This window comes from Helianthus annuus, chromosome 8 (genome assembly GCF_002127325.2).
Source record: "Helianthus annuus cultivar XRQ/B chromosome 8, HanXRQr2.0-SUNRISE, whole genome shotgun sequence".
NCBI lineage: Eukaryota > Viridiplantae > Streptophyta > Magnoliopsida > Asterales > Asteraceae > Helianthus > Helianthus annuus.
Window position 1 is genome coordinate 14,068,630 of NC_035440.2, and position 53,542 is coordinate 14,122,171.

The 53,542-nt window shown below is 38.1% G+C and overlaps 5 protein-coding genes and 2 long non-coding RNA genes across 10 annotated transcripts; 2 read left to right on the forward strand and 5 right to left on the reverse strand.

Annotated features, from left to right (window-relative positions):
• Nucleotides 1-10,360: 10,360 nt before the first annotated feature.
• On the reverse strand, nucleotides 10,361-11,844 carry LOC110870848. Its single transcript, XR_002553295.2, has 3 exons — nucleotides 11,689-11,844; nucleotides 11,161-11,214; nucleotides 10,361-10,663 (listed from the first exon to the last, which is right to left on the reverse strand). It is a non-coding gene; the product is annotated as an uncharacterized LOC110870848 (long non-coding RNA).
• A 3,845-nt stretch (nucleotides 11,845-15,689) lies between these two features.
• LOC110869592 lies at nucleotides 15,690-16,502 on the reverse strand. Its single transcript, XM_022118835.1, has one exon. The coding sequence runs from the start codon at nucleotides 16,500-16,502 to the stop codon at nucleotides 15,690-15,692; it is 813 nt and encodes a 270-aa protein (XP_021974527.1).
• Nucleotides 16,503-17,402: 900 nt separating this feature from the next.
• LOC110870849 lies at nucleotides 17,403-18,844 on the reverse strand. Its single transcript, XR_002553296.1, has 3 exons — nucleotides 18,689-18,844; nucleotides 18,161-18,214; nucleotides 17,403-17,663 (listed from the first exon to the last, which is right to left on the reverse strand). It is a non-coding gene; the product is annotated as an uncharacterized LOC110870849 (long non-coding RNA).
• Nucleotides 18,845-33,435: 14,591 nt separating this feature from the next.
• On the forward strand, nucleotides 33,436-36,355 carry LOC110869593. Its single transcript, XM_022118836.1, has 6 exons — nucleotides 33,436-33,561; nucleotides 33,627-33,780; nucleotides 33,913-34,356; nucleotides 34,452-35,509; nucleotides 35,600-35,902; nucleotides 35,972-36,355. Exons 1-6 carry the CDS (start codon nucleotides 33,436-33,438, stop codon nucleotides 36,353-36,355), a joined length of 2,469 nt encoding a protein of 822 aa, XP_021974528.1.
• A 569-nt stretch (nucleotides 36,356-36,924) lies between these two features.
• Nucleotides 36,925-39,930, reverse strand: LOC110869594 (protein NYNRIN-like). Its single transcript, XM_022118837.1, has 2 exons — nucleotides 37,305-39,930; nucleotides 36,925-37,187 (listed from the first exon to the last, which is right to left on the reverse strand). Exons 1-2 carry the CDS (start codon nucleotides 39,928-39,930, stop codon nucleotides 36,925-36,927), a joined length of 2,889 nt encoding a protein of 962 aa, XP_021974529.1.
• Nucleotides 39,931-44,170: 4,240 nt separating this feature from the next.
• On the forward strand, nucleotides 44,171-48,270 carry LOC110872143 (protein NSP-INTERACTING KINASE 2). The gene is made up of 10 exons (XM_022120919.2): nucleotides 44,171-44,578; nucleotides 44,675-44,804; nucleotides 44,917-44,988; nucleotides 45,248-45,391; nucleotides 45,521-45,592; nucleotides 45,693-45,752; nucleotides 46,047-46,144; nucleotides 46,274-46,423; nucleotides 46,727-47,068; nucleotides 47,339-48,270. The coding sequence occupies exons 1-10, from the start codon at nucleotides 44,476-44,478 to the stop codon at nucleotides 48,037-48,039; spliced, it is 1,872 nt and encodes a 623-aa protein (XP_021976611.1). The 5' UTR covers nucleotides 44,171-44,475; the 3' UTR covers nucleotides 48,040-48,270.
• Nucleotides 48,151-51,632, reverse strand: LOC110872145 (F-box/FBD/LRR-repeat protein At1g13570). 4 transcript variants are annotated; one of them, XM_022120923.2, is made up of 4 exons: nucleotides 50,785-51,613; nucleotides 49,461-50,278; nucleotides 49,229-49,387; nucleotides 48,151-48,526 (listed from the first exon to the last, which is right to left on the reverse strand). In XM_022120923.2, the coding sequence occupies exons 1-4, from the start codon at nucleotides 50,816-50,818 to the stop codon at nucleotides 48,215-48,217; spliced, it is 1,323 nt and encodes a 440-aa protein (XP_021976615.1). In that variant the 5' UTR covers nucleotides 50,819-51,613; the 3' UTR covers nucleotides 48,151-48,214. The 4 variants fall into 4 exon arrangements, with proteins under 4 accessions (XP_021976615.1, XP_021976618.1, XP_021976617.1 ...); XM_022120926.2 differs by having other exon boundaries at nucleotides 49,313-49,387; nucleotides 50,785-51,388; XM_022120925.1 differs by having other exon boundaries at nucleotides 48,160-48,526; nucleotides 51,517-51,632.
• Between the last annotated feature and the right edge of the window lie 1,910 nt (nucleotides 51,633-53,542).

Consider the following 53,542-nt stretch of genomic DNA (forward strand, 5'->3'; position numbering starts at 1 on the left):
TGTTTCAAGTTTGTCTGAACCCGTGGATCCAACAAAGTTCATTTTCGGTTCTCGTTTCTTAACAGGAGCTCTTTTGTTATGCACCTTTTGTTGTTGAACCTTAGGTTGCTCAACCTTTGATTGTTGAATTTTAGGTTGTGCAGCCTTAGGTTGAGTAGCCTTAGACTGTTCAACTTTAGGTTGTTGAACCTTTGGTTGTTCAGTCTTAGGCTGCTGAACTTTAGGTGCTTGAACATTCTTGTTCTGAGCCTTCTTTCCCTGTACCTTACCCTTTCCGGAGTTGACTTGTTGTTTTCGCTCAATTTGTAGTTTTTGGTTTCCGTATTGTTTTCTAATTTGTTCACACGGAATTGGATCACATTGAGTGACGGTAACTTTGCCACTTTTGTTCCCCAAAAATTTATCAGTGCATCCTTCAAAAATTTGCTCAATTAAATCTTGATTTACATTTTTAATTGGAAAATCTTTGTTAGAGTAGATTTTGCTATCTCCTTTGAGCGTGTACAACAAATTATTCCCTTCAAGGCTAGATACAAGGGACTCCATTGCTTTTGACATTTCAGTCTTACTCGGTTTCACTGGTGGATCACACAGGATGTGATTCTCGATTGGAATATCTGTTGTAACCGAGTTAGACTGTTGTTTCACAATTTCTTCAGATTCATCGTCCGAAGAATCAATATCCTCAACAATGGGAGGACTCTGTTCCTTAACACACGATGAATCTGTCACATTCTCAGATTCTGATAGACTCGAGGATGATGTACCAGTTGTGAACCCGAGGCCTGCTGCAAAGTCATCTAGACCGAGTGGCACAGTAGGTTCAAAACGGGGCATATCCTCGTCATCAGGCAATTTGGAGTAATTGTGATTCATTGGGGGAGGACATGATTTGAATCCAATACATTTTACATCCCCCTTTTCCTTTTGAACGTTAATGATGTGATCCAATACATAGCGGGAATTGGAATAACTTTCCAGTTTCTGCTTAATTGTCTCACATTCACATCGAGCTGTTGCTAACTCTACCATTTGCTTTTCAATTGTGTCAATAAGATTATTGTTAGCATGTTGTTTTCGCAAAACAGCCTTTTGTAATTCTGAAACATCATGTCTTAATGACGCAATTGTTGCTTTAAATTCCTTTTCATTTCTGGTTAAAAACAAGTTAGCTTCGGTTGCTTTAGAAAGATCTACAATCAATTCTTGATTGTGTTTGTGTGTGATTTCAAACTGACTTTCCTTTTCTACATATTTTAAACACTTTGCACATTCAATAGGAACAGAAATAGAGTCAGAATTAGTATCACATACCTGAGAAGTCTGACCTTCTACGTGAGCCATAAAGGCTGTATGAAAAGAAAAAGATCCATCTTCAGAGAAGAACTGAGCAAGCTTCTCGGAAGTTCCAGCAGATTTCTGGCAGAGAATAGATCTCCTCTTGCATAATGCTTCAGCTTCAGCCAAAAGCTCATCAACTTCCAAATCTAAAGCATCACTTGATAAATCACCAGCATCAAGTGATTCCCCATCCATGCTCCCACTATAACCCGAACTATCTTCATCTTCTGAAGATTCACCAGCAGACACGGGTTCTACTACCTTCTCAATCACTTTAGCATAACATGCTGTTCCACCATTTCCTCCTTCTCCAAACTGAAGGTTCCAGTTGCAAATTTCATCAGCTTGAACAACCAATCCTCTGTGGGGATTATTGTTTGTGGATCCAGATGCATTTCCTCCAATGGGAACTATTGATCTGACAGAATTGTTGTTCAGTTGTTGTTGTGGCTGTCCTTGATTCCTGAAGGGATTCTGATTTCCTTGCTTAGGTGGCTTCTGACACTCCCGCTTGAAGTGACCCTTTTCACCACAATTGAAGCAAGTGACAGCATTCTTATCAAAACCATACTTGGTGTTGTTGTTGCTATCCAAGTTGGTTCTCCCCGTCCTTTCCATAAACTCCTTTGCTCTTCGAATTGCACTAGCAAGAGCCCATTTGATATCCATCATTTCAAACTCTTCTCTATCCACTTGCTGATAATCTTCATTGGTTAGATTGATATTCCCAATCTGACCTGCGATCAATCCACAATAAGCACTAACCAAGGTGTTCAACATCTCCATATGCTCCTTGGCTATTTCGACACTGACTTTGGAAAAGTTGGAAGTGTCTAATCTAACTGTGTTCGGATTGGAAGTGGCTTGAAAGTTTGAAGAGCTTCCATAAAACCCTTGCTGTTGCGGTTGTTGCTGCTGAGCTCTGCTTGGGTCTAAGAAAGGCGGTGGTGTGAATTGCTGAGCTGTCGGTTGCACATACTGTTGTTGAGAAGAAGAATCTGGTCTTGAATACATCATCGTGTATGCTGAAGGATCAAACTGATTTGTTGTGGAAGGTCCGGTGTTTGAGACGAAAGCTGTTTGAAGCTTCGCGTGTTGAGAGGCTGGTTTTTCTCCACTGATACCTCCTGCAATCCCATAGTACATCTCTGGATTTTGAGGAGTTAGTGTTCTTTTTGCCTTAAGCTTTTCTTCTACATCCTTGTTCTCCAATTTTTGAATTAACTCATAAACGGTGATTGTGTCTAGAACACCATTTTGTTTGAGAATTTCAAGAAAACTGCTCCACTTTGCTGGTAAGCTATCAGCGAATCTCTGCACCATTTCTTGTGGAGTGGCAGTGACTCTAAAAGCAAACATCTCGCTCAACAAGTGATGGAACCTTGTAGATAACTCTGCCAAAGTCTCATTCTCCATACACATGAATCCTTCAAACTCTTTCTTCAGTAATTCTTGCTTGATCTTTCTAGATTGAGCATTTCCTTCACATCGTAACGTGAGCATATCCCACAAGCTTTTAGTAGTCGTGCAGTAAACAAACTGGTGGTAAATGTCTCTGTGAAGGGCTTGTGTGAGAATCATGAATGCCTTCTTTTCTAACTCAAATTTCTTCTTATCATCATCAGACATAGTGCTGTAAGTTTGTGGATTAGATCCTGCAACTTCCAAATCATTGTCAAATGCGGTGAAGAAGCACATCCATAGATCTTGACCTTGCCCCTGAACATAAGTTCTCAGCCTTTCTTTCCACCATCCCCAATCATTGATGTGATTTAGCTTTGGCGGTTTTGTGCTTGTACCAGTTTCACTGTCGTTCTTCATCATTGCTTGAATGCTGCTACTTTGATTTGTGACCAATGCCCATTGATTTGCAGTTATCATTGCAGTTTGAGGTGGGGCAATAGCTCGCATCCATGCAGTTTTGTCGAAATCTGACGCAGATTGCGTAGCTGATGATTGTGGAGTCAAAGTTGTTTGAGTCCACGCGGTTGGATCCCACTGACCGTTTGTTCCCATTTTATAAAAATTAATATATTAAGTGAAAATTGATTTAAAATTTGAAAAACAAGTTTTCCCTTTTTAAAAATTTAATTTTCACAAACTATGTTAATATCTCGAATGAAAACAACCAGCCGAAGGATCCCTGATCGAAAGACCTGAAAAACACAAACTTGTTAAACTTAAACAGACTAGGATCGAAGGATCAATACTTGTTCGAAGGATCAACAGTGTTCGAAAGATCACTGTTGAATTTCGAACAATGATTTCGAAAGATTCTCAAATCGAAAGATCCTTATCTTTCGAATAAGAACTGTAGATCGAAAGATATATCCTTCGAAAAGATTCCTTGGATCGAAGGATAAGTCACAGACTACGAAGGATGTTCGAAGGATGATTATCTATCGAACTTCCTTTGATCGAAAGATGATCTTTCGACTTCGAAGGATATCCTTCGATCTGTACTGACACAGTTGACAAAAAGGTGACAGGTTGGTGAAAAGGTGATTGGTTGGTAGAAACTTTCGGCAGAAGGTATGTTCAAACCATACCTTTTACCAAACCAGGATTTGACCAATAAAATATTACTTAAAAAGGAAGGTTCTTATCCAGAAAACCGGTCACCGGAGTAAGCCGGAATTTGGCCGGAAATTACCAAACTTCTTAAAAACAAATTTTTAAGTTTCCCAACCCGTCCTTTAACACACCCGGTTAGTTTAGAACACGTTTTTACGTCTAGAAATGCGAGAAAAACACTAAAAACGGGTGCTAAACCATGTGAGTTTTTGTCCAAACACTCCAAAGTCTTGTATAAACTCGGTTTTTTAACAAGGAAAAGAGCCACGGCTCTGATACCACTTGTAGGCCCCTCGGAGGATGAGGTTAAACCTTATCCTTGTTATATTTAACACACTAGCAAGTGCGGAATCCAAGCTAGAGTGCAAACCGGTAGTTTATATGAGAACACAAGCTACAAAGAGAAAGGTAGACACACGAGATATCAAAGTTTTCTCTTGTATTTCAGTGGACACGGTTACAACCCTTGACCAAACTGAAAATACGCTCTCTACAAGACTAAGTTCACTCACATACACTTGCACTTACTAAAATGAAGTGAACACATTAGATGAGTATATATACTCATCACAGCTCGTCTGGTCGAAGGATCAGGTAGACTGATCGAAGGATCAGATAGACTGATCGAAAGATCATCTATCGATCTGAAACCTATCGAAGGATCCACATATACCTCGAATGATGATATCCTTCGAGGTCCATCAACATCCATCGAAGGTTTATCTTTCAAGCTCATCGAAGGATCTAAACAATCCTTCGATGACCCATCCTTCGACACAAGCATGTTATAACCATGTCTAACTGTTTGGCCAAGTCAAACCAGGAGGATGGTTGACTTGGTCAAACTTACATCAAATACACATATTAACAAACCTAAGACGTAACCCAGACTAACAAAAGACATCGTTTTGTATCATGACAAAATACAGACAAAGTACAGACACAAGTGCACCAACAGGCTACAACTACACCTATGATGAGGATGATTATAGGGGTAATTATTGCACTAATTGTCGTAACACACGCTCGGTTCAATATAATAACTCATATCAACCATCTAATTCATACAACCACTATGAGGAGCCCAGGTACGAGCCATCAACTTCATACACATCCTATGAAGACCAAAGGTATGAACCTCCTCCCTCATACTCATATTTTAATGAACCAAGGTATGAGCCCTCATACTCATACTTTGAAGATTCAAGATATGAACCACCACCTTCATACTCTTATTATGAGGAACCATGGCGTGAACAACCCACCTCATGTGAGTACTATGAAGAACAAAATTTCGACCCTTATCCATCATATACTTACAATGAAGAACAATGGTGTGAACCATCTACTTCATATGAGTACTATGAGGAGCCAAGGATCGAACAACCGGATTCAAGCTTAGATGATCCAAATTCTTTTTCTCTCACCGAAGTGACCAATAGGATATTAGAACACATTAAAACTATCGAACGTTACATGAAAGAATCTCGCGCAAGGGAAGAGGAGTCCCGCGCAAGAGAAGAATTAAATTGTAATAATAACGTAGAGATAGTTGAAAATGTAAAAATGGAAGAACAAGAAAGTGAAAAACCGACACATGAGTTAAACAATGAAAAAGGTGAATCCGATAACGTTAAATTACAAGAAGAGTCTAATTTTGAAGAAATTAACCTCTTGTCACCTACTTTTGAAAATCATTGTTTAGTAACCCCTCATGCTAAGTTTTTAAAAGAGTTAAACACTAGTGCTAAAATCAAAGAAATAGTGAGTGTTAAGTTAACTAATGATCAAACTTCGCTAATAAAAGAAGATCCTTTTGAAATTAACATTACACCGGTTCCGTGTTTCTTTCAAAATTCATTTATTAGTAATATCACCATTGAGAAAGATCTTTGTGTTAACATAATGCCTAACTACATTTTTGAAAAATTAAGCATTAGTGATTTTACTCCACTTCGAATACCCATTTTTCTATCCGATCGAAAAGTGATAAGATCAATCGGTGTAGTTGAAGATGTTTTGGTTCAAACAAATCAAATGGTAATCCCAACTGACTTTGTCATCCTTGATGACGCTCTTCTAGTCTTGGGAAAACCTTTTGTAAAAACTCATGAAGCTTTGAAAAACCGAAAATTTAACAATCTACCTCTTCAGTTAGGGGTATTCAAAAGGAGCATAGATCTTGAGCGTTCAATGAAATATCCTTTTGGCAATAATGACCCCCTAATTGAAGATGAGCCAGAACCACCCGATAAGGAGGGTCTAGCCAAGGACCCTTATAAACGTGGCGCACCACGGAGGCATTCCGCGGAACTATCCTTAGTTTTAGATTAGTTTAACTTTTATGCTTTCTAGTTTAGTTTTAATTTGCAGGAATAAAACACACTCGGGATGGTGAAGGATACTAAGGGAAGCTTGAACCAACACCCCAAGCACAAAAACAGAGCCTCTCGACAATTTTTCTTCATTACAGCAAGTTCAGCACGGGGTCGTGCTCACCCAACACGCCCCGGTGCCCAAAACTCTGCAGAAATGCCCAGTTCAGGTATCTGAACACGCCCCCGTGCCCAGCCTTCTGTTTACTTTTGGTACTGGTAGTCTGGACATGGGGCCGTGCTCAGCCAACACCACCCCGTGTTCAGCTACCCAGTACCATAAAATCTTTTTTTTAACCCACTTTTACACATTCTAATCAACCGAAAATCTTATTTTTGTGACACATTGAGGACAATGTGTAATTTAAGTGTGGGGGGATGCTAAAACCTTGAATTTTGCAAGTCCTAATTACAAGCCTTACACAAAACTCTATTGAAACCGCTAAACACCCAAATTTTTTCCAAAACTTTTCATTTTTTTTACTTGTCTTGGTTTAATTTGGGAATAACAAGTTCTAAAAATGTTATATTTTTACAAATTTACAACCGATAGCGTCGTGATAAAAAGAACCAACATAAGAAAATTATGAAACGGCATGACAAATCTAGTTAAAATTTGATTATATATATACTTGATCACATAAAAACCCATTCCCACAAAAAGTGTGTTTTGAGCCTTTATTGAGCATACAAATATACATCTTTAAACCAAATGCTCATTTTTCGTTTCTTATGTGAATAGCCGCTTGGTTTCTTACGACTCTAGAACTTGCCACGACGATACATTCCCGGTCCTTACCAACTTAAACCCGAGTAAGTAAATGATGGAGGCATTAGGACTAACCCTTTTTATTTCTACACCATTATTTTTCTTTTTCTTTTTTTTACCACCTACCCAAAATCCCCCTAGTTAACCCCTTTGAGCCTAAACCTTTTCATTTCTTAACCCAAAACAAACACCCTTTTTCCCACCAAAACCCCTTTTTCATTTTAAACCCTTTATTTTAGTAACAAAGCGCGGTTTTTCTTATGACTTCCTTATTATAAAAAAAAAAAAGAGAAAAATGATGATAATAATGAAGCCAAAAGAAATAAACAAACAAGGTTATCAAAAAGAACTTTGTTTGAAAAAAAAAACAATTTGCTTCATTAAAATAAAAAGTCAAAAAAAAAAGGTCTTACGAAAACCGACGCTTTTTACGCTTTTCGCCCTTTTACTAACCACTAACCCAACCACCCACCTTTAGCCCAAGCCTAACCCTTCACCCAAAAAGTCCTCTTGATATTTAGAAAGGTATAAAGTTAAAAAGGAGGAGGATTGATTGCTTGGCAAGCTTATGGTAGGAATAAGTTCCATGCCGCTCTCGAGTGATTCACTAAAAAAATACACCTTCGGCCGAGTGTGAGTGATGTCTCCCGTGAGGTATGTGAACTTGTATATAAATGGAATTTTAAAAAGGCATGCTATGCCCAAATAAGTAATTTATCTTATGAAACGTTCTAAATAAATCATAACGAATAGGATTGTAAATAGTATAAAAATAAAACCCAATAAAGATCTTGGATTCCCGACACTCAAGACAAGCCCAAAACCTTCTCTTCTACCCATTCCATTTGGGAGTGTAAGCCACATATTATAGAGTTTTGCTTGAGGACAAGCAAAGATTCAAGTGTGGGGGTATTTGATGTGAGTAAAATGCAACATATAAATTACATCAAATGAGGCATAAAACTAACCCTTTTTAAGTACTAATGTTGGAAAAAGTGTGCTTTTGTCTTCCTTTTGTATTTTCAGGGTTAAAAGAGCTTAAATGAACAAAAGAAGCAAAAATGCAGCCAAATCCAACATAAATACAAAGAAAAGGAAGAAACGTGGCATGCCCGACTCCTCGACAGCATCTCCCAAAGCAAAAACAAGAAGAAAGCTGAGCATGGGGCTGTGCCCAGCTGAGCATGGGGCTGTGCCCAGCTGAACACGGGGCTGTGTCCAGCGGACACGGGGCGTGTCCAGCTCAACACGGGGCCGTGCTCAGCGAGCACGGGGCAGTGTCCAGGATGGTCAGTACTGGCACAAAAGACAAAGGGGTAGAAGCTTCTATTGCCCACCACGGGGCCGTGCCCAGCAGACACGGGGGCGTGGTCAGAGTGCTGCAGGTGCATTTATTGTAATTGCGAATTACAATTAATGAAGAGAGAGAGTGTCAGACGGGCACGGGGCCGTGTCCAGCGGACACGGGGCCGTGCCCAGGCTTCTGTTCAGCCTATAAATAGGAGTGCTTGGCTTCATTTCAACTCATCCCTTGGCACACCACCTCTCTCACACTTCATCCACCACCCACCACCACCATAACACCATCATCCACCACCATCATCCATTGTCCATCGTAGAGTGTGTGAGTCGTCTCGGGATCCAAGATTGATAGTAAGAGTTCTTGACAATCAAGGCCATGTTTGCCTAAGTCTCTTACATCACTTGGTGAAGACAAGTGTTTAGTATAATACTTTTTATTTTTAATCTTTTGCACTTTTTATTTGGTTTTGTATTAATGACTTTAATAACTAGTTACTTATGTTGAAGGTGATCTTTCCTTATCGTTTGTCCGTGGTGTCTTGGCATTATTTTACTGTCTATATAAAATAAAAGATTTTCACCATTCATATCTCCACGGTCTATATGGAGGTATGTTGGCTACCTGGTCGGGGGGTTAAGGGAACGGTTTGGTAAGGGTCTTGCCCTTGTTCAGCGTTTAGAGGTCCTGCAAGGGACCTGGGTCAAATTTAGTAGGATCTCCTTCAATGCCCATAGGTATTGGATGGCGGGGATCCAAACTCTTTGACCCCCTCATAAGTTAACTACTATTAATACTATAACCCGGCTATTTAGGACTGTATCCCTGCTGACTCAGACTACTTAGTCGAGGGTAACGTCACCGCCAAAAGCGGGGCCTACCATAATTTGCATTAATAACTTAATTCATTATCTTCCAATAATCCAACTTTTTAGGATTGTATCCTTGCTGACTCAAACTACTGGGTTGAGGGTAACGCCGCCTTCAAAAGAGGGGCCTACTACAATAACTAAGATAATCTCTTAAACAAGTGCAAAAGTGCGAAAATAATCAAAGGTTATACTAATACACGAGTCGGATCCAAGTGATTCATCTTGTCTATCTGTTTTTATTTTATTTTTATTTTTCAGCATTTAGTTAGTTTTTATTTTCTTAGTTTAAAATCATTTTTCTAACTTTTTGATTTGATTAGACGTTGAGGATAAACCGGTATTAAAAGCTCTTGTGTCCTTGGACGACCTCGGTATCTTACCAACACTATACTACGTCCACGATGGGTGCACTTGCCCATATGTGTGTTTAGTGTTAGTAAATATCGTGTTTTTATAAATTTAAAACTTGGCTAAAGGTGTAAAAAGGGCTTAATTATATTATAAAAATATATTACACTACACACGCATCAAGTAGCTGGAGCTTTTAATAAAATGTATAAAATTACCAAAATGGACATAACTAAAAATTTAGAAAGTTGGTGCATTAAAAAGTTTCTTATTTTGAGAGGTTAAAATAGTCATTTTTCCCTAAAAGCTTGTAGCTCCTTCTAAACGCTACTAGTAGTAGCGTTCAACCAAAAGCTTCAAGCTCCTAACCTAAAAGCTTAAAGCTCCTTCAACCAAACAAGACTTTTTATTAAGTAGGAGCTTTTTCTTAAAAGCTTAAAGCTAGAAGCTCCTAAAAGCTTCATGCCAAACATACCCGATATTGTATAACTAGAAAGAATTAAGTGAACATAATATGTTAACTTATAATTAAATCAATTAAAGGCTTTAAAGAGTAAATTACAAATATAAATACGAATTACATCGGTCTAGTTTACACACATAAAAACAAACAACAACCAAGTAACCCCTAACCAACTCTTCAATTTCATCACATCCTTAGCTTTGGTCTTTGTCAATTCATCATTTTTTGTTGAAACTCTTTAACAAAGCAGGGATTACCCTATCACATTGATACGCCCCATACCTTATTAAATTAACAAGTATAATACGTAGGAAGAAATTTTTAAAAATTTCGGCATGACCCATTCGTTTTAAACCACTATTTCCTGTTTTACACAAACAAACTTCAACAACAAACATTTTTGACAAAATCCAAATACGGACGAAAATTAACATTGTATGTAACAAGACTACAACTACTAGGTTTGACCCAACGACACGGACATCAACATACTACATAAGATTAATTACATCCGACCAAAAATTTAACCCTTATCAAAACAACTTGTGACGGAAGCGTGAGGCGGGCATGAATCAAGTGTGCACGTTCCAAGCCGTCCAATCGCCTAAGCCGAGGATTTACCTACATTTGACAACAAGCTTTAGAAAGTTAGTTCTATTACTCATTTTGCTTACGATACCACTTTTTAGTCACATTCGTTTTTATTCATTCATTATCCTTAAGCATTCGATTTACCCATATAAATAAGTAAAGCATATATTCTCATAAAGAGATTCAAGCATACCACTTTCGACCCGGTATCATCGGGTTAATTGCTTTCAACATAAGCCTTTCGTCCTATCCGTATAACGGATTGAACTTCATACATTTGTTTTTGCTTCCACGACCACCCGTTCTTGACGGATGGTATCATATCCTTACTCGACCAAGTTTACTCTAACCGGTCGCTTTGCTTATCTTAACATAACCTTCGATAGCTTAGCCAAATCCGCAAGGGATTTGCTATTTATTTACTAAACACCGTAATCATTATAACAAGGGGTAATCATTATAACAAGGGTTGTTCAATACAATTACTAACAAAATTTAAGTAAACTTTTGTATGCAACGAAACATACCTCGGTCTTGTGATCCTTCCGATTTCTTAGAGTTTGAACCTTCTTCCTTCACACCTATATCAATACATTCATTCATTCATTTAGTACTCCACTTTCATTCCATCATATTTCAAATTTACACATAATTATTCTTTCAAGCATTTCATCAAACACCTAGTGTGCGTTACATTAATAAAGCATAAGGTACAAGAATTTAAAGCATGGCTTTGCTATTTCATCCTATTTGTCATCACTAATCATAATAGTTCTTACAACTCCTTTAGTATACATCAATTTATCTAGCATTCAGGTATTGCAAGCTGAATTATATATCAAAATTACCTATAATCATAATCCCTATAATCTTCCTATTCATAACACAATTTCACATGGTGGGTTTATAGAGTTTTCTTTCAGTTAACCAAAATCGAGCATGATTTCTACTCTAGGGAGTCTTCTTAACATCTAAACAACACAATCATATCACGAATTCGTGATTGGGTCGAAACCCTTTTTCTACAATTCATCAAATCCAGAAATTCGACTTACCACTTCACCGGGTATGGGTAGATGATCGAAATTTTACTACATGCAACTGATAAACATCGATTTTTCCTTGTCAATTTGGTGAATTTGGTGAGAACAAGGGTAAACCCTTGTTTTCCTTTGCTCCTGATCGATCCACACACGTACAGTGTGTGTGTTTGTGGTTTAGTCACAATTAACCTCACTAAATTGATAATTTTTCATGTTTCCCCCTTAAAGTTTGTTAATTGTAACTCTTAATCTTAAATCCCACATTTAAGTACCATATTACCATTAATCCTTAATCATATTAAGTTTATTATTATTTATCGTGTTTTTCATTTTTTGGGTGTTACAAGTCTACCCCCCTTAAAAAGAGGTTTCGTCCTCGAAACCTGAAAACATAACTCATTTAAACGTGTACATACCAAAAAGAAACGGATAGTGTTTCCTCATTTCATCTTCTGCTTCCCATGTAAGTTCTGAACCCTTTCTGTGTTGCCATTGTACCAACACTTGTCTAACGGCTTTGTTGCGGAGATTGTTTACCTTGGAGTCCTTAATGGCTATTGGTCTTTCGACATAATTCAACCCTTCGTCCAACTCAATGTCATCGAGAGGCACTAATGTTGTTTCATCCGCAAGACACTTTCTTAATTGTGATACGTGGAAAGTATTGTGTATTCCGTCCAGAGTAGGCGGTAATTCTAATCGATATGCAACTTTTCCAACTCGAGCTAAGATTTTAAATGGTCCGATGTAACGAGGACCTAACTTACCCCGTTTGTGAAAACGGATTATGCCCTTCCATGGTGATACTTTCAATAGAACATAATCTCCGACCTGAAATTCAACAGGACGCCTTCTCTTGTCTGCATAAGCTTTTTGTCGATCCTGGGCTGCTTTCAAACGAGCTCTAATCAATTCAATCTTTCATTTATTACTGCTATTAAATCACTCGGCGCGAGCTCCCTTTGCCCCACTTTACCCCAACATACGGGAGTTCTACATTTTCTCCCGTATAGTAGTTCGTAAGGTGCCATTTGAGTACCACTATGGTAACTATTATTATAAGAAAATTCCACTAGTGGTAAATGGTCATCCCAACTTCCCCCAAAATCTAAGGCACACGCCCTCAGCATATCAACAAGTGTTTGAATGGTTCTTTTTTACTGGCCGTCAGTTTGAGGGTGGTAGGCGGTACTTATGTGTAATTTCGTTCCCACACTCTCGTGAAACTTTTGCCAATAACGAGAAGTAAATCTAGTGTCCCGATCCGAGACAATTGACACGGGCACCCCGTGTCGAGATATAATCTCGTTCATGTAAATTTCCGCCATTTTCTCGGAAGAATAAGCATCTTTAATGGGTAGAAAGTGAGCGCTTTTTGTAAGTCGGTCTACGATTACCCATATTGTATCATGCCCCTTTTTCATTTTAGGAAGCTTGGTTATTAAATCCATCGTTAGTTCCTCCCACTTCCATACCGGTATCTCCAAAGGTTGTGATTCTCCGTAGGGCTTTTGATGTTCCGCTTTCACTTGAGAGCATGTTAAGCATTTTGCGACATATTTGACGATATCGCGTTTCATACCCGGCCACCAATAATTTGTCTTCAAGTCCCGATACATCTTTGTAGCCCCGGGGTGGACCGAATATCGTGACTTATGTGCCTCGTCGAGTAGAGCGGCCTTGAGTTCGCAGAATCGTGGTATCCAAATTCGACCGAATTGCGTCTTGAGTCCAGTCGAATTTTCTTCTAGTTTATCGATTACACCTTTTAATCTTTCTTTCTTTATGTCTCCCGCTGCAAGCGACCTTATTTGGGAATACCGTATCATTTCAAGCAAACATGGTGTAACTATCATTTTCATGGATCTCACACGAATTGAAGGTGGAGTCTCTTTTCAGCTTAGTGCATCCGCCACCACATTCGCTTTTCCCAGGTGATAAAGGATATCGCAATCATAGTCTTTAATCAGTTCTAACCATCTTTGTTGCCTCATATTCAAGTCTTTCTGTTCAAAGAAATACTTGAGGCTTTTATGATCCGAGTAAATTGTACATTTCGTACCATATGGGTAGTGTCTCCAAATTTTTAAGGCGAACACTACCGCTGCCAATTCCAGATCATGTGTAGGGTAGTTTATCTCGTGAGGTTTTAGTTGCCGCGAAGCATATGCAATAACCCTTCCCCTTTGCATTAAAACACAACCTAGACCCTGCCGTGAAGCGTCTGAATAAACAACCAGATCTTCAGTCCCATCTGGTAAAGTCAAAACCGGAGGACTCGACAATTTCTCCTTTAATATACGAAAGGCCTCTTCCTGTTCTGTACCCCACATAAACTTTTCTTTCTTTCTCGTCAGTTTGGTTAAAGGTAAAGCTATCTTCGAGAAATCCTGTATGAACCGTCTGTAGTATCCCGCGAGGCCTAGAAAACTTCTTATCTCAGTCGGATTCTTCGGGGAAACCCACTTCATCACGGCATCAATTTTTGACGGATCTACTAAGACACCCTCCGAATTGATCACATGCCCTAGAAACTGCACTTCTCTGAGCCAAAAGGCGCATTTTGAGAATTTCGCGTAGAGTTTCTCCTTACGGAGAACTTCAAGTAGTTCACGCAAGTGCCTTGCATGCTCGGCTTTGCTTCGCGAGTAAACTAGAATATCGTCTATGAACACGATCACAGATTTATCTAACATAGGTCGGCATACCCGGTTCATAAGATCCATAAACGCAGCCGGCGCATTCGTCAATCCAAACGACATGACTAGAAATTCATAGTGCCCATAACGGGTTCTAAACGTGGTCTTTGGAATATCTTCTTCCCGTACTCTTACTTGATGGTACCCCAAACGCAGGTCTATCTTGGAGAACCAACTCGCCCCTTGTAATTGATCAAAAAGGTCGTCAATTCTAGGTAAAGGGTAGCGGTTCTTTATGGTTAGCTTATTTAATTCTCTATATTCGATGCACATGCGCATCGACCCGTCTTTCTTTTTAACAAATAAGACAGGCGCTCCCCACGGTGACACACTCGGGCGTATAAAGCCCTTATCTAACAAATCTTGTAATTGTGTCAATAGCTCCCGCATCTCGGTGGGAGCCAATCTATAGGGAGCCTTCGCAACCGGCTTCGCACCCGGATTCAATTCAATGCGAAACTCTACTTCCCGTTCGGGAGGGAGTCCCGGCAACTCCTCCGGAAATACGTCCGGAAATTCATTCACTACCTCAACATCTTCTAGCTTCGGGAGGGTTTCCTGAGCGTCTACCACATAAGCCATGTATGCTCTATTTCCATTAAGTATGTATTTAAAGGCTTGGACAAGGTTACACAATTTGGTTTCTACATTTCTTTCCCCTTGAATACTCAGTTGCCTTAAACTTGGAGCTTGGATAAACATTATCTTATTTTCACAATTAATTTCTACCCGGTTTCGTGCCAACCAATCCATTCCCACTATCATTTTAAATTCCCCCAGAACCATAGGTATGAGATCAATTTCGAATTCCTCATCTTCTGTTATGAATTTACATTTCCTACATATTTCGTGTAGCATATAGATCTTACTATCAGCTATTTCTACTTCTAGAGGCATCGGCAATCGTTCAATCTTAAAGGAAGGATGTTGTACGATTTCACTAGAAATAAACGACATAGTGGCTCCAGTATCAAACAAAACATAAACCGGTATGGAGTTTAATAGAAAGATACCTGAGACCACATTCGGTTGCGACTTGGCTTCTTCGGATGTGATTTGAAACATCGTATCTTCTTTCTTTGACTCTTGTTGAAGTTTTGGGCATTCAGATTTGATGTGTCCCTTTTCGAAACAATTGAAGCAAGTCTTCGGGTTATTCGGACATTGATAAGATGAATGTCCCTCCTTACCACATTTGTAGCACCCCTTCTTGCCTAACAGACACTCTCCAGTATGGAGTTTTCCACAAGTCTTGCAAGGAGTAATTCTACCTTTCGATTTTTCCTTCCTCCCTTGATCTTGAAACTTTCCCTTTTAAGATGGATTCGAACTTGCACCCTTTTCATTTGATCTCTTTTCACCACGTTCTTCTTGCCTCTTGATTTCAATTTCTCTATCCCGCGCTAGATTGATGAGCTCATCAAGGGTCTCACATTTCGAGGGAGTGATGAACTCCCTAAATTCTGCCTTCAATATGCCATAAAAACGATTGATCTTCATTCTTTCAGTTTGCACAAATTCTCCACAAAACTTCATCTTATCCAAGAAAATGTTCGATATCTCATTTATCGTCTCGTTTTTCTGTCGGAGGCGTAAGAAATCCTCTTGGATCTTATCGATGGCTGTTTGAGGACAGTGGTATCTCATGAAGGGCTCCTTAAATTCTTGCCAAGTCATCATTTGTAGTCTTTCTTCGCCTATTTCCTTGCTATGCGCATCCCACCAATCTTTCGCCTGGAAAGTGAGTTGGCCAGTAGCGAACATCACCTGATCTTCCTTATCACACCGACTTCGTATGAATACCGCTTCTATGTTTGAAATCCATCTTTGGCATGCAATCGGGTCGATTTTACCATCGTACGTTGCAGGATTGCACGCCATGAAATCTTTATACGTGCATCGTCGTTCCTTGCTTTTACTTTTAGACCCTTCAATCAATTCCTTCAATTCCTCGATCTTGCTAGTCATCATAGCATCCACGAATCCCAAAACTCGACTTTCTACTTCTTGAGCTAATCGTGGAAGATTAGCTTGCATAACCCCTTCCGCCACCTCCGTGACCCTTTTGTTAAATGCTTCTTGATGAGCCGTGTCATCATCTTCATTAACGTTTTTTGCATCAGCCATCTACACATGATCATGTTTACTTTTAATACATATTACAAGCTTTCAACATTTATATTTCGCAGTTCATTAGTCCGTGTTACTTCATTCTCATTCTTACGTTTTAATTTTACCCCTTTTAAAACCTTCATCATTCACTTAGTGTCATGCGACACGTTGCTTTTGACTTTCACGATTTCATTCCCTCATAATCACTATTTGTGATTACATATACATTATTAGGCCTTATTTGGACCCCAGATAGTCATTAAATAAGTTTTCAAACAACTCGGGAACTCGAACCGTGAAATAATACAAAAATAAAATTTTTCAGCGGATTGTAATCCCGCTAGCCGTCAGCGACGACATTGCCTCCTGTCGGCGACGGGTTCCAGAAAGTGGCGTCGGCCACTTTTGCCCGTAGGCAGATAGTTAAGGCGTCGGCATCAAGGGGGCGTCGGCGACGGCCTCTCCTCTGCCAAAACGCTGCTGAACTTAGTTTGGCTGTTCCGGCTGTTTTTCCGGGTCCGTTTTCAGCTACCCGGGCCCAGGGACTTCTCATTTTACCCGCCTTATGACTTCTTAGCATACTCAATCTTAAAACTTATTCGCAACACATTTTACGTACTCATACTAAACGAATATTTAAAACTTTACCTCGTTGACGATCTCGGAGCGAGCACACTTTTGCGTGAGCCATCGGTTTGAGTTCAAGCATTATTACTCTTGCTCGAATCCCTCAAACCTTGGCTCTGATACCAACTTGATACGCCCCATACCTTATTAAATTAACAAGTATAATACATAGGAAGAAATTTTTAAAAATTTCGGCATGACCCATTCGTTTTAAACCACTATTTCCTGTTTTACACAAACAAACTTCAACAACAAACATTTTTTACAAAATCCAAAGACGGACGAAAATTAACAGTTTTACACAAACAAACTTCAACAACAAACATTTTTTACAAAATCCAAAGACGGACGAAAATTAACATTGTATGTAACAAGACTACAACTACTAGGTTTGACCCAACGACACGGACATCAACATACTACATAAGATTAATTACATCCGACCAAAAATTTAACCCTTATCAAAACAACTTGTGACGGAAGCGTGAGGCGGGCATGAATCAAGTGTGCACATTCCAAGCCGTCCAATCGCCTAAGCCGAGGATTTACCTACATTTGACAACAAGCTTTAGAAAGTTAGTTCTATTACTCATTTTGCATACAATACCACTTTTTAGTCGCATTCGTTTTTATTCATTCATTATCCTTATGCATTCGATTTACCCATATAAATAGGTAAAGCATATATTCTCATAAAGAGATTCAAGCATACAACTTTCGACCCGGTATCATCGGGTTAATTGCTTTCAACATAAGCCTTTCGTTCTATCCGTATAACGGATTGAACTTCATACATTCGTTTTTGCTTCGACGACCACCCATTCTAGACGGATGGTATCATATCCTTACTCGACCGAGTTTACTCTAACCGGTCGCTTTGCTTATCTTAACATAACCTTCGATAGCTTAGCCAAATCCGCAAGGGATTTGCTATTTATTTACTAAACACCGTAATCATTATAACAAGGGATAATCATTATAACAAGGGTTGTTCAACACAGTTACTAACAAAATTTATGTAAAGTTTTGTATGCAACGAAACATACCTCGGTCTTGTGATCCTTCCGATTTCTTAGAGTTTGAACCTTCTTCCTTCACACCTATATCAATACATTCATTCATTCATTTAGTACTCCACTTTCATTCCATCATATTTCAAATTTACGCATAATTATTCTTTCAAGCATTTCATCGAACACCTAGTGTGCGTTACATTAATAAAGCATAAGATACAAGAATTTAAAGCATGGCTTTGCTATTTCATCCTATTTGTCATCACTAATCATAATAGTTCTTACAACTCCTTTAGTATACATCAATTTATCTAGCATTCAGGTATTGCAAGCTGAATTATATATCAAAATTACCTATAATCATAATCCCTATAATCTTCCTATTCATAACACAATTTCACAAGGTGGGTTTATAGAGTTTTCTTTCACTTAACCAAAATCGAGCATGATTTCTACTCTAGGGAGTCTTCTTAACATCTAAACAACACAATCATATCACGAATTCGTGATTGGGTCGAAACCCTTTTTCTACAATTCATCAAATCCAGAAATTCGACTTACCACTTCACCGGGTATGGGTAGATGATCGAAATTTTACTACATGCAACTGATAAACATCGATTTTTCCTTGTCAATTTGGTGAATTTGGTGAGAACAAGGGTAAACCCTTGTTTTCCTTTGCTCCTGATCGATCCACACACGTACAGTGTGTGTGTTTGTGGTTTAGTCACAATTAACCTCACTAAATTGATAATTTTTCATGTTTCCCCCTTAAAGTTTGTTAATTGTAACTCTTAATCTTAAATCCCACATTTAAGTACCATATTACCACTAATCCTTAATCATATTAAGTTTATTATTATTTATCGTGTTTTTCATTTTTGGGGTGTTACAAGTCTACCCTCTTAAAAGAGGTTTCGTCCTCGAAACCTGAAAACATAACTCATTTAAACGTGTACATACCAAAAAGAAACGGATAGTGTTTCCTCATTTCATCTTCTGCTTCCCATGTAAGTTCTGAACCCTCTCTGTGTTGCCATTGTACCAACACTTGTCTAACGGCTTTGTTGCGGAGATTCTTTACCTTGGAGTCCTTAATGGCTATTGGTCTTTCGACATAATTCAACCCTTCGTCCAACTCAATGTCATCGAGAGGCACTAATGTTGTTTCATCCGCAAGACACTTTCTTAATTGTGATACGTGGAAAGTATTGTGTATTCCGTCCATAGTAGGCGGTAATTCTAATCGATATGCAACTTTTCCAACTCGAGCTAAGATTTTAAATGGTCCGATGTAACGAGGACCTAACTTACCCCGTTTGCGAAAACGGATTATGCCCTTCCATGGTGATACTTTCAATAGAACATAATCTCCGACCTGAAATTCAATAGGACGCCTTCTCTTGTCTGCATAAGCTTTTTGTCGATCCTGGGCTGCTTTCAAACGAGCTCTAATCAATTCAATCTTTTCATTTGTTACTGCTATTAAATCACTCGGCGCGAGCTCCCTTTGCCCCACTTCACCCCAACATACGGGAGTTCTACATTTTCTCCCGTATAGTAGTTCGTAAGGTGCCATTTGAATACCACTATGGTAACTATTATTATAAGAAACTTCCACTAGTGGTAAATGGTCATCCCAACTTCCCCCAAAATCTAAGGCACACACCCTCAGCATATCAACAAGTGTTTCAATGGTTCTTTCTGACTGGCCGTCAGTTTGAGGGTGGTAGGCGGTACTTATGTGTAATTTCGTTCCCACACTTTCGTGAAACTTTTGCCAATAACGAGAAGTAAATCTAGTGTCCTGATCCGAGACAATTGACACGGACACCCCGTGTCGAGATATAATCTCGTTCATGTAAATTTCCGCCATTTTCTCGGAATAATTAGTTATAATAAAAGTATAATGACCAAAATGCCCATGAGGAAAAGGACAAAAATCAGGTTTTTTTTTTTAAATCTGACCTGATTTGAGATTTGGACCAAAATGGCAATAAAATGCAAACCTCAAGGACCCAGATTTAAAAATTTTGGATTTTGAACTAAAGTGGCAAAAGTGAGCAAACCTCAGAGACCATTTTGGCTATTAACTCATGATTTTAAATTAATTCGCATATCTAAAGTGGGCTTTAAATTAGGTTGAGATGTTTTAAATATGATTATATAAACTAGACATTTCGAATAACAATTTCTTTTTTATAGAAGTATCTAGAAGACAGTAGAATGTCAAATTTACTTTATTCATTTCATTTCATTTGTTTATATGATTTAATGTATCTACTTGATTCGTTAATTATAACCGAAATTAAACAATGATTATTGTACTCATATAGCAATTTAACCCCTTACTTTACAAATAAAAAAAGAGATAAAATTAAAAGCATAGGTAGAGGTTAAGGCATCCAAAGTAAATAATGGGAAGTCACTACTATAAGAACATATTCTTTCTTTGCTTAAAGAACCCAAAAGAATAAATAACAAGCCATTGGTTTTCTTTTCTTTTCCTTTATCAAAAAGTTGATTATTCGATTCATCACCATTTTCTTCTTTCTTGCTATTGTTTTTTAAGTCCTTAGTTTCTACTTTGATTTTCCCCTACCCAAAATAGAGGAACTATTGCAAAAAGTTCTATCATTCTTAATAATCAATCAATTTTAAATACAAAACCATGATAACCACATACACATGTGTATATTTTATTTTAATTGTTGATATATAATCATCCACCCATTTTGCTTTAACTAGCAAAGCACTACGCACAAATGTATTAGGTGAGTTTTGTAGTCCTCTACTTAGGTTCTGTATTGAAAGACAAAAAATATATATCCCTTTATAACTTTTTGTTGAGTAATCGGCTGGAGAGTGAAAAAAAACTCAACTGGAGAAGTAAACGATATACGGTAAAGGTTGCCAAATATAAGCGTATCACTAGGGTTGTAATCAAACTGAATGAACACGAACAAGGCCGTGTCCGTCTTCGTCCGTTAAGGAAATTAACTTGTTCGCGAACTGTTCATAAACGCATACTGAACATAAGTTTAAGTTCGTGCTCATTCGTTAAAGAAATTCAGTTCTTCGCGAACAGTTAAACATTGGACATAACTACATAAGTAGTTAAATCCATCAAATGATAAATCAAAACACAAGAAGTCTACTACAACCACAAAATGATGAATCAAGTTTAACTAACTTAGACATAGTTATTCAAAGTTTAACAAACTTAGACATAAGTATCCCAAAAAATATCTTGAATGTCCATAATTTTAGCTAACTTAGAAAAAAAAAACAGGATTTCAAGTTTTCAATATATTTATTAGAAAAAAAAGTTTATTATTTATTATTTTTAATATAATCAAACGAACACGAACGAACGAACATGAATGAACGTAACCGAACATATTACCGAACGTTCACGAACGCTAGTCAAATGAACAAGACTTTTGTTCGTGTTCGGTCGCTAAGCAAACCGAGCAAAACATTTTGCTCGTGTTCGTTCGTTAAGCTAATCGAACAAACATAAACGAAGTTCCCGTCAAACGGTTCACGAACTATTCGCTGAACGTTCGGTTCGTTTACACAGGGCCGGCCCAGAAGGGGTGCAGGGTGTGCGACGGCCCAGGGCCCAAACTCACTCGGGGCCCAAAAAAAATTTTTTTTTTTGAAAAAATTATGTATATTAAATGTGTGTATATATGTTTTCAAACATAAAAAAACTAAGCAAATAGGTAAATGGTCTGGTGGTTTTTGTTCCCTGCTTAAAGAGTTTGCATTAAATTTGTGTCAAGTTCGATTCCCAGGAAGCCTTCTCATCAGGCTACTTAATTCCCATTCCTCCGTTTAGTTTTGTCCCAATTTAATTTTTCTTTTTCTCTATTGTTTTGTTTTTGCATTTATTTTCCTATTCAATTTTATGTTTTCATTTTTAGTTTAAAACTGAAAACTTCTGTTATTTACATTTTTATGTTTTGTTTATTATTTAAATTAAATTTAATAAAACAATATTTGCAATGTTTTTTTACTTTTATTATACAAAAAACTAATAAATCGAACACGTTTTGAGCATGTTATGACTATTTTTTTTGTGTTTTATTTTTTCGTTTGTTATATCGAGTGTATCGAAACAAATAAAGTTTCCACTCGGTGCAACACGAAAGTTTGATCCACTAGTTTGTATACAATTTTAAATTTTTTTATATATATTTTGAAAAAGTTATATTTTATCTACCCATTTTTTCATTTATTGTTATATTTTCTAGTATATAAGTATGTACTAATTCAAATATATTTATATTTCTTTATAAAAATGAGTTATTGACTTTATATTATATGGGCCCGTATTTTTCTACTCGCACAGGGCCAAATTTTTTTTGAAGATTTTCGGAGACGGCCCTGCGTTTACAGCTCTAGGTATCACCATAAGAAAAAGTGGATATGTTATTGGATGTTCAGGCTCTCAAGCTAATAGGATAATTTGATAGTTCATTGTTATTTCTTGCTTATCGTTATTCAATTCGCTAAGAAGATCATAACAAACCACTAGACAGAAGTTGCCCCAGGTTTGATGAAAATTCACTATCATGTATTGATAATGATGTTCATACAAAACCCCTTAGCAAACATCTCACATGGCATGAAACAAGGTAGATATTTGAGGACTTATCTGTATATAAAAATCCATGTAAAATTATGAGATGAACCACACATTCAGGTTCATGTGTGGCTACATTTTTATATGATAATAGAAGTATCCCAATGGTTGTATCGTAATAAGGTGGAATAGGCCATATCTAAGTTTGTGGTACGAGAAGTAAAAGCAAAGTGAAGTGAAGTGCATGAACTAGTAGTTGTAAGAAGCTGATCAAAGTATGATCACATGGCAACAGTTATAATGTGTACCAAGTACAATGGGTTACAAGAAAGTGATGTGATAATAAGAAAGGGATGGGGAAAAGGTGTGATTGAAAGGTTTCATAGTGCACCCAACAATAATTGATGCATATCAAGTGTACAATGTATTAGTGGACAACAACAAAAGGTAAATATCATGTTGTTTGTTAGTTGTCACATTCGTTAAGATTAACGATCTAACCCACTGGTGCGTCATTGGTTAGTATCAGTATCCATTTGTTTTGAATTCTATAAACTTGTCCAACGAGTTCTTGTACTTATCTGTTTGTTCGGGATCACCATAAACGACTCAACTCTATCATCAAGACAACCGATCACTATATGGATTCATGATTCAACAATACTCGAATGATGTGTTATTCATAAATAAGTGTTTTCTCTAATTATGATTTAAGCATCTAAAGTACAACATATTGTAAGATGGTAAAAGACTTGATTTATATGAAAAGTTGATGATGGTGAGTAGTATTTTTTGACGGAAAAGCCGAAAGAGGAAGTGTTGTAATCTACATGCCCTAGAAACCTAACTAAGCCCGTGGGCCCACAGTCTAATACTCCCCCGCAGTCGTAGCGGATGGAACTAGAAGCTTAGACTGAATACAAAAACAATAATAAACCCTAAAAAACTATCTTCGATTTCGGCCAAAATTCCATAATCTTGCAATCTTCAATCCATAATCTTCGATACATAGTTTTGAATGATCTCGTAATCCTATAAGAGGCAACCAATACGGCAGTGCAGCGGCGGCTGGTAGTGCACGGCGGCGGATCGTAATCCTGCAGGCGGCGCGGCGAAGACCGTAGTCTAATGAGCGGCGGCGGCACGGCGGCAAGGGGCGGATTGACGGAGATGCGAAATCAACAAGATGAGCCGTAGCATCATCTGTGTGGTAAGAGACCGTAAGAAGACCGGTGAATCTAGAACCGAAGACGAAGCTTTATTTGAACACAAAACTGGGAAAAAAACGGAAACGGAAAACGAACAAAGACTGGACAGGGCGGCAGTGGCGGCACGCCGCCCTGTCTAGGGTTTTTCTCAAGTGGTGACGGCTAGGGTTTGTATATTTGTGTGTGGCGCGACGGAAACGGTATAAAGCCTAGGCTGGCTCTGATACCATGTAAGATGGTAAAAGACTTGATTTATATGAAAAGTTGATGATGGTGAGTAGTATTTTTTGACGGAAAAGCCGAAAGAGGAAGTGTTGTAATCTACATGCCCTAGAAACCTAACTAAGCCCGTGGGCCCACAGTCTAATACATATATGGTCCAAGATTCTTTGTAAAAGAAACCCTAATTACATACAAGGGCATGTCAAAATGATTGAAGCATGTCCCCCTAGTGGCCTTCATCAAAATAAACTATTTTGGAGATATGTAAATGTACATGATAATGAAGGCTAATAACAATGGACTAGGGTTTACTATAGCTACCCATAACAAGCAAGTTTATGCAACTAGCTTGGATTCTTATAACCTTTGGCCATTGGCAAAGATATTGGGCTTTTTTTGTCAATTTACTTTTAGCTTTATCTCCACTTCCCATCATGTAACCTTTTGATATAATATATATATATATATATATATATATATATATATATATATATATATATATATATATATATATATATATATATATATATGATATATACATTCTCTCTCATTGAAGGTATTGGAGCCAAAAATGAGTCAAAAAGCAAGTGGGGTTAGAAAGGTTGTTCTTAAATCTTGATGAAGATATTGCACTTGTTGGGTGGTACCCCAATGACTACGAAATAATTGATTTATTTAGTTGGGACGCAACGCGAACTTGATAATTCGGGTTTTGATAAAGTTGAATCTTTAATTTTTTTTAGAAAAAATAAAGTTTAAAGCATTGTAATTTGCATCCAACGTTCGACAATAGAAGCAAAAGTGATTCAACCTTTTTTCAGAATTTAAAACAAACTTTAAAAAAATGAGACAATACAATAACTAAATTTTCCTAAAGAAATTTCAACTTTATTGAAAAGTCAGGTGTTTAGAGTAACTGTTGTGACTTATTTGACAATCCGGATTCATTCTCTAATATTGCGACACATGGTGCTGAATAGACACCTACTCATCACCTTGCCTACTCGCGTCTGTTGTAGGGGTGGCAATCGTGTCGGGTTGATGGGTTGGCGGGTTGACGGGTTACGGGTTGGCGGGTTGAAATGTTTAACCCGAACCCGACCCATATTATTATTCGGGTCAAAGATTTCAACCCTAACCCGACCCATATTTATCGGGTCAACCCGAACCCGACCCGTTTAACCCATATTTTTAAATGAGTGATATAAGTTGACGATTTATAAACGAGTTGTTCGGTTTTAAGCGGGTTATCGATAATATGTTTAATGATGAGTACGGGTATGATAAATAAATAATATAATGTATCAAAATTAACATTATTATAACTAACCATGTAAATTAGAAACCGAAAAAACAAAAACAAAAATATAAAATATTTTTTTTATCTAAATACTTAAACGGGTTAATGGGTCAACCCGTTTTTATATGGGTCAACCCTAACCCGACCCGTTTTAATACGGGTCAACCCGAACCCGACCCGTTTTTTAAACGGGTCGTGTTAGTCAACCCAAACCTGTTTTTTTCGTGTCGGGTTCGGGTCGGGTTAACGGGTCGTGTCAATAATTACCGCCCCTAGTCTGTTGGGACTAATCTTGTCATCACTCAAAAGTTGGAGGGTGCTAAGTATTTTAGTTTATTTTATTTAGGTTTCCTAATTCTAGTCTAGGGATGTTTTCTTGGGCATCAAGGTTTATTAGATAGGTTTATCTAGTTTGTTTATTTATTTTATTAATAGAGTTTGAGTCGGGTTAGGACTAGAATAAGTTCAGTATAAATAGATGGTTAGGGTCATTGTAATTAGTGTGCTCTCATTGATAAATTAATAAAAGAGTCGAACAAGTTTGTTCATATTGCGTGTTTGTTTATTCGATCAAGGGCCTGATTAGTTCACACCATGCACTACAAAGAAACCAATATAACCACCGACCTAAAAAAATGCATATCCGTTCTTTCTTCCTTTTTTTTGATTGGTCAATGTGATTCTTTTTAACAATTGAACCGAGAAGACTTTGGACGTGATCGAGGTGAAGATCGTGGGTCCAGGAGAGGTCGAGATGGTAATGAGCGGTTCCGGGATAAAAGTCACGTGAAATGTTATAAGTGCGAGAATATGGTCATTATAACAACGAGTGTCCGAAGTTGAAAGATGAAGAGGTGAACTTGACCCGATATGAGGATGATGAACCGGCTCTAATGTAGTAATGTGAAGAAAGTTATTGACAAGATTAGGGGGGGTGATTGTTGGGACTAATCTTGTCATAACTCAAAAGTTGGAGGGTGCTAAGTATTTTAGTTTATTTTATTTAGGTTTCCTAATTCTAGTCTAGGGATGTTTTCTTGGGCATCAAGGTTTATTAGATAGGTTTATCTAGTTTGTTTATTTATTTTATTAATAGAGTTTGAGTCGGGTTAGGACTAGAATAAGTTCAGTATAAATAGATGGTTAGGGTCATTGTCATTAGTGTGCTCTCATTGATAAATTAATAAAAGAGTCGAACAAGTTTATTCATATTGTGTGTTTGTTTATTCGATCAAGGGTCTGATTTCCAACAGCGTCTCCCTTCACTTGAGCCTGTTGTGGTTACAGGGACGGACCTACCTTATGATAAGGGGTAGCCTCCGCTACCTCTTGGCGTTCCGGCGGTAGTGTAAATTTTAAGAAAATTTGACGTTTTTTCAATTTCGTTACCCTTTTTTAAGACGTTACCCCTATGGAGATTTTCTAAATCCGCCACTGTGTGGTTAACCTCTACTCGCCCAAGCTACCACACCCCAAAACAGCCGCTCGCCCAAGCGACTATGCTCACCCCGGTGCTCACGCGTGACCGCTTACAGCACCCCGTTGTGGTGCTTGCGACCCACCTGGCCGCCTACGTGGCTCACCCTGGAGCTAACAGGTGCCACAACGCACAGTCTTAGCATCCACCATTCTTGATTATAACGCAACACAAACATTTCAGTTTAGTGTAATTGTTGTTATATTTTGGAGCTTTTGGTACATAAAAATATCTATAATTAACTAAACAAAATTGCCCAAAAGGAATTTCATCTTGATTATAACGCAACATAAACATGTGGTACCAAAAAGTAACTATAATTAACTGAACCCCACAATCTTACATTATTCTTGTATCGTTGTAATTGCACTATGAGGTATCAAGTGTTTACCTATAAATATATTGGTATACTTTTTGGTCAATGTCATGATGATGTTTTCATACGATGCACGTGTATGTAATGTATGCATGTATGTAATGTGTGCTTCCATTATTGTTTTTATCTAATAATACGTTCATTACTTCAGCTTTAGGTACATACGCAATAATAATAAGTTGTAGAATTTCAATTCGAAGTATAAAAAATTACCAAGGAATGTCATGATGATGTTTACATATAAAAAATTACCAAGGAAGGTAAGAAAGCATAACTTTACAATAGTTTGTGTAACTTTACAATGGACGTTGCTAAATTACTGTTTCCATGTCTACCTCAAATTTACTAGTTGTATATATTAAGTTGATAAATTACTAAAATAAAAGGTTTTGGATTTCGGATTTTTTTCCCCAAATAGGTGTAGTGGAAAAAATTTTTACCAAAATGGATGAATTGAAAAATATTTACCAAAATGAGTGTTTTTCTTTATTTTCTTTCTTTTACTAATTATATTGTAAGTCTTCTTTTTTTAGTTCAATCAACCTATTATCACTTTTATACTCTTTTTCTTCAATCAACTCATTATATTTTTATACATATAATATATATCATTTATTAAAAAAATTCTATTTTATGATTGAACCATCTTAAAACAAATTGAAATTGTTGAGAAAGACCTCTAACCTACTTTTTTTATTTATTTTTCTGAGGTAATATTTCATTTACTGTTTGGTTTGTGTAAATAATTAACAATCCAATACTCTTGTTAATTTTAATTTTATGAAATTAATAATGAAGAGAGAAAACTTTATATTTGAATTATTTAACTTACGTAAACATAAAGAAAATAAAAGAAAAACCTTAAAAAATAAAAAAGAAAAGAGATATAATAAGTTAGTTAAAAGTAAAATAAAAAGCATTTTGAGTTGTTTGAAAAAAAAAACGTGATATTGAATAAAAAACAAAATCCAAAGTACAATATATTTGTTTAAATTAATAAAACAAATAAAAATACTCATTTTGGTAAATGGTTTTTCTAAATTACCTATTTTGGTAAATATTTTTTTCCACCACTATCTTTTTGGAAAAAAAACTTAAAAAAATACCTATTTTAGTAAATATTTTTCAAATCACCCATTTTAGTATATATTTTTTCCACCACCACCCTTTTGAGAAAAAAAACTCTTGGATTTCGTATATTCTGGATAACTTTCTAAATCATGTAATGTGTCGACTTTAAGATTAAAGTATATCAAGTTTAACAAAATCATTAATTGGATAAGACAGAAAGTGATGTTTCCAAAGAACGAAAACTTCTTTTTCTAGTGATGTAACGTACAAATTTTGAACATTAAAATAAAAACTAGTATGCGTTTTTTACATTTTTTTATAAAAATATTCAAGTACATTTATGTTACATTCCCTGTTTTTTTTTACAAAAAAAATAAAAAAGTTACAAAGGGTTTTCTTGGAGGTGGTGGGTCAGGTTTTCTTTTAGGTTTTTGTGTGTGTGTGTGGGGGGGGGGGGTTAGGTTTTTTGGTGAGGTATAGTTTTTTTTTTAGACGTTACCCCTTAGACCCCATGGGGCCAACCCCGACCCTGTGCCAGAGCAGTGCCCCTTTGGAGCCACAATGGTCCAGGGGCTTCGCTCCTAAAACTTTATTGTTTTTTAGTATCAAAATCATAATAATGTTGACGGACTATGTATTTCACACCTTCTAACTTGTATCAGTTTTTATATGATTTCTCATTTAGTCTACTAGTAATCCAATCACCTGAAATTACTCAATAACACTAAAATTACCAACAAGTATACAAATCGGGAGTTATTATCTTACCTAAAGTATAAATTTTACATAGATCTTTTAAATTATCCCGATGCTCAAAGTTTATTCGAAAAAAAACTCTTAGGTTTCACATAAACTCTCTAAATAACAAACTTGTTTTTCTTTTATCCATTGCTACACTACTAACCTAAGAGTATTGGCCAAAAAAACTCATTTCAAAATAGTTAAGACTTAAGAGCCTATGTGGTTCCTAGTTCTAAACATGTGGCTTTAATTAATTTTCACCTCATTCCTCACGGACACATCGCCCTTCGGCTCTTTGTAAAAATCTTCTTTTCTCTGTAATTACCACTCACATATGCCTCTTTCAACAAACAAAAAGAATTATATTCTCTTTATTAAACAAATCGTGATTACATTCCTGTGTAATTTGCTCAATAAGGCATATATTATATTTTTATTAATTATGTAATTGAATTAAAATCAAAAGGCGAGAACACCCCGGCGATGTGAAGATCGTTTTAGGTGGTGTTTGTTTTTCTAAAAAACACCTGCGCAGGCTCTTCTGTCTGCGTCGCACTGACCACACGCAGACATTGTTATCTTCAAACTGTTTGTTTTTCCGAAGACGTTTCTATTAAAAACGTCTGCGCGAGCTCTTCTTGGTGCAGACTTGGCCCAGCCACTTCTAAGATCTTCTAAGGTTTGCAGAGGGTTAAATACCACCACCCATCACCACCACCCACCACCGTCCACCACCACCGCCCACCATCACCGTCCACCACCACCCACCACCCACGTCCACCACCACCGTCCATCATCACCACCATCCACGTCCACCACCCACCACCACCATCCACCGCCCCCACCCACCACCACCGTCTACCACCACACACCGTCCACGTCATCCACCCACCACCACCGTCCACATCCACAACCCAGTTGAAAAATCTAGATTTTTATAAGCGGGGGTGGGGCACCAGGCGGGTAAGCCCCTTAGGGTACTTTGCAACGCGGTAACACCGTCGCCACCCCAAGGGTAGGATTGAGGGTAGTTTATCCGGTTAAGGTTTGTCGCAACAGTAAGGGGTTGAGGGTTTAGAGTTGGGATGTTTGATGAGTTTAAGGTTTAGGGTGTGTGTGATTGGTGAGTAGAATAAAATAGTGAGGTCCATGGTTTTAGGTATTTGTGAGTAGCCGCCGCTAGTGTTTTGTGGTTCTAGAGTATTTTGGTGTATAATTGACATGACAGAACAGGATTAGATGGGGCTAAGATAGTATCCTTAGATGCCGCTTCTCCTAATACGTGGTTGAGGAAAATATATAAATATTTGATACCGTCTACATTTAAATAACTATGAAATTGATTAAAAAAAGATGGGAGTATGGACTACAGAAAGAGGGTTCAAAAATAATGATTAAAGTTGTGGGTAGATGCTTTTAGTTTTTTATATCTTGACCAAATTATTAACCCTTTTTAAAGTTATATTTATTTTGTATAACGTGTCACATTTTTAAGTTAGAATACATATTAGATCACTTTGATGATTTGCCTTGACAGGACCTAAAGCTTAAATAAAGCCATAGTAGTTGGGGTTGATCATTCCTAAATTACTAAATTTAACTTAAACAAAGTAGTGTATTTATCTCACATAAAACTTAAATTACTGATTTCAACTCACTAACCACTTTAATACAAGTGGTGTATTTATCTCACATAAAAAAACTTAAATCATTAATTTTAACCCACTGATTAGTGTAACTTAATTGCATTTTTATTATAACTTGTTTAGTGTTTAACCTATTTAAACTTAACCACACCTGTCTATCAAAATAAATAATTTTTGATGAATGGAGATTGATACAGACAATATATTAGATAAGATGAACTTCCAAAAGTAAAGCACTTTATTAAAAAAATAAGGTTTTATATTTTTTCAGAAGTAAAATGAGAATTAAATCTGCAAAGTTAAAAGAAAAAGAGAAAGAATGTTATTGGATCACAAAATGTGTAGACAAGCAGGCCGACCTCGAGATTCTTATCCCTTTCAGTCATTTTGATCAACAGGGCCCTCCCATGAGTGAAAACACGACAAATACGTCACCTTTAACTGGACTAAGAATCTAAGATATCATGTTTGATATATGAGTTAAATGTCATTTTCGTTAACTTGGTTTGTTTACTTTTGTCATTTAAGACTATTTTAAAAAATGCATCAATTTCCTTCTTTAGATACTGGAAACGTATCATTTCAGTCCAAAAATTAAAACCTAGTTAAGTCAGACATGTTAAATGAAGGGTATTATTGTCAATTCATATATCTTTTATTTTCACCTTATTTTATGAGTTGACAACATACCTTTCATTTAACATGTCTGACTTAACTGGGTTTTAATTTTTGAACTGAAGTCATACGTTTCCAGTATGTCGGGGAGGAAACCGATACATTTTTGAAAATTGGTCTGAAATAGCAAAAATAACAAACTACAAGGACGAAAATGACAGTTAACTCTTGATATATAAATAGACTTTTATGTGTGTATATATATTTTATAGGAATACACGATACGATAATATGTAAGGACCTAAGATGCTAAACACGAACACAATATGATAACTTATCGTGTTAATTTTTTCAAACACAAACACCATATGTTTAGAAACAGGTAAAACACGAAACAACCTATGAACAAACCTATCACATATTTAAAAACACGTTTAGTGAAATAAAAATGACCAAAAGTTCATAAAAGTCTTAACTAATAATCGTTAACATAATAAACCTTAACATATGAAGAAACACTGAACTAATTATGGGACTAATTAGTCGGGTTTATGCTTCTACCATAATGGTTAATCTTCTAATGATTTATCTGAGCTTCCTCTTGAACGTCTAATCCTGCAAAACAGAACACCGTTACTCGTTAAGAAGGGAATATGGGGGTTTCCCTCTTAACGGGGCTCCGGCGTGAGAATAAGCGACTGCTTTGGGAGGATAATTAAGTCTTAAGAGTGAGAGTAGAGGGAATGGAGTGTTTAACCTGTGGAGTGAGGTCTTTATTTATAGCCGGAGAGGTGTAAGAGAATGTGGGCTGATGGGCCTTGGGCCGGTAAGCAACAACATAGCGGATATGCTCTTTATCTCACTGGTGTCGACCGTTAGTGGCTTCTAGAAGTTCTCCGGCGCTGGCGCGCCCTGATTGGAGCCACGTGTCACTTTTGTCGGCCTTGTTGTCCTTCTGCCATCAGCAGACAAGTGGAGATCGTGGGACAGATGTCTCTGTCCTCTGATTGGTGCCACGTAGGCGTCCTTTAGTACTTCTCGTTTTCTGTACGTCAGACGATCGTGGCACACGATTGAACAGAGCCTGCTGGATGTTCATTGGCTCCTTTTTCCTGCAACTTGTACCTTCTGTACCTTCCTATCCTGGTCTTGCGCTGCAACCTTTCTGTGGGTTGCGCGGGCTTACAGGTAGTGAAGACTTTTATCAGGTTCTTAAGTGTTGGAAATGCAGTTCTTTTCTGACTGGACCTCGCGCCTCTTCATGGGGTCTGGTGGCACTCGCGTGAGGTTGTCCAGTAAGAAAATTGTTGAATAAGGAGTATGGCCTGCACGCAGCCTTGATGAAGGATTGTGCGGTTTTTTTTTGGGGGCCATACCCCTTCAAGTCCCCCCAGTCCAGTGCTGCACCATGCGCAAGGCAAATGGTTGGAGCTCTGGACTTAGAAAAGAAAAAGTGCAGAAAAGGCTTTCTTTCGTTTGTTAGGCGCGCGTACAAGTGCTTGTCGGTTGCTACGGCGCGACTACAACTCTGCAGAGCTGATGCTGCTTTGTTTTTGAGTTGATGGCGCGCGGATGTCTTGGGTAACCAAACCATCCAGCGCGTCCCTGAGTATCTTCTTTGCTAAGTTTCTTGGAATTTGAGCGGGAAATTCCTCAAGATTTGAATTCTGACGGTTTGGTGAGATAAGTCTCTGATTGTGACGCTTGAGTTGACTTCTGGCACGGATGTCATCATGCCGTCTGTGACGGTTCCGCTTTTCGTCAGGAGAGTGACGCCCACGCGCGCGTGGTAACCGTCACCCCTGCTTTTACGCATTACGTGGCATCCTCTCGTTGGCCAGGTGAACGGCGAATGCGGCACGTTTACCCATCGCATTAAATGCGATGGGTATATATACTCGATGAGGTGAGAAGGACTCTTTCACCTTATGCTCTTTGCACTCATCTCTCTCTAATCGTCTTCATCTAGTCTTCAAATCTTCAAACTCTTGCAGCAGTTCTTCAAGTTCTTCATATCTTCAAGTTTCTTCCTGAATATTCAACGACTCTTCAAGAACACCGATGGCTGAAGAACACGTTGAAGACAATCCCGGAGAGGAAGGGCCTGTCCCGGTTCTCCGGTGGGATTTATGTTTATTCGAGCAAATCGTACGGAGCTTCCGGTTTCCACCGGAATGGGAGCAAATTGTACGGAGCTTCCTTGATTTCATGCTTCATAATTTTGTTTTATTTATACGATTTGATGTGTAGAGGCGCACTTGTATCAAGCCGCTTTCTCTACCTTTGGTGGGTCTATGGGCGTGCGCCCACTCCAAGATGGGGAGGAGTACTGGCATGAGCAAATAAGGGGTAATTTCATGTACCCAGCTGTTGATGCCTTTGCCGAGCTGCCTACTGCAACTGAAGGTGCGCATATACCTAATCCTCGACCCTTGCGCTCCGTGACTTCTGCTGGGAAAGAGATTGTCTATCTTTCCAGCGAGGAGTCCGTGGGATCGTCAAATGGAGAGCTAAGCCCATGGTCTCAAATCTTTGTAGGTGTGTTGCGCAATTTGGGGATAGACCCTGAAGACAAGAAGAAGAAGCCTGTGAAGAAGAAGAAGGTTATCACCTTGGATCCTGAGGTGACCAGCAAGGGAGCTGGTGGTAGTCGCGCAACCTCTACTGCTGCCGACAAAGATACTCTCCGCCGTCGTCAAAGTAACCTGGAAGATTACGTTATTATCAGTGATTCATTTGAAGGTTTGTCGCGTATAAGCGAGAAGAAAACTGGAGCGGGAGGCTCCAAGAGCTCAGGGAGCGCGGGTTCTCGTAACCCGGATGCTGGGACCACCCCGCCCTCTGTTGCGCAAGAGGAGGATGATGAAGAGGAAGCGCAGGAAGAACCTGCAGTGAAGCTGATAAGAAAAAGGAGCCGAGAGGCTGCGCTCGGGGCCGCTGTGTTGCCGAAACCCGGCGATGCCCCTTTGATTGGGAAGAAGAGCAACTTGCGCTCACTCTAAAAATTCTCTCCTGGTATAGTATTTTGTTTTCTTGTACTTACAATATTCTCCTTTCTAATATTCTTATCTTTGCAGAGGCTGAAAAGAAGAAACCCGAGAAGGGCATCACGATCACAGAGCCCTTGGAGCCGGCGCAGAAAAGGCCCAGGGCTACTAAGGTCACTATCAAACCGTTCCCTGCTTCAAAATCTGCTGATAAGGAGAAACAAAAAGGTCCTGAGAAACCTGTTCGGGAAAAAGAGGTTGAGCAAAAGAAAACCTCTGATAAGCCTCTTACTGGACCGAAGGAGCCTAAGATTACCGCCCCCGTTACTACTGATACGGCGCAGGGTTCGGGGCCAATTCCTGTCACTGGGCCTGAGCAGCCCATTGCGGAGAAGGGGAAAAACTTGGGGGTGGAGAACCTTATTGAGCCTTCGCCGACTACCGCTCCTGTTCAAACCGGTCCGGTGACTACGGAACAAGCTACTGCTGCTGCTGGTGGTAGCGCTGGCTTTGCTGCTGGCCAAGCTGGCGCTGGAAGCTGGGGTGGGGCGCGTCACTCTCCTATAGGTCCAATGGACACTTTGGGAGATGTTTACTATAAGTCTTATACTGAAGAAAGCCGAGGTGAAGTGCTTCATCAACCTCCATGGAGCCTAAAACAGAAGGACACTTTCCTGGAATTCGCTCCTTGCCGCGATTGGCTTCTTAACTCCATCCCTCCTGGTGAGGTGAATCGTCAAAGGGAGCGAACCCACAGCGCGCTTTATCATGCGTATGTTGTTGGTGAAGCCAACACTCGCGCTGCTAATCATCAGATTGTTCGCGAATGGCGAACTATGGTTAGGGAGAGGGAAGAGTGGGAGAAGTATCGTGAGCGGTTGCTGAAACAGGTGAAAGCTTTTGAGAGATCGAAGGCTGCCTTTGATGAGGAGAGGGCGAAGCTTGAAACAGATAAAAAGGCTGAGGAGTGGGGCCGTGAAGGCCTTAAAAACAAACTCCGTGCCGCTGAGGAACTCCTCTCCAAGGAACGTGCTGAATGGAAGGCTATCTGTGTCAAGGACAATGAGCGTATGTATGCGGCTCGCTCTAAGATCACCGAACTTGAAGGTCAAGTTGCGGATTTGAAGAAGAAGGCAGAGGATGCGCAAGTTGTGAAGGAATAAACCGAGGTATGTTGTTGTCCTTTCTTGCTTATGCATTAGTTTGTAGAAAATACTCTTAAGTCTTGTTTTTGATAGGCTGAGTTTAAGGCGCAAATTTCAAGCAAGGATAGAGACTTATCTGCTAAGGACGTTGAAATCACTGAGTTGAAGCGTCGCCTGCGCGAGCACATTGAAAGGAGCGAGTCCTTAGAGATTGATCTCGAAGCTGAAAAGTCAAAAGCTGCCACTGCTGAGGAAGCGAAGCAGAAAGCTGAGGAGGCGCGAGCCATTAGTACCACTGCTCTCAATGTGGTACAGAATAATTATTCTGAGGCCCAAAGTATCGTGGACACTTTGGTTGCTGAAGCTGAGTGGCTGCGCAGCCGAGGGATCGCTCTGGTAAGATTTCTCTTGACTTTGGCTTAATTTGTTAAGACTTGTTGTCTTTATGTGTTTTGTTTATTACAGATGGCCAACTCTGTCTTGAATGCTGGGGAGCTGGATACAGCCGTTGCTGCTTTAATAGATGCTTCGCGTGCTGTTGGACACCGAGGTGGTTACTTGGAATGTGCACAACATGTCTCAGAGATGTTTGGCCAGGAATTTGACACTAGTCACTGCTCGGTGACTGATCAAGCTGAGGCCAAGCTGGCTCGCGCTGAAAATGGTTACGATAACTTGTCTCTGCCAGTGATGGACTTGGTTACTGAAGCACTGAAGCATGATGACTGGTGCCATCGATTGAAGACCATCCTTGATCCACCACAAATGGTTGAATTATCTGATGAGGAGGGGTTGGCAGTCAACGATGAAGGCGATGATGATGGCGGAGATGGTGATCAACCTGAATAGGGATTGAAGGCTTTGTGCCTTGTTTTGTTTAGTTTTTTGAATGTATAGGGTTGCGCGGTTGCGCTTTACCTAAATTTAATGGATGTTAAGCTTATGTAACCTTTGCGCGTTGCGCTTTTTGAATATGACGTTTATGTTCACCTTTATTGTCTTTTGTTACAATTATTGCACTGTTGTTTGAATCTTTGGTTAAATTAGCGCGAATAAATGTAAGTGTAGCTCAAGGGCTGATAATTAGTGTTTTCGAGCTAATCAAAAGTTTAACATGCATTTGTAACTCATGAACTAATATCGCAATAGGAAAACATATTGTATGATTTCATTAACTTGGAAACAGGCGCTTAGGCCAATCATACATCACTGATAAATAACATAAGGCGTTTAGCCAACATAGAGATTAAGTAGGCGCGTGGCCACTATGAGAGAAATGGCACATGGCCTTGGGGTAGTTACATATAACATTTGCGCAGTTGTTGCGCGTTCCACGTGCGCGGGATGATGTGGCCATCCAACGTTCGCAATTTGTAGGCCCCTTTTCCTAGCACTTCATGGACCAAGTATGGGCCTTCTCATTTGGGTGCTAGCTTTCCAGGGCGTTCGGCGTTTGAAGCTTCATTATCATGGAAAACGTATTCTCCTGGAGTGAAGGTACAAATGCGGACTCTCGCATTGTAGTACCTTTCCAGTTGTATCTTGTATTTCGCTTCCTTAATACGTGCAATCTCGCGTCTTTCTTCCAAGAGGTCTAGATCGAGGCGACGCTCTGCTTCATTATCGACCGTGTTGACTGCTGTCAAGCGCGACGAGGGGAGACCAACTTCTGCCGGGATAACTGCCTCCGAGCCGTATACTAGGCTGAAAGGAGTTTCGCCGGTGCTTGTTTTCGGCATGGTTCGATGAGCCCATAGGATGCTTGGGAGCTCATCTACCCAGCCTCTGCGCTTTGTGCCCAGTCGGGCTTTTATCCCCTCCACGATGCTTTTGTTTACGCTTTCCACTTGACCGTTGCCCTGAGGGTGCGCAACGGATGAGAAGGTATGTTCTATCTTCATTTCCTTCATCCATTTTCTAAGATCCTCTGAGGCAAAATTGGTGCCGTTATCTGTGACGATCTTGAGTGGAAGACTAAATCTGCAGATGATGTGCTCCCAGATAAACTTGCGCATCATCATGGCAGTGGTTGATGCGAGGGCTTTGGCTTCCACCCACTTGGTGAAATAGTCGACAGCCACGATTATAAACTTTACAGCTCCGGGGGCATCTGGGAAGGGTCCCACCATATCAATCCCCCATTGTTGGAAAGGCCAAGCAGTGGATACTGGGATAAGATCATTTTTAGAGCGCAGGGTCTTTGGAGAGTGCCGCTGACAGCAGTCGCATTTGCGCAGCTCCTTCAGGGCGTCGACATGCATCACTGGCCAATTATACCCGGCGCTCATGATCTTCGCAACAACCATGCGCGGTCCCGCATGGATACCACAGATCCCTTCATGGATTTCTCGAATTAGGTAATTTGCGTCTTGGGGATCTACGCAGCGCAACAAGGGACCTAAGAAAGATCTCCGATACAGAATACTATCAATCATTTCATAGTGTAGGGATTTGTGCTGGATTTTCCTTGCCTCTGCTTTGTTCTCTGGGAGTATCCCTTCCTGCAGATAGCGGATTATAGGGGTCATCCAGGATGGTTGCCCCATTTCGATCACGTTCACTTGTCGCAGCAGGACTGATGGATTTTTGAGCACCTCAATTCTGACCTCCTTTGCAAGATGCTGAAAGGAGGTTGACGCGAGCTTGCTTAAAGCGTCTGCTTGTTTGTTTTCAGAGCGATTTATGTGTACCACCCTGTATGTCTTGAATTTCTGAAGCAGCTCTTTCTCTTGACCCAGATACAGGGCCATAACGTCGCCCTTTGCATCGTAGAATCCGTTCACTTGACTGGCAATCAAGAGTAAATCAACGTGTGCTTGTAGGTCTTTTGCTCCCATTTTAATGGCGAGGTGCAAGCCTGCCAGGAATGCCTCGTATTCCGCCTCATTGTTGGTATTTTTAAAATCCAACCTGATGGCGTATGTAAACTCATGCTTTTCAGGGCTCACTAGGCGCAGCCCGGCTCCTGAGCCGTCCTCGTTTGAGGCACCATCTGTGTATATGAACCATAGCCCATCTGAGGCGTCTTTTATGGGAGCTTCAACAATTTCACAATCTTTGACCTTTTTCGTTGGGACTTCTGTTATAAAGTCTGCAAGGACCTGACCTTTGATGGTTGGGCGCGGCCTATACAAAATGTTGTGGCCCTCCAGCTCGATTGCCCACTTCGCTAATCGCCCGGATGTCTCCGGTTTTTGCAATATCGTCCCAATGTGAAAGTTGGTCAGTACGGTGATAACGTGGCCTGTGAAGTATCGGCGCAGCCTCCTGGAGGCATGTAATAGCGCTAGTACTAGTTTCTCCATCGTGGAGTATCTTGTTTCTGGATCTGTGAGCATTCTACTGACATAGTAGATTGGAGTCTGGACCCCATTTCTTTCTACGAGCAACACCGAACCCACTGCCTTGTCTGACGATGACAAGTACAAGATGAGCGGCTCTTTTTCGAACGGCGCGGTTAACGTTGGGAGTTCGATCAAACACTCCTTCATTTGCTGAAAAGCGCTTTCTGCTTCAGGCGTCCACCTGAATTCCTGCTTCTTTACACAGTTGCGCAAAGTAGTTATGAAAGGGTACGACTTTGCGGCGTGGTTTGACAGGAAGTGGTTAAGCACGGCCAGGCGGCCAGCTAGCCTTTGCATTTCTTTGATTTTTTTGGGGGATGGCATGCGCTCTATTGCTTGGACTTTTTCTGGATTCACCTTAAATCCGCCATTGGTGACTATGAAGCCCAAGAATTTCCCTTCCTCCATACCAAACGAACACTTGGCTAGATTCAATTTCATGTTCACGCTTCTCAGTGAGTTAAAGGTTTTCTCGATGTCCTTCAACATTTGGTCCTCTTTGGGACTTTTTACTACCAGGTCATCGACGTAAACTTCAATGTGCTTCCCAATATCCCCAGCGAAGGTCTTGTCCATCAGGCGCTGGTATGTGGCGCCAGCATTTTTTAGACCGAATGGCATCTTTGTATAACAGAAGATCCCGAGATCGGTTCTGAAAGCTGTCTTGTCTTCGTCTTCGAGCTTCATTTGAACCTGATGGTACCCCTTGTAACAATCTAAGAAGCACTTCCATCTGTATGGCGCGAGGGAGTCTATTTTTTTGTCGATCTCAGGCAAAGAGTAACAATCTTTAGGGCATGCCTTGTTGAGATCAGTATAATCAATGCACATTCGCCATCCTCCGCTCGCCTTTTCCACCATTACTGGGTTCGCGACCCAACTTTGATAACGTACTTCTTGCAAGATTCCAGCTTTGAGTAGTTCACATACTTGTTCGTTCATTGCTTTTGTTTTGTCTGCCCCTAAACTGCGTCGTCTTTGGACTTTCGGTTCAACAGAGGGGTAGGTGTTTAAGCAATGCTTGGTAATGTCGCGCGGGACCCCGGTCATGTCTGCCGGGGTCCAGGCGAATATATCCATATTCCTGAACAGCAGTTGCTTCAGATGTGTTCTGATATCTGACGAAATGGCGTGGCCTATTGTTACCGTTTGCTCTGGGTACTTGCAGTTTAACACCCACTTCTCTGGCTCAGGGTAAAGTCCGGTTGTTCGGTTGGGTGTTGTTCCGTTAAAGTGCTTAATTAATCCTTAGGGTGTCTTTTATATTACTTTTTGTGACACATTTAATTCCCAACACTTTGGAAAGTATCTAGGGCCATTTTGTCAAGTTTTTGCACATTACTAGCATAATTAAATGCTGAATTTTTGTTATTAAGTGCATAATTCTGCATTTAGAGTGTGTTTTAGGCACTTTCCGGTACTATAATTATCACCTAGTGACGCAGTTTTATGGTCCTCACTTCCCTACACTCCCTACTAGTGTAGTATTCTATCTCTGGCTCATACTGGCCTCAAAAACATTGTCTGTCTAGGTGCTGGCACTGTCAGCATGTCTCTGGGTTATCCGCTCACCGTGCTAACTGTGCTTTGTGCATCAAGTTTGTCACTAAAGTTTAGGGCTGTCCAAAAAGCTCGCGGCTCGGAGCTCGCTCGGATTTAGCTCGGAAAAAGCTCGCTTGATATGGCTCGGTTTGAAAGTGAGCCGAGCCGGCTCGGCTCGGTTAGAAAGTGAGCCTAGCTCGGCTCGGCTCGTGACGAGCCAAATTGGCTCGGTTTGGCTCGCTTAGTAGCTCGACTCGGCTTAGCTCGAATTATTTTATTTATAATATATTTTATTTTTATATACATATAATATATTACAAAAATGTGATTATTATTTTCATGTATTTAGGCTTGTAGTTTGATATATATGACATATTTAAAGGTTGATTGTCGTGCTAATGAACAAATATTGTATTTACCTGAAATATAAAACTTGTTTTGCGTTGTTGAACATGATTTTGGCTTGTAATATATTAGGTTGAACTTATTTTGAATATGTTTTTTTGAAGTATTGAATAATATTTTAGAATACTGAATTTTGAGAGCTATGTATTAATTTTTATTTTTAAAATCGAGCCAAACCAAGCCGAGCCGAGCTAGCTCAATTTAAAACCAAGCCGAGCCTGAGCTTAGATTTTCAGCTCGGTTTCAAATCCTAGCCGAGCCAGCTCGGTTTACAATCGAGCCGAGCCCGAGCTTGCTCTAGCTCGGCTCGGCTCATGAACAGCCCTACTAAAGTTTGTGTGAAATAAATGGAGTGACAGTATGAAATGTGATGCATATATATGTATGTAACAGAAATCAGAAAGCAGTTTAACCGCAGTTGTAATCAAGCACAGTCATTAAGCACAAATTAAATACTAATTAATTGTACGGATACCTGTAATTGTTAGGGTTATCACATAATACATGTTGTTAACTGTAAAAAAATGGGTAAATGAAGCTGAACATATAAATCTGAGATGTGTTTTACAGAATTTATCTTACATCCCTTGCTGTTTTGATTTGAAAGATGAAAGTGGTGAAGAAGATGATGGTCTCCTTTTGTTTAATTTAGTTAATATGTTATATTAAAATCAAATGACCAAAATGCCCCTGAACAAAAGAACAAAACAATCAGCTTTCAACAATCAAAATAGGGGGTTTTTGGATTTTGGACTAAAATGACAATAAAAATGAAACCACAGGGACCCAAATTTAAAAAGTTTGAGATTTGGACTAAAATGGCAAAAGTGCCCAAACCACAGGGACCAAAATGGCAGTCTACTCTTAAAATAAATACCTCTCTTTCCTACTTATCTTATATTAAATATATAAATAATAAATTAATATTAAATGTTATCATAATTTATTAAAAATATCACTTTTTTTATTAATTGGTATACAAAATTATATTTATTCAACTTGTGTAAAATGCGGAGTTTTTAAAAATATATTTTTTTTTATTATTTACTATACAAAGCTACATTTATATAACACGTGTAATACACGAAGTTTTTAAAGATATAATTTTTTATCATTTGCTAAAATTAGAATTATTCAACACGTGTAATACACGAGGTTTATAAGGATACAATTTTTTTTTATTATTTGGTAGATTTTTCAACCAGACTATACACGGTTCTTTTTTAAAGATACGACTTTTTTAGTATTTAGTATACAAAATTACATTTATTTAATATGTGTAATACACATGGTTTTTAAAGATACAACTCTTTTTTAGATCTACTCAACACGTGTAACATATGAGGTTTTTAAGGATGTAATATTTTTATTATTTGGTAGATTTATTCAACCCGATTATACACGAGTTTTTTAAAGATACGACGTTTTTAGTATTTAGTATACAAAATTACATTTATTTAATCTGTGTAATACACATGGTTTTTAAAGATATAACTATTTTTTATTATTTGATATATAAAATTACATTTATTATACGGGGTTCATTAAGATATAATTTTTTAATATTTAATATATAAAATTATATTTATTCAACACGTGTAATACACGGAGTTCTAACCTAGTACAATATAAAAAAAACCATGATTTTGAGTGGAAGACAGAAAGCCACAAAGAAAATAAACTAACAATTTTCATGAATCAAATTAAGTTCCACCGTAACCCTAGTAAAAAGTAATCCAAATAATTGCATGCCTACTATTGGATTTAGGCATAGAGCATAAACAAGTATCGGTTTTATGACTTTATCCTGCTTTCGCTTTCTTAAATTAAAATAATAATATAAATATATTCTTATATTTCAAATAATTATTATCTATTGAATATTTATAGCATACAAACAGATGTATCAAATGCTATGTACCCGTAATAGCGTATAAATTAGACCCACTAGATGATTAGCAAATTGAATTTAGCATATTCATATCATTAATATTCTTATAACAAATAACTTATATCATCTCTCGCATTCATGATTTTTTTTTTTTTTTTTTTTTTTGAGGTGATTAGGATTAGTAGTGTTAAACATATCATGTTTGCGGGTTGGTGAGTTAGCTCAGACCTGTTTATCTCAACGAGTTAGCAGATTCAATCCTAACTCATTTTTCTAAAATAAACTTTAATATATGAATTTCATATTTGCTTCATATTATATGTTTTCGTATCATGTTAGTAATTCACATCTATAAGTTTAAGGTATTGTTTAAATTCATCTATATGAATTTCATATTTGCTTTTATCGTATTTTTATTGGAAAAAAGTTTAAAGTAAAAACAACTATTTCTCAAAAGATACACCGAAATTAGATTTGTATCAATATACACACACATTAACTTTTCTTTTCTAAAAGCATGTCTCAACAGCATTTTAACCTTTTCTTTTATCTTTTCACAATCTCACTTAAATTTTATTAATAATCATAATCAATGTATTAAATATATCAAAACTACATTAAAAAATAATCATGAAAATTGTTAGTATTTTGTCTTTAGCTAATCTAGTCACTTATTTGATGTCTAGTATAAAAGGTTACACGTTTGAGTTATGCGTCTTCTGTTTTGTAACACAATCAAGGCCTATTACGTATGTATGTTATAAAAATCTCTTAAACTGGTATGAAATAACTAAACTACCCTTTTAGTTTAGAAAAAAAAAACAATGAATGTTCATGTAATTAACTCAAAATTAATATAAAAAAAGTAAAAAAAAAAAAACATCCACTTGTCCCCCTTTCCCCTGTCCTTCACGATTATTTGGCTGCAAACCATAACCCGAAGAGAGAGTCATGTGACCGGCGCCATTAACCCATACAACAATTTGTAATCAGAAGCTTCAACATCTTTTATGGTCACATCTCTAGATAAGGTCGAGGCAGTTACAACCCCAATCTCTAAATCTGAAATCAGAATTTTGGTCACATCTCTTGGTTCATTCGAATTCATCACTAGTTCACCTACTAAATCTGTTCTCAAATTATGTGTTGTATCTGTTTGAAAGTGATTACACGCCTCTCAGATCATCCATCGTATTCCTATTTTTCCAACACATGGCGTTGTCCACGCCTTTGTCCAAGTAGGACCAAACTACATAGGCTATTTGTATATCTAACTACAATTTCCATAACCTTTAAAGCTTCTAAAAGCTTTGAAATACTAATACTCATACACATAATCTTTTCTATAAAAACTAGTTTTTTTTAACTAAAAGCTTAAACCACTAAAAGATTCGAAAAACTTGAAACCCAGAATTGATAAAATATAAAAGTTTTGCCCGTTGACGTATACCCTTAAATAAATACAATACATATGTGTTATACACACACATATATATATAGATATATATTGGTAAAACAACAAGTGGGGTGCATGTTGTGTTTCCCTCCATTCTGAGTCTCACTTTCACTTTAGTCCCAATACCAATACCAATACCAATACCATTCCCATACCACTATCTCTTTCTTTTTCATAACCTACTGACTGACACAAACAATCTTTCAGCTCGATCAGTTCCATGTAATCATCTGTCAAACATAATCAACAAACCTCTTACTTCCTTCCATTCATCCACACAACACTAACACTTTCACCTCCTTCCTTCTTCACTTTCCTTCAATCCAATCCAATGAAGCTTCTTCAACATCTTCTTTGCTGTTTGGTTTTCTTCTTCTTCTTGTTCTTCTACTATGCATCTGCTTTGCTTTCTCCTGCTGGTGTCAACTATGAAGGTAGGTACTCATCACTTTTGTTTCTTCTTCTTGTTCAGATCAGTTCATAACATATAAAGCTTATTATGAATATGTTTCATGGTTTTGACTTTGCAGTACAAGCTTTGATGAACATAAAGAATGCTCTAGATGATCCACATAGTGTCTTGAATTGGGATGCAGATGCTGTTGATCCATGTAGCTGGACTATGATCACTTGTTCTCCAGATAAATTTGTCATTGGCTTGTAAGAACAAACAAAAATACAATATATATATATATATATATTTTTTATTTTTTTAAAAATTTCATATTTTTATTTTTATCTTGATATGTATTTCAATTGTATTGTATTGTAGGGGAAGTCCAAGCCAAAATCTTTCGGGTTCTCTTTCGCCTAGCATCGGTAACTTGACGAACCTGCAAACAGTGTAAGTGTTAGCCGAGTTTATTATCTATTATCATTATTATTATTTGATTTTTATTTATTTAAATTTTGTATGTCAGTAGTTTGAATATTAGGATAGTTATTGACGTTTTATCATCGTCATTATCTTTTTTACCGTAATTTATCTATATAAAAAGTTGAGGTTTTTTGTTTGTCAATATACAATATATAGAAAATATTATTCATCTATACAGTTTTGGATGTACAAGTTGAGATGCTAATGTTACAAGTGTGTAATGCAGGTTGCTACAAAATAACAGAATCTTAGGGCCACTTCCAGTAGAGCTTGGGAGGTTACCAAAGCTTCAAACACTTGATCTTTCCAACAATATGTTAACTGGTGAAATCCCACCTTCTTTAGCCAATATCAAGACCCTTCAGTACTTGTAAGCGTGTGAAATTACCATTTTACCCTTGGTTCTCGGGAGCGAATTATTATATTCAAAGAGTAATGATTATTTGTTTTCACTTCTATTAATTATTATGTTAAAGTTTTGTATTTTGAATTGTCACAGGCGGTTAAATAATAACACTCTCACTGGTCCAATTCCTCAGCCTTTGGCTAACATGACCCAACTCACATTTCTGTAAGTTAACTTTAATATCTTTGATCAAAAACTTTGATTTAGAAAATGACTAAAATACCCTTTTCTTTTTGTGATAAATGACTGATTTACCCTTTTGCAGGGACTTGTCCTATAATAATTTAAGTGGTCCTGTTCCAAAGTTTCAAGCTAAAACATTCAAGTGAGTTCCAGCATCCTTGTACTTTTACAACTGTTTCAATCTCTTTTTTGACTGCACTCAGACTTTGTGGTCAAACATTCCAGATTTGATTTGCAAAATTAAAGAGACATATGATCCAATTTAGTACCATATAATTTGTACTTTTAATATTCGTTAAACTCTTAAATATCTTAACAAACTTTATACAAAGACATCAAGAAACAAATTATATATCAAGCAAAGAAATTATATATGTTTGACCTCAAAAGTCAAAACTATACTTGCTATTATAACTTATTGCAACCATATGAACAGTATTATGGGAAACCCAATAATATGTGCCACTGGGGTAGAGCAAGATTGCAATGGAACAACACCCATCCCAATGTCACTCACTCTTGGTAGTCAACAAAGTAAGCCTAGATATATGCCCACATGTTTGTACAATTTAATTATATTATTACATGTTTGTATAATTTAGTTATATCATTACATGTTGCAAAAAAGAAGCATTTGTGACCTACACTTTTTGTTACACTCAGAGTCGCAACCATCTGTCGCGCCAAAAACTAACAAGATGGCTCTAGCCTTCGGGACCAGCCTCGGGTGCTTCTGCTTGCTGTTTTTCGGCTTTGGGTTTGCGTTTTGGTGGCGAAGACGGTTTAACCAACAAGTTTTCTTCGATATCAACGGTGAGTTTAAAATTGCAATATTTTTAAGTTGAGCCGGGGGTATAATTGGAAGCAGTCTTTACCCATGGGGTAAACCATACTATGTGTTTATGAGTGAGATATTACTGGGTACATTTGTGTTTTGGAAAAAGGGGCGAGACCCGTCAAAGATTTATTTATAAAAAGAATAAATAATTAAAAAAATCATATATAGAAACTAGCCAAACCCCCAAAGGATTAACTAGCCCCCATGATATATTTTGTGCTATTGACTTGTGTTTTTTATTATGTGGTTAACTTATATTATTATATATATATATTTAGAACAATATAGGGAAGAAGTGTGCATGGGGAACTTAAGGAGATTCCAGTTTAGAGAACTTCAACATGCTACAGGCAACTTTACAAGTAAAAACATACTTGGTAAGGGCGGGTTCGGGATCGTGTACAAAGGGGTTCTATCTGATGGCACGGTTGTAGCTGTTAAGCGGCTCAAAGATGGGAACGCGGTTGGTGGTGAGATCCAGTTCCAAACCGAAGTTGAAATGATCAGCCTAGCGGTTCATAGAAACTTGCTTAGGCTGTATGGTTTTTGCATGACGTCCTCAGAACGGCTCTTGGTCTATCCCTACATGTCAAACGGGAGCGTTGCTTCTCGTCTTAAAGGTGCGTTGTTTTTATCATACCACTACACAAATGAGTATCACTGGCCGCAAATCGCTTTCACTAAAAAAAAAGAAAAAAAGAAAAAAAAACTGTAAATTCTAGAAAACCATCAACTCTCTAAATGGAAATTAAACGGGCCACAAGCTGCGCCGCTATTCCTTTTTGGATTCCAAAACTAGGTCTATTAAAAACCATCGGTAAAAATAATTTGTTTTGTAATCTAATGATTGCACCCATGGTCTGAACTAACCATGATTATTTTTGGTGCAGCCAAGCCCGCACTCAATTGGGGTACGAGGAAGCGAATCGCATTGGGAGCGGCCCGAGGTTTACTATATCTACATGAGCAATGTGACCCGAAAATAATCCATAGAGATGTGAAGGCTGCAAACATATTGCTAGATGATTACTGTGAAGCTGTAGTGGGTGATTTCGGGCTAGCTAAGCTTCTAGACCACCACGATTCACACGTTACAACTGCGGTTCGAGGAACCGTGGGCCATATAGCTCCCGAGTACCTCTCAACGGGCCAATCATCCGAAAAAACCGACGTGTTTGGGTTCGGGATTCTACTACTAGAACTGATAACGGGCCAACGGGCTTTAGAGTTCGGGAAATCCGCGAACCAAAAGGGAGCAATGCTTGATTGGGTTAAGAAAATTCATCATGAGAATAAACTCGATATGTTGGTAGATAAGGATCTTAAAACCAATTACGATCGAATCGAGCTCGAGGAGATGGTTCAAGTCGCGTTGTTGTGCACCCAGTATCAACCGGGCCAAAGACCCAAGATGTCTGAAGTGGCCCGGATGCTGGAGGGTGACGGGTTAGCTGAAAAATGGGAAGCATCTCAACGGGCCGAGTCTAATGGCGGTCGGGCCAACGAGTTCTCACATTCGGAACGATACTCGGATCTTACGGATGACTCTTCGTTGCTTGCTCAGGCAATGGAGCTATCTGGACCGCGGTGATGCGTCACAAAAAACGGTTAATAAATCGGTTTACGATCCTGATTGTATAGAAACCGAATTAAAGTTTATAAGTCATGCTTGTTCTATATGGTTTTGGGTTTGCTGGGAATGTTAATCTTGTAAGAGGAATGTTAATCTGATTAAAGGTTAACAAGACGCGATAAATGCGATCTTTTTACACATAGTTTTCAGTAAATTCAATGACAACTTCTGCTGATGCAGTTTCAAACCCTAGTATCTCCGTATACATTTCACTTTGATCGTGATTTTCATCTGTTTCGTCGTGCACATTCTGAGCGATGTCCATAAGTTCAAGAACTGGTGAATTTCCAAGCAAAAACTCAATGAATCTCATCTCGTGTGGGAGCCCCAACATTTGTGTCATCTTTACCGATTTAAGTTGTTCAAACGTGGCATCACGCGGGCATTCCTTATCCCAGAAATCCAAATCAACTGCGTCAGTTGCCAATGATGCATCCGCTGAACCCTAAATTAAAAAATAAAAATCAGGATGACAAACTTAACACTAATGACTAGGGCTGTAAACGAACCGAACGTTCAGCGAACCGTTCGTGAACTGTTCTACGGGAAGTTCGTTTATGTTCGTTCGTTCAATAAACGAACGAACATGAACAAGAAATTTCGTTCGATTAGTTAAATGAACGAACATGAACAGAGGTCTCGTTCGTTCAACTGTGTTCGTGAATGTTCGGTAAATTGTTCGTGAACATGTTCGTGAACATTCGTTCATTTGCGTTCGTTTATGTTCGTATGTTTGTGTTTTAATTAAAGATTTTTGTACTTTCATATATTTTATCTATACTTTTTATATTATTAAACTTTTATTTATTTTATTACCCTAACAATCAAACCAGGAAACCCTATTTCATCTTGTTTATGCACAATTTCACTTTCCTTTCTCATTATTTACATCGTCCAATACGACCGACCTCTGTTCCATCCACCTTTATCAATCGTCGCGTTCGCCAAATTTATTTGTGTTCGTGAACCGTTCGTGAACACGGTCATTTCGTTAATGAATGAACACGAACATGAAATCTTGTTCGGTAAGTGTTCATGAACCGTTCGTGAACACATTTATTTCCTTAACGAACGAACACGAACAAGGCCTTGTTCATGTTCGTTCGGTTCGTTTACAGCCCTAGACAATATAATAAATGAAACTCACCCCAATTTGAAGCACTTGAAGATTAGGGGCGCTTAATAGCAACCGAAGAATCACCATTATTTCTTTCAGGTTATCGAAGCTTACTTGGTACAAATCAATGACCTTTAGTTGTCGATAAGTCGGTTGTATTTCCCCTAGAGTGTTACCTATACTCATATACTGAGGAATGAACAAAAAGTCAACACATCAGTCAACAAAATTACAAACGAAAGTCAAAACAAGAGAGTCAAACCTTTGTAAAGAAACCGTGACCAGTAAGCCTCTGAATGGATGGTACACCACCAAGAAACTGATCAAAATTGCAACTTGAACTTTGATCATAATGTTGAGCAATATCGTCGTTGATATACATAGCAACAGATATAACAGCTAACATAGGAGTGTTCTCAAGACATATATCTTTAAATTCACCTTCTAGCACTAAACACGTCAGATTCGGGGCACGAATGGTGAGTTTTCTACTATCAAAGTATAACAAAGTCAAACTTTCAAGAAGCGTGCAACTCGAGATGAGATTTTCAACAGCATCACGGGTAATATGAACTTGTTGAAGAGTAAGATGTTTCAGATTCGGAAACCCTTTAAAATACAACGGCGGGTGCAACACACATCTAACAAGCTCCAAAGCAGTTAGTTTTTTACAAGAGAAAAGACAAGAAGGTGCTCTAAACCAGTCGCCTTGACAGAACCCAATATTCAACTCTTGAACATCTTTTCTTGATAAAAAAAGTAGCCATTGATCTAAATAAGGGAATCTTTGCAAGTACGAACTATATATAGTGAACCTATTGATAGGACCATCATGAAGCAAAAGAAACTGATTGACAAATTTAACAAGCTTGGCCGCTGCAAGTGCACTAGAATGAATGTGTGATACTGATACACATGTATCATTAAATTCAAGCTCAGTAAGGGTAGCCCATTTGTACCTCCATTTACTAGATAACACACTCGTTCTTACAGCATCTCTTAATGGCAGTTTTGTGAGTATGGTTTCGATTATACTTTCAGGAAGATCGGTTATATAGTCTTCCCCATGCATTTTGTTCCCTACAAAAGAATAAAGTACATTACTAACCAAATACAATGCAAATTGAGTAAATTGCCAAAATCGTTCATGAGGTTTGGCCATGTTTGTTAGTTTCATCCAAAACAACTTTTTTGTACCATTTCGTCCTTCACTTTTGAGATTTTTTGCCATTTTCATCCAAACGTCTAATTTGGTTTAATTTTTTGGCATACATTTGGATGAAAATGACAAAAAATCTCAAACCTCAGGGACAATTTTGGCAAAAAAGTTAGACGTTTGGATGAAAATGACATATTAGCCCAAAAGTGAAGGGCAATATGATACAAAAAAATTGTTTTGGATGATACCTTAGGGACGATTTTGGCAATTTACTCAAGCAAATTATAACAACTGGTTCTTTCCATTAACAATATTGATATTGTTCTTTTAATATATCAACCTAAAATGGCAAACCGTAACTCCATGAATAGTTGTAAGATGTATCAACAAAAACTAATGAGTATTAGTCTCTATTGTCAAGGCTCACCCTGGTGCTCGCCTAGGCCCATGGTTGTAAACATCCCGACTAGCCTCCAATTAGTCGCCGATTAATCGCTAGTCCCAGGTTCACCGAGTAATTTTTAACTAGTCGGTCAATTAATCAGTAGGCGATCATTAGTGGTCAAATCCAATCCCAATTGGCCAAAAATCGGGGGTAGTCTAGTGATTCCGGCCAAATTTAGGTGAAATTCTTGACCAAAACCTATAAATTCCAACAATTAATCCTATCTCCTTCAAAATATGGGTTGAATAAGGTGATTGTTAAAACATGTACACCTCACCGGCCGACTAGCGCCTAGCAATTCTTACAACCTTACCTAGGCCCACTTATCAGGCCTGGCGCAGTCTTCTCGCTCGCTTCAAAAGCCCCATTTTGAAGCCCCCAGGCACATTTTGCAGGCCAAGTGCCGACAAAATTCCAACCAAAAATTGTTTATGCCAACCCTAAAAAAGCCTGGAATCAGCCTAAAACTTGTCTAAAACCCCTAGTAAATTGTATTTTTATACTATACAAAAGCCCTACCTTTTTAACAACTATAATTTCAGTTGAATCTATATTGTAACCCTAAAAGTTAAATAGAAGCAACTAGTTAGGGGAAATCGATTGAGCTACCATGAAACCACTCAACAATGAATCAAAAATCAAACAGAAGTTCCAGGTTCATTTCCATTCAATTTTGAATCACAAATAGCGATTTAAAATGGAAGGAATTCGTACCTAAGATTGAGACTGATGATCCTCTAGGGTTTTGTTTTGGGAGAAGACCAAGTCACCAAGGCAAATGTTCTCATTTTGAGTTGGCCCATTTCCAAAAGGCCCAGTTAGAAGAGGTGCCCAACAAATCAACCGTTTGGCGGAAAAAGTTAATTTAATTAAGAGTTAAATGTCATTTTAGTCCTTGTGGTTTGAACTATTTTGTCAGTTTAGTTTAACGGTTTTATTTTTCGTCTGTGGGTCTAAAAAGGTTTCATCTTTGCCATTTTAGTCCACTAGGTTAACTTCATCCATTTTTTCTGTTAACGAGAAGGACAATTCGGTCATTTTATATGGCCGAATTACCCTTCTAGTTCATAGATTTACATATAAAATAACCGAATTGCCTTTCTCGTTAAAAGAAAAAATGGATGGAGTTAACCCAGTAAACTAAAATGGCAACGATGAAAACTTTTTGTGGACTCACAGACGAAAAATGAAACCTTTGGACTAAACTGGCAAAGTGGCCCAAACCACAGGGACTAAAATGGCATTTAATTGACGAACATGAACAAGAAATTTTGTTTAGTTAGTTAAATGAACGAACACGAACCGATGTCTCGTTTGTTCAATTATGTTCGGTAATGTGTTCGTGAACACTGTTTGTTTATGTTATCTATTAAAGATTTATTAGCATTTATTTATCTTATCTAAATTTTCTATATTCATTCGTTCTTATTTATTTCACTAGTATTAAGCCCCTGCGTTGCAGCGGTTGTCATAAAGTGTGTTAAGTAGTAGTAATACTATACCATTGTCAGCGATCACCAACACAGGAAAAGCTTGTAAAAACAAAATAAATAAAAACGGGAAAAAAATAACGTCGAACGAAAAGCAGACGTAAAATATTTGAATCATGTACGCTCGTAGCTGAGAAATTAAGCCGAAACGTAAAATATAGAAAAAAATAACTAAGTTCATCCAGGACTCGCGTGTTGGACAAACTTGCCAAACGCAGAAAAATAGGTGTGACGCGACGGGCCAGTCAAACGGGAAAAATATATGTAAAAATGTTGAACCCCACACGCACGTTGCGGTGCGTTAACTCACAAAATTTAGAACGAAACGAAAAATTTGGAAAAGATGAAAAGTATGGTGGACCAAAATTGAAAATAAAAAAGAGTTGGTATTAAATTGCAAAAGATGAAAAACATTGGGTTAAAAGTAAAAAGACAAAGGGTCTAAATTGCAAAATCGAAGTTATTTTTTAATTTTAGATAAAGATAAAGATAAGGATAAAAATAAGAAATATATATATATTGGTTATTAATTAATATTAATATTAAAAGAAAATTTATTAAACAAATATAAATAAAATTTATTAGGTTGAAGGAGATAATGCCATGTGGCATTATTTGTAGTCTTTTATTATAAGTTAGATTACCCAGTAAAATAAAAATAGGAAACCTTTTTCTCTACCTTGTTTATGCATCGTTCCACTTGCCTTCTCATTATTCACATCGAATAATAATATTGATCTTCGTTCAACGATTAGGGCTTCAAGGTCTAGTGCCGCTCCATCTCACAATCCACCTCTAGTCACTGTCATCTTCGCCGATTTTATCTGCGTTCATGAACACGTTCCTTTCCTTAATGAATGAACAACATAAAATCCCATTCAGTAAGCATTCATGAATTGTTTGTGAACACATTATATCCTTAACGAACAAACACAAACAAGGCATTATTCGTGTTCATTCGATTCGTTAGTTGCATAATCAAAACCGAAACCGGTCAACCGTAACTGAAATAGAGCCGGTTTGTAACAAGTTTTAATATTTGTTAACCGGTGACCAGTTTATTAACGTTACAAAAATTCTAGCCGTTGGAAATGTTTGTATATATTGGTATTGAGTGTTTATGGAACTTGTGTGTTGTTAACTCCTAAGATTTCAAAAACACATAATAAGTAGAAGTTTATTTTATGTTTATTAATATTTTTAAACTTATATTATAAAACCGCTTTTTATTGGTGGCCGGTTAACCGGTC

Coding starts and splice junctions, on each gene's coding strand:
- LOC110869592 (XM_022118835.1), bottom strand. CDS start 16,502: ATGGCTGATGCAAAAAACGTTAATGAAGATGATGACACGGCTCATCAA.
- LOC110869593 (XM_022118836.1), top strand. CDS start 33,436: ATGGCTGAAGAACACGTTGAAGACAATCCCGGAGAGGAAGGGCCTGTC. Junction 33,562..33,626: donor CACCGGAATGGGAGCAAATT/GTACGGAGCTTC, acceptor TGATGTGTAGAG/GCGCACTTGTATCAAGCCGC. Junction 35,510..35,599: donor AGAAGGCAGAGGATGCGCAA/GTTGTGAAGGAA, acceptor TGTTTTTGATAG/GCTGAGTTTAAGGCGCAAAT.
- LOC110869594 (XM_022118837.1), bottom strand. CDS start 39,930: ATGGATATATTCGCCTGGACCCCGGCAGACATGACCGGGGTCCCGCGC. Junction 37,188..37,304: donor GGGGATAAAAGCCCGACTGG/GCACAAAGCGCA, acceptor GCTCGGAGGCAG/TTATCCCGGCAGAAGTTGGT.
- LOC110872143 (XM_022120919.2), top strand. CDS start 44,476: ATGAAGCTTCTTCAACATCTTCTTTGCTGTTTGGTTTTCTTCTTCTTC. Junction 44,805..44,916: donor GATAAATTTGTCATTGGCTT/GTAAGAACAAAC, acceptor ATTGTATTGTAG/GGGAAGTCCAAGCCAAAATC. Junction 45,392..45,520: donor ATCAAGACCCTTCAGTACTT/GTAAGCGTGTGA, acceptor GAATTGTCACAG/GCGGTTAAATAATAACACTC.
- LOC110872145 (XM_022120923.2), bottom strand. CDS start 50,818: ATGTTTACAACCATGGGCCTAGGCGAGCACCAGG. Junction 49,388..49,460: donor GTCACGGTTTCTTTACAAAG/GTTTGACTCTCT, acceptor TTCATTCCTCAG/TATATGAGTATAGGTAACAC. Junction 48,527..49,228: donor TTCAAGTGCTTCAAATTGGG/GTGAGTTTCATT, acceptor TTTTTAATTTAG/GGTTCAGCGGATGCATCATT.